The sequence below is a fragment of the Grampus griseus genome, assembly GCF_964374135.1.
Source record: "Grampus griseus genome assembly, chromosome: 1".
Classification (NCBI taxonomy): Eukaryota; Metazoa; Chordata; class Mammalia; order Artiodactyla; family Delphinidae; genus Grampus; species Grampus griseus.
In genome coordinates, this window is record NC_139017.1 from 86,797,504 (window position 1) to 86,854,931 (window position 57,428).

The following is a 57,428-nucleotide window of genomic DNA, read 5'->3' on the forward strand; positions in this document are numbered from 1 at the left end:
AGTATCAATCCCTCCCTGAATGAAGTTCCAGACGCAGCATCCTCTATCTCCCGGCTAACCCCTTCTGAGGATACCAGGGACTCTGCAATCATTTGCCTTCAGGAGCAGAAGCTGTGGCCATCCATGGAGCTCCTTGACTCCCATTGGCTCAGACCTTTACCTGTGCCGCTGTTTCCCAACAGGAAGTTCAGTTGCCCTGCAGCTCAATCTCCATGGCAACCCTTGCTTTTGAGACACTGAATGGAAACTGCTGGTGTGGGGAGGCCAGTAGCAGAATACTGATTTGCCAAGGTGTCTGTAACAACGACTGCATCTCAATACCTTTCCAGATACCCAAAGAGCTAAAAATACATCCAGCTCTGTCTAGGGCTCTCCAGCCAGGCTAAGCATCTTAAAGTGCATCTGTGCTGACTCTGACCTGCTAACATTAGTTATCTTTGGTAACTTGGGCTTGGGGGACAGGGAGTGGAGAGCTGAATGCAAAATTGCAGAGCACAGGTCTGGGGGGGGGGGGTATGTTAGAGAGAAAAAGGTGGAGGAGTGAGGAGGATCTCCTGAGAGGAAACCAAGGGGTTGTGGAGGGACAGCCAGCAGAGCACAGTGAATCCTGACGCTCTGCGGAGCGCCCGTGAACTAGATGGCCCAACTCAGATGATCCAGGCATTTGTTCATTTGTTCATTCAGCAAACGTACATTAAGTCATACTCCGTTCCAGATTCTGTGTCAGGCACAGGGCTTACAGGTGTGAAAAAGAATGCATATGCTCTCTGTTTTTAGCAGAATTTACAGAATGTTTTGAGATTATCCTGAAAAGTGCAGACATACTACACGTACACCTGGAGTGAGCTTCTTCAACTTGAAGATTATTTTATCAATACATATAACCTTAGCAGTGTTCCCAGCATATAGCAGGTGGTGAGCGAATACTGGATCGAATGTCATGGGATGGAATCTAACGGCATTGCTGCCGTGGCTGTGGCCTGTTTACCCCAGTGTAACAGCCCTCTTTGTGGGCCTCCCCGAGGCTCTGGCCCGCTCTGCAGTATGCGCTCGGGCTATGGCTATGATGTACTGTATTGGGGATAGATGAGGTTCCTGCACCAGTCACCTGCTAAGGGAGCTCAGTGTAAGTGACAGGTTGAATTAATTCCTGGTCTCCTTGGCAGGATCTACAGACAGTCCTCCCCTCACCCCATTGCCATCCTGTAATCACTGCACATGTCATTCAGTTAATCCTGCATCTCCCAGAGCAGGAAGCTGTGCAAAGTTTCGAGCAAGCAGTTCATGCCAGGGCTGCTCTCAAAAAGCAGGTGTCACATACCCAGCCCTGGTCCCCGCTCCAACACTGGCTTCCTCCTCAAGGCGGATAAGCCACAGACGGAGAAATGGAAAGTGATCCCAACTCTTTGGGGCTGCTCTTGGATACACAGTAGGGGCTAAGCAGTCATATGAAGAGCCCACACATGATGCACCAGATCATGTGAGGATGCCCCCATGACCCATGTGAGGATGCCCCCATGACCCTTGCCGCCTTTCTAGCCTTAGGGAGTCAGACCTTGCAGCTGACTGGTTGGCTTGGAGCAGAGAGAAGGGGCTGGGCTCCTGGATGCCCCCCAGATCCTTTGGGCTGTCTGGCTGAGAATGTAACCATGTAACCTAATTCTCTTTTTTGGCAAAGCAGCTCTGGATATGCCCGATGGGAGCATCCACTGCCCGAGGCAGCAGCTCTGCTTCTGGTTCCCTCCTGCAACTCTGTGGGAAAAACCGCAGTGGCGTCTCCTTCCGCCTTATTTCCTCTTGCGTGTGAGGTGATAGCAGGTCTTGGGTGGTTTTCCTTCCCCACCCCCTGCCCTCTGCTGGAGGAAGCATCCTGTGGCTACCTGGGGATTGGTCTGGAACTGATCACCTGTGCTTACTGGTGGCTCCCTGCAGGGCCATGGGGTGGGACAGGGACTCTGCAGACCAAGACCCAGCATGAACCTTTGGGGGTTACTGGGAGGGTCCTCACTTGGACCAGGACCTCAGCCCTGCCAGTTGCTGGACTCACTGGGGGCTTCACCTGAGATGTTTCTTACCATCCCCCACTCTCTGACTCAAGCTGCCCCCAGGGCCCATCTGATAACACCCTCAATAAGACACCAGCGGGACCCTTCTCATGGCTGGGGTCCTGGGGTGGAGGAAGAAACAGTAGAGAAAACTCAGCTGACCAGGGATACCATTTCAGGAAACAGATGATCCTACATCTGTGGCCCGGCAGAGGAAAGAGCCCTCCACGTGGGAACAGAAAATCTGAGTTCCAGTTCTGCTCTTCAACTAACCAGCTAGTCACCGTAGCTACAGCTAGTCCCTCAGAACCTGTATACCCACCTCACAAGGTTCTCAGGAAAATTCATCAAGACAATGGATATCCAAATGCTTTGAACAGTAACACACAAATGTGTGGAATTTATTCAACACCTGTTTTGTGGTTGGCACTGTGCTGGATGATATGGTAGATACTTGTAACATCTAGAGTTGACCTCTCAGGGCTGGAAGCAACATGACATCTCAGATGATTGGTTGTTGCTCTTTATGAAACCGCACTCCTTCTACAGCGGGACTTGAACCCACAATCCCTGACTCAGGAGGAGACTCGAACCCACTGTGTTTTGCTTTGTTTCGTTTTGTTTTAACATCTTTATTGGAGTAAAATTGCTTTACAGTGTTGTGTTAGTTTCTGCTGTATAAAAAGGGAATCAGCTATACATATACATATATCCTCATATCTCCTCCCTCTTGTGTCTCCCTCCCATCCTCCCTATCCCACCCCTCTAGGTGGTCACAAAGCACCGAGCTGATCTCCCTGTGCGATGTGGCTGCTTCCCACTAGCTATCTATTTTACATTTGGTAGTGTATATATGTCCACGCCACTCTCTCACTTCATCCCAGCTTACCCTTCCTCCTCCCCGTGTCCTCAAGTCCATTCTCTATGTCTGCGTCTTTATTCCAGTCCTGCCCCTAGGTTCTTCAGAAACTCCTTTTTTTTAGATTCCATATATACGTGTTAGCATACAGTATTTGTTTTTCTCTTTCTGACTTACTTCACCCTGTAGGACAGACTCTAGGTCCATCCACCTCACTACTAATAACTCAATTTCGTTTCTTTTTATGGCTGAGTAATATTCCATTGTATATATGTGCCACATCTTCTTTATCCATTCATCTGTTGATGGACACTTAGTTGCTTCCATGTCCTGGCTACTGTAAATAAAGCTGCAATGAACATTTTGGTACATGACACTTTTTGAATTATGGTTTTCTCAGGGTATATGCCCAGTACTGGGATTGCTGGGTCATATGGTAGTTCTATTTGTAGTTTTTTAAGGAACCTCCATACTGTTCTCCATAGTGGCTGTACCAATTCACATTCCCACCAGCAGTGCAAGAGTGTTCCCTTTTCTCCACACCCTCTCCAGCATTTATTGTTTGTAGATTTTTTGATGATGGCCATTCTGACCGGTGTGAGAGGATACCTCACTGTAGTTTTGATTTGCATTTCTCTAATGATTAGTGATGTTGAGCATCCTTTCATGTGTTTGTTGGCAACCTGTATATCTTCTATGGAGAAATGTCTATTTAGGTCTTCTGCCCATTTTTGGATTGGGTTGTTTGTTTTTTTGATATTGAGCTGTGTGCGCTGTTTGTATATTTTGGAGATGAATCCTTTTTAAGTTGCTTCGTTTGCAAATATTTTCTCCCATTCTGAGGGTTGTCTTTTTGTCTTGTTTATGGTTTCCTTTACTGTGCAAAAGTTTTTAAGTTTCATTAGGTCCCATTTGTTTACTTTGTTTTTATTTCCATTTCTCTAGGAGGTGGGTCAGAAAGGATCTTGCTGTGATGTATGTCATAGAGTGTTCTTCCTATGTTTTCCTCTAAGAGTTTTATAGTGTCTGAACCTACATTTAGGTTTTTAATCCATGTTGAGTTTATTTTTGTGTATGGTGTTAGGGAGTGTTCTAATCTCATTCTTTTACATGTAGCTGTCCAGTTTTCCCAGCACCACTTATTGAAGAGGCTTTCTTTTCTCCATTGTATATTCTTGCCTCCTTTATCAAAGATAAGGTGACCATATGTGCGGAACCCATGGTTCTTTTAATTGAAACCTCTCACCTGTGTCAGGACTTACCGAAGCTCAGGTTCTTATGTCTTGGTGCAGAAAGAATTTAGCAAGAGGCAAAGTGGCTGGCAAAGAGTCAGTTTATTACCATAGGATGCTCATGAGAAATCCCAGCGGGCAGGCGAGAAGGCTTTGCCCCAAGGACTGAGAGGACTTTATTTTTATAAACAAAAGAAAAGTGGGAAGCAGGGAAGACCACCCTCTTCCTCAATCTTGGACAGACATCAAAGCTTACATCATTAGTTCCTCCTTTGACCCTACATGGTTTGAACAAGACTGTCATGGCGCTATTTAAATCATATGTATATCAGCAAAAGAGTGGTGACATGTACTAAAATACGGTAATTCATCTCAGGTTTTGGAATAATGTCCCCTTTTCCCCTTTTTTTCCCCTTCACCTATATTTCTGTCTTGGCTACATGCAGAAATGCTGCTCTTCAAGGACTATTAACTCCCTGACTTCGCATTAACAAGATTCAGACCCCAAATTTATTGTCTTGTGTTTTAACTCTCAGGGTTTGCGGCTTGAGTGTGTCCGGCACTTGGATACACCTGGTCTCCCTCCAAGGCAGTGTAGATTGTTGCTAGGTTACTGGATTCTTTTCCTGAGTGGTCATTAGCTTACAACAGTCTCTGAAACTCCCTTAAAGCTCCCTTTCTGTCCTTAATCCCCTACTGGGATTTCTAAACTGACTATTTCATTATCCTACTCCATCCCTATCATTTAGGGAAGGCAAGAGGGGGCCGAAACAAGGCCTACCCGTGTGAAGTAAGCCAAAGCCATAATGAAGTGTCCTTATGTTTAATGAAAACAATGGGTGATTGGGAAGGAGAGAAAGGGAGAGATGGACATGGCCCAAAATGTCAGGCAAGGCTTTGCGGAGAAGCCCGTTTGAAGCTGGGCTGTGAAGATACTCAGTGCTGGCTTCAGCGAGCTGGAGGAGAGGATGGGGGCGGGAGAAGTGTGTGAGGGTGGAGAGACCTAGTGAGCACAGGTAAGGGTGCTGTGAGGGAAGACAGCCTGCCCAGCAGGGAGACAAGACTGTAAAGGCTGGGCTTCGGCTCTGATTTCGGGTCTCTCCGTCAGCGGTTGTTTGCCTTGAACGAGCTTAATTAGGCTTAGTCTCAGTTTCTCGACTGAGGAAAAAATTGCTACCAATACCTGCCTGAGATGACCAGCGTGAGGAGTGTGTTAGATCCAGGCCACAGTTCTGCGGCTCGCTAGCTGCCTGACCCACACAAGATCACTTCTCTGAACCTCAGACTCCTTGTCTTTAGAGAGGGATCACACCTCCTCCAGAGAGTGATGTCAGGACTAAAGGAGTTAATGTCATGAAATATTTGGCAGAATAAATGTCCAGTGAATGTGATAATACGCCAGATTCACTCCAGCGAGGTGAGCTGTTGGAAAGTTTTTGATCAGAGATGAAGGGTTTGAGTCGAGCCCTCCGCCCTCCCCGCTATGACCCAGGGAGAGCATTTCTGAGTATCCAGGAGGGAAAGCCCAGTGGGGAGCAGAGCTTCTGTCCACCCCATCCCAGGTGGAAGCCAGCAAGTTAACCAGGCCAACCGCAGTCCTGCAGGGCGCACTCTCATCCCCTGAACCCAAGTGACCAATTTAATGACCGTAACCAAGGCAGGAAAGGAATTCAGAGCAGGCTGTCCTCTGGCAGTCACTGTTGGATTACGGGCCTCATTTCTTTGTTGGAAGAAAAGAGAAATCATTCTGGTGGATTTATTTTCCTGTCGGCACACTGAATCACAGAGCCTGGACAGCCTTTCCCAGCCATGAAGCCACTGAGTTCACCGAGTGCCCCTACTGAGACCTGGGAAAAGCATTGCACTCAAGCTGCCGGGGCCACTGGACTCTGGGCACCTGGACCAAGAGTGGAGGTGGGGGCAGTGGGCTGCAGAGGCCCCAGGTTAATGCAGAGCCTTTTCCCCTCCCCCTCCCTTTCCTGTGACCACTCCTCAGAGAGCCACCCATATTGGGCTTGGTCTCAAAGTCCCCCTGATGGGGGTTCCCCCCTTTCCCTCACTGGGTCAGGAGAGGCAGCCCGAGGTGAACAAGGACCCTGGACCCAGAAACACTGATGTCAAATCTCCTTTACTGATGAAATACGGAGTGGCCAGCGACAGCCTTAACCTTTCCGTGCCCCGTTTTCTTTGCCTGCACAATGGGATGCTGTCCTGTCCTGCTGGTCTCATGGGGTTGATATGGGGACCATTTGGGTTAATGCTGTCTGTCATCCTATCACCTTACGAATAATCACGAATGACCAAGTCACTTAAGTGCTTCCTTCTCTCTTGGGCAAATAATCCCAAATCCTTGCCCTCCGATCAAATTTGAATCCTGTCTCTCTGCAAATCATTTTCCTGTTTGTGGCCCGTGGAGCTGGAAGCCCTCTAAACAGACAGTCCTCTAAGCCAAGCTGGACTAGTGCACGGTTGGGGGTGGGGTGGCAGATGGCTTCACCGGGAGGTCCTGCCGTGACTCTGCCCTCTGGCTGCAGCAGCACCCCAGATACCCGGCTCTTTCTCTCTCCTTGCCCACCGCTCCAGCTCCCTCCCTGCCTGTTGTGGGGTCCTCATCCACTTGTCCTGACATCAAAGACTGGAGTGTTAGCCAAGCCTGCAGGTGAGGCCAGCGCATCCTGGCAATCCAGGGACTTGGCCTCAGGAGCAGCCCCTTACCTCCCTGCCCGTGGGCTGGGCTCAGCCTCCCCTTCCACCTCCTAGAGAAGCCCCGTGTCCCTCCCAGAGGACGCGGCTCCCCCTGGCCCAGCACCTCAGGAGAGGGTCCTACTTTCCTCTTTTCCCTCAGGTTCGAGCAGGGTGCCCAGGTGCGTGCCTCCCTCAGAGGAAGTGTGTGTCTGTGGGATGACTGGGTGAATGAATAATTGTGCTGAAGGCCTCACAAAGAATTCCCCCGCTCCTTGGGATTTCGTTTTCCTCAGACATGAAATCCCTACCAACACTGAAAGCCCCTCCTCCCCTTCCTTGGGCCAGCCACGTGGGCATATTTCTCGAAGAGGATAATTCCATTGCTTTTCCTGGGAGTTTCCAACCCCAAAATGGCTCAGGCTTGCGCAGTGATGCCAAATGTAGCACAAAAATTATTCTGAGCAACTCACAGCCTGGTCTCACGCAAACAGTGAAGTAGAGGAGGATGAGTCTGGCTTTCTCTTTCTTCGCTCCTGTCTTCCGTACTGTCATTGATTGAGTGAATCACTCATTGAATCATTGATTTAGTTACAGAGCCCCAGGCACTGGTAGGCGTAGGTTATACAAAGGGACGACGGAAACTGTGCAGCCAGGAGGGAGTTTGTCTGTAAACCAACAGAACAAAGTTCAGGGCTGCCTAGTCCAGGGAGGCCCAGAAGCCCAGGGAAGCAAGGAGGAGGGACCCCTCCTGGGGGTGTGGCTGGGAAGACTTCTGGGTGGAGAAGAGGCTTTGGGGGGAGGCAGTCATGTGGGCCTAGCCAATGAATGAGGGAGGTCTGGTGATGTGGGAGGGGAAAGAGTGGGAGACCAGGGAGAGAGGAGCTGTGTCTGGGAACCATCTGGAAGACAGTGTTTCCTTTGACAGGACAAAAGGGGGAGTGATGACCCATTCTTCTGTCAGCAACTGATTCCCGCTAAGCTGTTAACTGCTCATTAAGGAAAGTGTTAAATATTAATTAAAGGTGTAATTGTGAATTAAGCTTTAAGGTGTGGTCTCCTTTTGAGGACTGTATTTGTTTTCATCACCTGCTGCCTGGGAAGAGTGTGGCCTTGGAATCAAGCCGACCTGGGTTCGAATTTGATTGCAGTCACTACCTATAACCTTGAGTACATCATTTAGTTTCTGGAACCTTCACTTTCTATAAAGTGGAGACAATAGTCTTCACCCCATAGGGTGGTTTTGTGGGTTAAATGAGATGTCCTATGGAACCTAGCTCACAGCTAGTACAACACAGGTGCTCAGAAATCTTGCTTTTACCTCAAAAAATTAAATACAGAATTACTATATGATCCAGCAATTCCGCTTCTGGGCACATACCCAGAAGAACTGAAAGTTGAAGAGATATTCGCACACTTATTATTCACAAGAGCCAGAAGGGTGGAAGCAACCCAAGTGTTCATCAGTGGATGAAGAGATAAACAAAATGAAACAAAATGTGAGATCTCTCTCTCTCTCTCTCTCTCTCTCTCTCTCTCTCTCTCTCTCTCTCTCTCTCACACACACACACACACACACACACAATGGAGTTTTTTCAGCCTTAAAAAGGAAGGAAATTCTGACACATGCTACAATATGGATGAACTTTGAGGACATTACGTTAAAATAATCACAAAAGGACAAATACCGCATGGTTCCACTTAAATGAGGTACGCTGAGTAGTCAAGTTCATAGAGACAGAAAGTAGGATGGTGGTTGCCAGGGCTCGGGGGGGTGTGGAACGGGAAGCTGTTGTTTAATGGGTACAGAGTTTCAGTTTGGGGTGATGGAAAGGAGATGGATGGTGGTGACGGTTGTACCACAATGTGAATGTATTATACCTAATGCCACTGAACTATACACTTAAAATAATAAATTTTGTAGTGTATATTTTATTACAATTTTAAAAAGAGCAATGTTGCTTTTACTCTTATTCTCCAGCAGCAGAACCTCTACCAACTTCTCTTTTCTTTGTAAGGAAAGTGGACTAGGACAGGCTTGGCGTGACACTTCTAGAAGGTCACCAGCCTGAGCTTGATGCCTAATTCTCAAGGGGTCCTGCCCAGACTCCCAGAGGGGATCGATGAATCAGTGTTCTGTCGAGGCTGAGGAGTCTATAGATCAGGCTCACTGGAAGGAAGCTGGCTGCAGGCTGGGGTAGGGCAGACGGAGGGGAGGCGGATTAGCATTCACGGAGTGTCCACTGTGCGCTGGGCAGAGCGCTCAGCAGGTGCTAGACATGCAAATGACAAGCTTCTGCCCTCAAGGAATTCGCAGTCAACTTCCACCTTTACCTGCCAGCTGGACTTCCCCACTGTGGAGATGGCCAGGAGGGTAAAGGGGAAGAGACACGGTTTGGCAATTGTCTACCTGGACTCGGGGCCCAGAGATTTAACCAGGGCCCCCTGAAGACCTGGCTTCTGAGGCTAGAAGTCCTCTGTGTCCAGATCCTAAGGAGCAGTCAGAGTTGTCTGGGGGGATCTTCACAGTGCTGAGTCTGGCAGGAGCCCAGGCCATGGGGCAGCAAGGGAAGGGAAACCTACCTGGGCACCCTGCTTCCTGCAGCACTCTGGGTGGGTGGGGCTGGGAGGACCTCCCCTTGAGCTGACTGAAGGAACCTGCTTTGGCCAGCATCCCCTTGGGATCACAGGCCCCAAGAATCGAAAATCTTCGTGGAGATCACCTAAATAGTTCAAGGTCCTGGAAAGACCTCATCTTTCCTACATCCCCAGCTTCCTGGCATATGGCAGATGAAGACCCTACTGCAAAGTGTAGTTGGCAGTTTAAACATAAGGTCTCAATTCTATGCAAGTGCTTTTTATTAATTCAACAAACATTTATTGAGCCCTTACTTAATACCCGGCATGTTAATAATTCAGTCTCTATACTTAAGCTGTACAAAAGATAAGAGATATAAGTATAATTTCCAAAAAGTTAAAAGCACAAGTCTCATACAGATATGGAATGAACATGTGTCAAAGACTTTACTGAACTCACTAACTAACGAGGGAACCAATAAGATGACAAAGCTGGTTCAAAGAGCATTGAAGGGACTGAGATTTAAAGGAAAGGGACAACAAAATTTTTTTTTTAAGTTAGAGACAAATCTGGTAAATATCCTACAGCGTAATAAAACAGGGATTATCTCTCTTATTGGACAGATATCATTTGAATCTCTACCAGCAAAAATCTACAAGTTTTCACGGTCTGAGCCCTTCATTAATAATAGCAAATGACAGGGCTTCCCTGGTGGCACAGTGGTTGGGGGTCCGCCTGCCGATGCAGGGGACGCGGGTTCGTGCCCCGGTCCGGGAGGATCCCACATGCCGCGGAGCAGCTGGGCCCGTGAGCCATGGCCACTGAGCCTGTGAGTCTGGAGCCTGTGCTCCGCAATGGGAGAGGCCACAACAGTGAGAGGACCACGTACCGCAAAAATAAAAAAAAGAGCAAATGACAAAGTCAAACAATGGACTTGTCCTCTAGAGCAGTGCTATCTGACAGTATGTAACGTAGGTCAGGTGTGTAATTTAAGTTTTTCTAGTAGCCACATTAAAAGCAAATAGGTGAAACTAATTTTAAGAATATATTTTATTTAATCCAATATGTCCAAGATATTGTCAGTTTGACATGTGGTATTAGCCACATTTCAAGGGCTTGATAGCCATGTGTTGATAGCACAGTTCTAGACAATTAAATAATCTTCCTGTATGTCTGTTATACAAAGCTTCAGTATGACACTGAAGGAATATACAGTCATCCCCTTGGCCTTATCTAAATTTCAGATAATTTTTCCCAACATACCTACTTAGGTCCCTGTGACCTAGTTGGCAGGGGTATGGGAAAGGTGAGTCCAAACAGTGGCCCTTAAAAGATGGCCATATAACCATCCAGTGCAACAAATGGTCTTGGACAGGTGTATGGGGGCCGTGAGGGCCCAAAGTTTTGCTGGTGGGATGGGAGGGATCAGAGAAGACTTCACAAAGGATAAGTGGCTTTCACTCCAAGCAAGGGGAAGAGTGTAACCAAAAGCAGGACAGTGCACAGGTCAAAGAACACTCTTGCACAGGTGTATAGGCAGGGAGGGCAGGGACTGAGCCTCAAAGTTAGGCTGGGACCAGATAGATGGTCAAGGGTCTTGGGCATCCTACCTCTATCCAACAGGGAGTCATAGAAGTGTTTTCAGAAAAGGAGGGACGTGCCCAGACTCATCTTTTAGGAAGACACCTCAAGGAGCTTTGGCCCTGTGGCTGGCAGAATCTTCTCCAATTCCCTACCCTCTCATTGCCCCAGTTGTGAATAGGAAAGAAGTCATGGCTGGTAGCTAAAAATATTTCCTAGGCTCAAGTTCCAGATATGATGCTAAATCCAGAGTGAAGAAAGCATTGGTGAAGGAGGCAAGGATGGAGTAAGACTCTTCTGGGTCTGAGGGAGGCTGCAAGGTGACTTTGATGGATTGGTGATTTAGTCGCTGATAACCAGGCAGCCTTTAGGGCGAACTTAGCACAAGCTAAGAGAGATCTCAGCGTGGAATTAACTCAGCCACTGGCCAAACGAAGCAAGAAAGGGCACGGGTTTGGCTGTTTTGATTCCCGTCATCTGGATGGAGATAAGAGCTGGCTTTGATTTCTCTTTCCCTTTACATCTTGGGAAGTTCAGAGTACTTCGTGGGCATGCCCTAAGATGCTGTCTCTCAGTCCTGCAACAGGCAGGTCAGACAAGGGCAGGGAAACCTGGAACAGGCACGGATAGTACAAAGAACAAAGAAGAACTCTTGGATTTTCTGAAATTTCCTCCCTGGTCCCCCACCTCATCAATGTCAGAGAAGAGCGACCTGACTTCCCTGACTTCTAGTTCTACCTGAAAGGCACAGAATAAGCTACTTCAGGCTGAGAGCCTGTGGCCTACAGGAAGAGGAGAGGCAGTGTGGGGAAGGAGAGATTTGGGGATAGCTCTGCAATCATCTCTCTTGGTGGTGTATACAGGGGCCGAGGGGTCTTAAATCAGCTTTTTTCCAGCTGATGTGTTTCCAAGTGACCAGTCTGAGAAGGCAGACAACTCTAGGGTCCTATTCCCACTGGGGGTTATATAATCACCGTGTGCAGGACTAACCGCCCAGTCACACAGGAAAATTCTAATCTAATCTCCTTGGAGATAAGGCTTCCCCTGGCTTTTTGCCATGAATTGATCACCAGATGGGGCTTCGTGTGAATGTCTTCTGATGAAAACGGAAGCCCAGAGCAGCAGAGAGAACTGAACTGGAACTTAGGAAATGGACCCAGCCCCCAGCCTCCTATTTAGAAATGAGCTGGACAAAATGTCAAATATTTGGTTAAAGACAAAATCCAGTCTGATAACCAGCTGTGTTCCAAATATCAGATAGGGATTCGGTTGCCTCTCTGCCACAATGGGGACCTTCTGCTTACTCAGACCTCCCTCTCCCAATCCTGCACCAGATCTAACGCTCCAGCTCCAGCTCCTCGTGGGCTGTGACCTCCTGTGTTCTCTCTCTCCCCAGTTTAGTTCTCCTCAAAGGTCCTATGGTGGGGCTTCCCTGGTGGCGCAGTGGTTGAGAGTCCGCCTGCCGATGCAGGGGACACGGGTTCATGCCCCGGTCCGGGAAGATCCCATATGCCGCGGAGCGGCTGGGCCCGTGAGCCATGGCCGCTGAGCCTGCGCGTCCGGAGCCTGTGCTCCGCAGCGGGAGAGGCCACAGCAGTGAGAGGCCCGTGTACAGCAAAAAAAAAAAAGGTCCTATGGTGGAGTCTACCTATTAAATGTGGAAAGAGCCTTAGAGTTCATCCAGGAAAGAAGGAAGAGAGGAAGCAAAGACATTAAGCTTCATGAAATGTTAGTTGCTAAGCCGTAGAGACATGGGATCTCACTTGAGCCTGTGAGGACCTAAGGTGGGCAGTATTATCCCCAAGTTTACAAATGGAGAACTGCCGCTCAGCCAGGTTAAGCAAGTCGCCAAGGATTGCACAGCCAGTGCTGGACGCGAGGCTGGAGCTCTGGCCCCCTCATTCCTGTCCACATTCAGTCCCAAGTAGAGCTGATCTGAGCTCGAGAGAAAACGGCGATGGAGCAAAAGTCCCAAAGCGAGAGGGACTCCTTGGGCCAGGCTAAAAAGCCGTGCCCGGGGCCACCTGGCTCCAGCTGCCTTCACGGCCTGTGCTGGCCCAACCTCTAACTGCTAGACGAAGAGTTCTTTGTATTGGCAGGGGGATTGGCAGGGGTGGGGTGGGAGGTGGGTGCAAACTCCTCCGAGAATCTGATGAAAGCTCCGGATCCTGTCTCTAGAAAACGTACATTCACCCTCACACACATACAGCTTCGGCTGCAATTTCAGGGGGTTCCTGGGCCCCAGAAGTCAGCAATTCTCTCTCAAACCCGGGAGTCCCCATGGGGGCCAAGGTGGGAAAAGAGGGAAAGGGTTTGGAAGCGCAGAGGAAGATGGAAACTGTGCTCTGCGGGGTGGGGGGAGGTGAAGGAGCAAAGAGGTCGGGGGCAGAGTGGTCAGGGAAGGAGGCGCCCACAGCAGAAGTTCAGGAGGCCTGGGCACCTCCCAGGGTGACGTTTGCTACCATGGAGTGAGCTCATCGAAGGGCATGGTGGTGCTCCGGGAGGGCTGAGGGAGATGCGCCCCCAGGCCAGTCCTGACCCATCCCAGAGCTGGGTTTTGTTCTAATAAGGGAAGTGGGATTCTGTGACACAGCTCAGATTCCGAAATGTCCATTTGGAAAGTGAATTCAGATCCCTTCGCCTGAAGCCAGCAGCGTCCACAGTTAGAATAAAAACCCACAGCGGTCTTGGTCTCAAAGTAACCAAACCTTCCACCTGCCAAGGACAGGGTGGCGTCAGGCTAATGCAGCCACCAAGCCAGCCTGTTAAAAATACTGGTTATATAAAGAAAACATCCTCAGAAAAGAACCCCGACTAATCTGGGCTGGGCTAGAATAAACCTCTCCTGTTCTGACCTGCCCCCGAGGTGATGATTTATTCCTTCCTTGAATTTCTCCCCCAGTTCTGCGCATTCACATGCTTGCTCAGCAGACCCCCAAGCAGAGCGTTTTGGGTTTGCCCGGCTGTTCCATTTCCAGCCTGTGCAGTTCATGTCAGGTCCCACCGCTGGGCTTGGTCCCTCTTCTCCCCGCCCCCTCGGCTTCCCCTTCCCGCTTTTTCTCTCCCTCCTCCTTTCTCCCTCTTCCTCTCCCTCCTCCTCCTGCTCTGAGATCCCCAATTGGCCTCCCTTCCAGGCTGCCTCTCACCTTACCGCCTCCTTGGCTCCCATTCCCAGGGGCCCACAGGTGTGTGTGGAAAGGGGGCAGCTTCTGACCCTGGGCCTTGAAGGAGAGACGAGGAAGGGAAGGGGGAAGAGGCACCGGCAGCACAGGTGTAGCCTTGGCAGCAGGCTGCTCTCTGATTTCTCACTGCTTTGGGGAACAAGCACGCAGGTATCACTGTGTCACCAAGAGGGAAATGGCCACGCCAGTGAGTCATCTCACGAGCACCTATATCCCCAGCGCCTGCATCCAACAGGACACTGCCTCCATCCCATCATCCCACACTGAGTGGCCCTAGCAAGGCATTTCTGGAAAAGCGTTTCTGGTGCTTTCTGTTGTGGAAGTTAGCCCTGCCACCCCGCTCCCATCCCCCCGCCCCCCCCCCCCCCGCGCTCCCCTGTTTCCCTACATGTAAATGGGGAAGGACACTCGTTGAGTACCATTCACCTGCCTGAGTCGGGCTAGCTCTTTCACGCATTCATCCTCCAGTGATTCCTCCTGGTAAAATTTACAGGAGACGTAGGATTATTCCCATACCCTGGATGACAGACCACGCTCAGAGAGGTTGTCATTTGCCCAAGGTTGCACAGCTCATAAGTGGCAAGGCCACTGGCCGCCAGAATCAGCATTCTGAGTGTGGGTAGTAAATCGATGGCAGTGGTAGTCCTGGTGCTGAGGGGCCAGCTCCTACCTGTGACTGTGTGAGGCCATAGAGCCAGTGGTCAGGAGCATGGGGCCAGGGCCAGGCTGAATGAGTTCAGGTCAGACTCAGGCTGTGAACTCCACTATCTGTGGGACCTCTGTGCCTTGATTTCTTCATCCATAAATGGGAGTGTTTAAAAGAGCCCTTTCCTCCTGGGTTTGTTCCGAGGATTAATCCACATATAGGGCTTAGAGCAGCGCTTGGCCCGCATAAGCACTGGGTGTGAGCTATCGCTACTTCCAGAGGCACCAACGCTTTGATTCTGGAGGAATTCCCCAGCCTCTGAGAGAAGGTTGGAGGAATGATAACTTTCACTTCAGGTAGTGCTTTAGAGGATCCAGAGCCCCCATCCACCGACTTTCTCGTTTAATCTTTATAACTCCCTTGGATAAGGGCAGGGGTGGTTTAATTCCCATGTCACAGATGTGAGCTTGAAGCCCAGCGATATCATGGGACATGACTGGGCCCCCTACGGAAACAACTCCTACCAGCCTCTCTCTATGTGGCTTCTTATGTGGCAGGACTTGTGCCCAAGAGTGCACACCTGAGCAACCAGACTGGCACTCAGAGAATTGGGGAGGGCATGAGGCTCATAAGAGAACACCCTGATGAAGGCTGAGAAGAAGAAAGATGGAGAAGAAACCAGGACATGAGCCCCTGGCCCTTCCAAGTGGACTCCACTGCCAATCTAAGCCATTAATGTCAGGAAGGAAAAACCCAGCTGGTCACAACCAGGGAAGCCGAAAGGAGTGGATGGGACCCCTGGTGGCAGGGGAGGAGGTGGGGAGACTTGGCTGGCACAGCCAAGGAGCCCAACATTCCAGGGAATTGTTCTGGACAAATTCTGAAACCAGACATGGGCTACAATGACAGGTGTGAAAGACAAGAGTCAGCAGTGAGCAGCTAATTCATTTGCTTTCTACCCCTTCCTCCCATCCTCCCTCCCTTCCTTCCTTCCTTCAACATTGAGCTCCTAAGCCCTGAGCAGGGGCTGGAGATAAAAGTGTTAAAAAGGTGAAGCATGCATAACTGAGTAAACAAGCAACAAGCTATACTGTGGTAAGTACTCTAATGGAGGGGCAAACAAGGAGCAGTGAGGGCATAAAGGAAGAATCCAAGAAGGGTTCTCAGAGGAGGTGACAGCGGTGCGGACCTTGAGGGATGAATAAGAGTTTTCCAGGAAGAGAACTCAATACTGGAATGTGGAAGGGGGCAAAAAAGAGAGAGAGGATCTTCTGTCGAGAAGCAACTCCTATTGCTTATCACTTCAGATTTCCCTTTTGTGTTCCATTTTCTTTTTTGTTAATCAGAGCCAAAGCAGAATTCCTTATAGAGCCCTGGCCTCTAATTCACCTCACACAAGAAGCTCCTGCTTTCTTTCTCCTCTGAACAAAAAAATCATCTACCCTGTTTGGAGCTCTCTGGTGCTAGGGTTTCCTATAACAGAGAACAAGGCTCTCATTCCATAAGTTGAGATGAGGTCTAGTAATCCTATATCCTGAGAAATAAAGTATACATGGACTCTAATTTACACTAGAGTGTGGATGACTGATACAAGATACTTACCTATGCACAGATTAGAACACAAAGAGAGAGTGAAGAGAACAGAAGGACCCTGGAAGTATGCGTGTGTCATTAAAGGGGAAACAGTAGTGAGAACCCTTGACAAGGGTGGAGAAGAACCCGGGAAGAGAGGTGGAGAGAGTACTAGATTAACAGTCACAGTCCAGCACACTGAGACCCAGAGGGAGAGGGGTACCCTCTGGAGCCTTCTTACTTGCCCCCTACTCTCACAATCCCACCCCCAGACTCCCTGGCAAATGATCGCTACCTCTAGCGGGGTCCTGAGAGAAAGAAGGTCCCTAATTGACCTGCCAGGAGTACGGCATTGTCCCTTCAGGGGAGAAGGCGGTCCCAAGGCATGAGGCTGGATGCAGGTGGAGCATTGGGAAGGACGCTGGTTCCATCCTGTTCCTTGGTCCTGTGTCTGCCTGGTGGACTGAGAGGACGGCACAGGCTGGCCCCCAGGCCAACCAGCCAGCAGCCTAGGAAGGGTTAAGGATCCCAGGCAGCTTCGACACCGTGCTGGTGGTAGCAGTGGCACAACTCTGCTCTCCACAGCACCTTGGGAACCACCACCCCTGGGAGGGCCACCAGGGCAACAGCTAGTGTGGGAACAGGTCCTCTGGGTCTCCCTGCCTCCTGGGCTCGCCCAGGTCCTCCCGAGGGGCAGCTGGCCCGGCCTGGGCCATGAGGGAGAGGCAGGCCACCTCGTCTCTGAACCCTTCTGGGGCCAAGGGCTGAAGGCATGGAGGAAAGTCTGGTTTTGTTTGTTTCCCTTTGTTTGCTCTGAACTTTTGATCACTGATACTGTATTGGAAGTAACTGTTCTTGGACCTGGGGTCTAAAGATGAGGAATTGGGGGGGGGGATTTAAGGAGGAATCTCTGGGGACATTAGGAATGGAGTCATGCCACAGGTTGAGGCATCCCAGCCTCTGGTCCCTGCAGAGGTCCCCTCGGGGCTGGTCACCTCCAGGAGGCCTGAGCAGGATCCGGAGGCTCAGAGTTCAGGAAGGAGCCCATGGGAGGTGAGGGGGGCACTGGCACGAAGGCCAAGCTGGGCCAGCAACCCCTGCCTCAAGGTTTTCCTTTTTTCCCTCCATCCCAACCTCCCTCCCTCCATCGGTCTTTCCTCTCTTCATCACCCCTTCCTGCCTCTTGCTCCCCTTGCCTTCTCTTCTTCCTCACTCTTCTTCCTTTTCCATCCACTCACTTAAACATTTCCCTGAGCAACTACTAAGCAGGGAGCGCTGGGCTAAGCCCTGAGGGGGCGCCGGGATGAATCAGCTCCCTGGGGTAGCTCACAGTCAGGGGAGGGGAATTCGACAAACATCCAAAACACCAGGAAGAGATGGTTAAGTTCTGAAAGGAAGAGCTATGGGAACTCTCCTCTCAGTCCCTCTCTTCCAGCCCTCCTCATTATTCTAACAGTTTCTCAGGCAGGAAATGCATAATGTAAAGAGCAGCGCTTTCATGTTATTCCCCAAGGACTCCCAGGAACGCCCTAGAAGTGAGGCGCCAGCCGGAGACATTTGGGAGGGATAAGGGAGGACACAGCCGAGCACTTACTCATGCCAGGCCCACCTCTGCCCCTTCGTTCATTCATAAAACATTTATTTCACACGGTGCTAGGCCCCAGGTACTGACAGAAAGGCAGACAATAGACAAATACAGTTACGAGGAAGAAAGTACCATGAAAAAAAATGAGCAGCTGCAGTGACAGAAAACAACACAGAGGTAGTGGCAGGGGGCAGGGGGCGGGGGGAATCACCAGGGAAGAGACACTTAAAGCCGGACCCGAAGAGTGAGAACTCAGCCAATCAAAGGGGTCGGGAGAGGTGGGGCACAGTGGTCCACAGGAGGGAACAGCGTGTGTAAACTACTAAAGGGGGAAGAGGCTGGTATGTGTGAGAAAGTTTCCCGGGGGGCAGAGGGAGGGGCAGGAATGATTTGCTGAGGCAGGAAGAGGCCTGATGAACAGCAGGGCCTTGAGGGCTCGCCTTTCTTTGAAGAAGTTTGGATTTTATTCGAAATACAGTGGGAATCCAGCCACTGACGGTATTAGGCAGGGGTAGCACGATCTGGTTTCTGTTTTAGGAAGCGCTCTCTGTCTGCTGGGTGGAGGCTGGGTGGTAGATGTCAGTGGGACCCAGGGAGACCGGGAAAGAGGAGATGAAGCCCACCTTCAGAGTTGGAGGGGAGAGAGTGGGAGATGGAGAACGTGTGAAACACATTTCAGAGCTTGGAACGATAGAACTCGCTAATGGCTTGGAATGGGGGCGGGGTACTGTTAGATATTTTAATCTACTGGTCTTTTGGCCTACCTCCCCTATTAGAATGTAAGCTTCATGAGGGCAGGGATTCCATTGGTCTTGTTCACTATTGGTTCCCCAGGACAGAGTATAGGCATTTAATACAGATGTAATGCACGGCGAGTGAGCTGAATTAAGGAATGACAGGGCGGGGTTAATGACGACACCTCAGTTTCTGGCTCCGCCTCAGGGAGAGGAGCCACCCCCTCTCTCCACACCAGGTATTGCTGATTTAGGAAGCAGAGACCCTAAGTCAGCAAAAACACAGCCCTACAGTTCCAGGACACTTTTATGGAATAGCCCTAGAAGTAGGCAAGTATGGCTGGCGGGGGCCCGACAGAGCTCTGGGGAAAGGAGAGGCTTCCAGCACCAACAGCAGAAGGCCCCTCTGACCTGGAGCCCCAGTTGTCCTCCTGGCTCCCTCTCAGCCCATGATGCTGTGTTCAAAGCCAGCTGTGGTCTCCCAGGAGAGAGCAGGTCCCAGAACCCCTGGCAGCCCTCGCCGGCCTCTGGAACGACGCAGGCAGTTGCGGCGTGGGTGTGCTTACCACAGCCTGAGGTGACTGAGCCCGCTCGTGTGCCCCCTGTTGTGTGGGTGCCAGGGTGGGCATGCTCAGGGGCCTGCAGCTGGGAGATGAAGGCGGGTGCTCACTGTGGTGATGCTGTCGGGGACCCGGGGGGCTACAGGGGTGGGCGCTGGGTGCATGTCGTCAACACCGAGTCACTCTGGACCGGATGCACCGCAGATGCCGGTCTCTGCTCCAGCCTGTGCAGGGGGGCAGGGAAGAGGCAGACAGGGAGTCTTCTACCCTAGAGTTAAGGATTTTGAGGAAAATCATGCTGGGAAAGGAGCTTATCTGAGTCCTGTTCAGAAGACCTGGGTTCTGGACCTGTCCCCACCATTAACAGTTGCGTGGCCCCATGTAAGTCAGACCATCTTAGGACTGGAAGGGGCCTTCTAATTCCACCTTCCAGGCTGAGCAGAAATTCCTGCCACGAACCCCCGGCACACGATCGTTCGGGGTGTCTCTAAACTTCCAGGATGGGAACTCCACTCCAGGACAGCCCATTCCTTCAGGAGTTTTGTTAGGAAGCCTCTCTTTTCCAAGAGGCCTGGAAGGACCCAACACCAGAGGTTAACAGTGTCACCTCCAGGGAGGACAGTGGGATTGAGGGGGTGATGAGGCTTCCCAGTTGATTTGGTTTGGGACGCTTTCATTACCACGTGTTAAATTTGTAATGGCAAGGAAAACAACAAAAAAGTCAGGTTTTTCTGGATTTGAAGCCAATCTGCCTTCCTAACATTTCCACCTACTGGTTCTAGGTCTGCTCTCTGGGATCAGAGAATAATCTAAACCTACTTCTCCTCTGATACCCTTCAAATACGTGAACTTGATCCCCATCAAATTTCCAATAAGCCATTTCCAGGTTGAGCTGCTCCTCACGTAACTTGGTTTCCAGACCAGTCCCCATCCAAGTACCTCCCTTCTGAGCATCAGAAAATAAAACTCAGTGAGTTGCAGAAGGAAGGAACCAATCACTCCTTCAGTTGGGTGTTACCTTATGCTAATTAATTAACGAGGCTGAGAAGACACCCTTCTCCCTTTTCTGTGTGCATGTGGCGGCATGATCAAATCACTTACTTCCTCAAGCCTTGATTTTCTTACCTATAAAAGGGGAAAACAATACCTTTGCTATGAGAATCAATAGAGGTTAAGGAAATTAAAAACATTAAAAAGCACAAATCTATACTTTAGGTATGATGACCTAGAAGCCTCATTCCATTTAGACAGCAGCTAAGTGTAGGGCTCACAGAGCCAGATGGCTTGGGTTCAAATCCCAGCTTTACCGCTTATTGGCTGTGTGACCTTGGAGAGATGACCTAACACTGCTGTGCTACAGTTTTCTCCTCTGAAACAAGGATGATGATAACACCAAGCTCAGAATGGGTGTTAGGTGTATTGCCTGGCACTTAGTAAAGGTTAGCTGTTTGGTATTATCACCCCGACTCTTATTCCTCCACAGGGAGATAAGGGGCTCACCGAAACGAGGCGAATTCATGGCACCTAGCTGAAACGTGAGGCCATCAAACCAAACCGGTCATTTGTCACTGGAGAGAGTTGCTCCCCCAGCCGACTATCTGTAAACAATGCTTTGTGCTAGGCGCTGTGCTGAGGGTGTCACAGGCCCTGCCTCACTGAACTCTCCCAATAGCTGCATGAGGTAGATACCATTATTGCTCCCATTTTACAGATGAGGAAATAGAGGTTCACACAGATTAATTAACTTACCCAAAGTCACATAATCAGGAAGTGAAGGAGCCATGAGTCAGACTCCCAGAGTCAGTCTCCATCACTATAGCTTCCTGCTCTTTTAACCAGCTCCCTAGTTTGGGTCCCACTCCAGGTTCGGGGACCAGAGGGAGCCAGAGCCTTTGCTTCCTTGATAGCATTGTCTGCTGTTTCTGTGAGGTGGGGAGGAGGGGCGGTCCCCTGATTCTCTCACTGAACTCTGCCCTCCTGCACACTGCCCCCTCCCCTTCCCCCTCCAGGGGTCTGAGGGTGTCACCGGGGACCCCAACTGCATCTCCTTGGGTCCCCTCAAGCCCCCCTGGCACTGGGTACCCTTGGGCTGCCTGCTGGGTTCTCAGCCCCTGACCATGAAATGGTTCCACACTGATCAACAACAACAACAAAAAAAGAAAAAGAAAAAAACCCCAAAATACCCAAACACCATTTTGGACATGGGCCCTGATGCGTAATATCATTATGGAGTCAGCAGTGCATCCCATCCCCTTATTGCCAGGTCAAGCTTCTCTGAGGCGAGCCTGGCTGCAAATGGCTTTCTCCTGTCTGGGGGAGCCGTAGCCTCTACTTGCCCTCCACGGCTGGAGGAGAGATTTTATCTTTAATTGACAACTGGCTGCCTGCCATCGCCTTGCCTCTGCTGGCCCAGGCTCCAAGCGCGATTTTCTCTTTGCTTCAGGGACAGGCTTCCCCTTACTTCCCCCCTCCCCTCAGCCCTGCCGTCCTCACCCCCTGCTCCCTGGTGTGCTCCTGTCCTTTCCTGGTGTGACCGGACCAGGCAATCTCAGAAATCTGGGGAGAAAAGCTGAGAGCAACAGGAAATGGGCGAGGAGGGAGCTAACACTTGCCGTGCACCTACTGCAGGCCACATGCAGACAGATGACACTGGGCCAGGCCTTTACACTCACTGGCTCTGAGACAGGGGCTATCATTAGCCCCATCCTACAGGCAGGGAAACTGAGGTTTGGCAAGTTGCCCCAAGTCACCCAGCTAGGAAGTGGCAGATCAAGACCCTGAACTGAGGCTCCTTTGACGCTAAGTTTACACCTGGGATAAAGAGTAAAGAGAGCACACACGTGCCCAGGCCTGGCTACATAATCCGCGGAGCCCGGTGCAAAATGAAGACACAGGGCCCTTCTTCAATAATTATCAGTAACTTCAAGACGGCAACAGCTGAGCATTAAGTCGGCTGTGGGCCCTTCTGAGTGACGGCACAGGTGGCACGGCCCTGAAGCCAGCCCCGTTCATTCCCCTGTGTGAGTGTGACAGGGACAACAGCGAGGGATGACGTCTGAGCATCACTCACCCCCCCCATCCTATCTAGGCCCAGGACCATTCGCTCCCCAGCCCTGAGTGGTCCCAGTTGTGCTCCCAGCCCCTTGTCGGCCTCAGTTCATCAGCCATCCATCCAGTCATCACAACGACTTCGGCATCCCCAGGGCCTTGGCCGACATAGAACTGGTGCAATTTCAGGGAAGAGGAGATGCCCCCTGCAAAACAAGCAGGGATACAGTGGGACCCCTAAACAAACAAGTCTCTCCTTCCACGTTACTGCTGGGGGTGGTGGTGGGGCGGTGGCAGCAGTGGAGATCGCTGCCCAGAAGCCCGGGGTCCCAGGTTAGTCCTCTTGGCGCGACCTTGGCCAGGTCACTTTTCATCTCGAGCATTTCACGTCTGGCTCTAAATGCAGGGGTTGGGCTGCACTGGTGATTCCTGGTGGGGGCGGGTTAGGAGTGTGTTGCATTTCTCAGGTGTTGGGGGTGGGGGAAGCCCGGGGAGGTCCCCACAGATACAGAAAGGAGAGGCGGAGGCAGTCACTCACACAGCGAGCACGGCAGGACGCTCCAGATGTCTTTATTGGGGCTTGAGCACAGCATGACAGTCAAAGGCATGCAGACAGGGCGGCAGGGCCCAGCCTAGGCACGCCTCAGACACACGAGGGGACAGCTTTAGAAAAGGACGACCAACACTAGGGAGGGGCAGGGCGGGCTGGGAGTGGGGAGGGAGGGCCGACGCAGGGGCAGAGGCCAAGGTCGAAGGGGGCACCTGGCCTCGGCTATTGCACGCATACTCGGGCCACTAGCCAGGAAGTACTGTATTGCAACTGGTCTCCGCTCGCCCGCAGCATTCCCTTCTCGGACCCCTGAGCCAGGTGGGCAGACAGACCCCTTCCCTGCCCGTCCGCCCAGCAGCATCTTTGGAAACAAATGGACGAAGGCGACAGAACAAAAAACCAGAAATAAAAAAAGACAAAACACCCCCTCAGTCAAGGACACAGGGAAGGTGGAGAAAGGAGTGGAAGAAGGTGCAGAGGAGCCCCGGGAAGTCCCCCAACAACTGGGGCGTGGGGTGGGAGGTAGAGCCCCAATCTGGGATGGGGTGAGGCTAGTGGAGCAGTGACCCCAGGGGGCAATCTGGCCTTCCACAGGCCTCTGGACCACAGGGGAAACACTCCCAAGAGGGAGAGTCTAGCCGGGGACCACCCAGCTGGACTGGCAGTTCCCAGGTACACTTTTCCTGGGATATTCCACACACATATTCAGCAGAAACAAGGAATCAGTGAGGGGGAAGGGAGTGAGGGTGGGGGTGGGGCGAGGGCCTGGGGAGACACAGCCTAACGAAGAAGACAGACCACCAAGAGCACATGCACTACACACAGTAGTATAGTATGTATGAATATAGACACTATATGTGCATATATATCTCTTCAATGTACAACAGAACAAGAACATCAGACCCAATGGCTCTGGGCCCCGAGGGTCACATGGGAGGTTTCCCATCAGTCCTGTGCAATCAAGGATATCTGAGTCTTTCCCAGCGAAAGATTCTTGCCTGGGTTCCAGAGCTGCCCTAAGCCTCTGGGTTTCTGTCTGTCTGCCTGTCTCTCTCACGTTGGTGCCGCTTTAAGAGAGGGTGAGGACTTCAGCCTGGGCATAGTTGGACGAGAGGGCATCTTGGCAGGTCTCTGTGTTTAAAGAGCACAGGTGTGAGACACTTGGACACACACTTTCGGCTCAACATTGCCTTCTTGGGGGAGGTGGTGGGTAAGGAGTTCAGCAAAAGAAAGGGAGAAACAAAAAACGAGATGTTAGAAGGAAGGCAGCTGCTGACCTATAGGCAGTGGGTTGAGGAGTAGGCCAGGAGCGGAGCTGGAAGGTGTGGGGCCCAGAGCTAAGAGTCCAGGAAGAGTGGGGATAGGGAGGAAAGGGGGTGAGCCCTTCATCACCCCTCTGCCAACCCAGCACTGGGCCACGGTGACCCATAGGTGATGTTACAGCTTATCTCCGTGCCTGTTAGGTAATGAGCTCCAGGAACCAGGAGACCTTAGGCCCTCAAAGCTGCAGTGCAGTGGGAAGAGGGACCACAGCTCTGCAGCCTGGCATGGAGGCAGTGGGAGAGGTTCCTGGTAGGGTGGTGGCTCACAGCCCACAGGCCATCACCTGGGCTGCTGCCTGCCCAGCCTGTGCTCCCCCCTGACATAGCTCCATCTGCTGTCACCACCTGGGGCTAGTCCATTGTCCCAGGGAGCCGGTGAGGAAGGCTCCTGAGTGTGCTGCCGTGTCATGCCCAGTCCCCTTCCTCAATCTGGCAGGAACAGAGTCCCAGCAGCTGGAGGTCAGGAAGGACGACTGTGCCCATCTCAGGAGAGACAGCAGGAAACCCAACCCCTCAGTGAGCCCTTCTCGGCATCTCCTCCTCAGCCTGGGACGGCAGTGGTCTGGGCCTTCCCTTCCCCTACCTTCTCAACTGGGGCACAGGTAGGGCAGGCAGGAGGCTGCTGTGGGGGCAGGCATTATGCCAGAGAAGGCGATGTTCTCTGGCCAGGGCAGAGGGTCCCCCGTCTCCCAGGAAGCTCTGCGAAAGGGCAGCCGGAGCTGTTATGCAGACTCCCCTCTGACTCCCATGCAGTCTGGGCTCTGGGCGGAACAGGTACTTTCCCCTCTGGCTCCAGCTCTCAGCCACCCCTCTCAGAAGCCCTGGGGGCTGAGAAGTGGCCTCTAGGCTTGTCAGCAGCCCTGGTACAAACTGGAGGGGTAACAACTCCTAAGCGGGCTGCTTCCCTGATCTACAGGGAGCGGCCGGGCCCCAGCTGCAGGGGAAAGGCTGTTAGAAGCCAAAGTAATGGGTGGAGGTCCAAGTCCAGATCCAAGGTAAAGCAAACTGCACTCTCAGATTGTGGGTGGGAGGGAGAGCCCTCTCCTGAGGAGGGAGGCCCAAGGCCTGGGCAAGCCTGAGGCCCTCCCCAGGCAGGGCCTGGTGTACAGTGGGGCTCTGTAAACTCCAGGGCTCACTTTGCCCTTTCTGAGGGCCCTGAGAGGAGCTGAGGCAGGCAGCCTACTCAGCTCTCCCGTCAGCTCACGCTCAATCCTGTGTCAACCCTACAGAAGCCAGAGAGACAGGAGGGGTGTGTGGGAGCCCACCTCCCAAGGCACTAGGGGCTCCAGCCTGGCACTCCTGCATCATGTCGCCCGGAGACATCTGTGCCCACCACGGGGGTGCCGTGAGCATGCCCGTCCCTGTGGGAGGGAAGAGAGGGAAGGAGGCGGTGGGTGCCGTGGAAACTTGGGCTCCTGACAACTTGAGGGCTGCCACAGAAATAGCCGCCTCAGTTCCCTGAACCAGAAAGGCAAGTGAGAGGAGAAAATAGCTGTGGTGCCCATGCTACACCGGACACCCAGCTCCTTGTGTCCGTGTCAGAGCCAGGACCCCTGCACCAGGGAGCCCGGCAGGAGCAGGACCGAACCCATCCTCCCGGAGGAGAAGCTGGGTTCTCAGACTGGGCTGGAAGGGTAGAAGGTGCCCTGCTCCCATCCTGCTCTCCAGGGCTTCCCTGTCCGTGTCCCCTTCTGAGGGGCAGTGACATGGATGCCCCTGTATCTTCTCAGCTCTTCTTCTCGTCATTCTGAGAGCAAGCAGGAGGCAGGCTCCACAGACCACAGCAGCGCTGGGGGAGCCGAGGACCCACCTTGCACAGACTTTTCTGGAAGGGATACTCCTGTGTCTGCCCAAGGCTGAAGAAGGCACTGAAATGGGGATGCTCCTGGAACAGGCTCTTCATCACCCCCCCAACTCCATGAAACGGTCTGACCTTTCCGCCCAGCTCACCTTCTGGGGTGGCCTCCAGAGTCCCCAGCCTCCTGCCAAGTCCCAAAATGCTGTCTGGCGGTACCCATCTCTGCCCACTCTGGAAGGAGCAGACATGGACCTTCCTTAGTCATTCCCTCGACCAAGTTGCATAATCTGACTCTAAAAATTGCCAGGCACACGGCTCCGCTGCCAGGTCTAATTCCCATCAGGTGAAACAGGCAATGCCTCGGCTGAGGTGTTCCGAGCTCCCGGGCTGAGGAGGTCCTGGAGAGCTTGGCTGGTGCACTGGGGAGGGGCCCCCTGCGGCTCGGCCCACCCTGGGCGCGGCAGGCTGCCCGTCAGGGAGCTGGTGGGGGCAGGACGGCTTCAGTCCCTACACTTCCCCTCAGCTGCCCCTGCCCAGGGTGCACCCCTGCTCACTCAATGACTCACAGACCTGTTGTGCTCCCTGGCTCGTTAGGTAAATGAATACACTTAATTATAGAAATTAGATGAGTCTCCGGTTCTGGCAGCGATACAGAGCACAGAGGCTGGGTGGGAGCGGCAGGTGACTCAGAGGCAGGGCTGGGAGCTGGAGGGAGCAGCAGAGGAAGAAGAATTGTCGGGGAAGCAGAGGAAGCAGCGTGGCAAGCGATACTGCAGCTCGGGGTGCAGATGGGATGCTGGGCTCCGCTGCTCGGCGCCACCCTGAGAGGAGGACATCCCCGCGCCTACGCAGCCAATCCTTGGGCTCTGACTCTAGGAACTCCCACCTGCACCCCACGGCAGGCCTGGAGAACATCAGGTGGCACCGCTCCCCCAAGGAGTCAAGCCCTCACACACCGGCAGAGATGTCCCAGGGGACAGCCTTATTCCTGGCCGGTCTGGGTGTGGGATTGACAGACAGACAGACAGAGATGTTCAGTTGCAGGCTGTTTGGTTCCTGGTTGAAGGCCCCGAGGGATGGAAATGCATTTGCTGTGATCTAGGTGGGACCCTGCGGGGCAGGCTGGGCCCAGAGACACAGTCCTGGGGGTGACGGCACCCTCAGCTCAGGACGGGAGCGAGCGGGATAGAAGGCCTGCAAGTAATCTCTCCCTCACTCTCAGGTCCCAGAGCTGGACATTTTGGGGAGCTGGGTGCTGTGGAGGAGAGGCCTGGGGGCCTGAGTTCTCCTGAATCCTGCCTGGCTTCCGCAGGCCCCAGGAGGAACGAGGGCTGGAGGCATGTGAGTGTGCCTGTTTGCGCGCGTGCGCCCAGGGGCGGGGTGAGCCGAGGGTGCAGCTACGGGGCTGAGTGTCCAGGGGGTGGGCTGGTGAGGGCGTGGAAGGGGTGGGCGAGCAGAAGCTTTCTTGGAGGGTAGGGTGAGCTGTACCGCGATGCCAGTTGAGATAGCCCCAGACTGGTTCCAGCAGCTCCTGTTGTGCTGTTTAGACTCCGGGACTTTTCACAGCCTTGGTGAAGAAAAGGCACGTGGGTCAGAGGGGCACAGCTCCTTGCCTGAGATGCTCGATGGGATCCACGTTCCGGGGACCCTGCAGGGCGGGCAGCCCCGGGACTGGGTGGAAGGGTCTGGTCCCCCTGGGAAAGGCTCCCTGAGTTTCTCTGGTCTCTGGATGGACCCCTGGGCCCCACACTCAGCTGACCTTTGCCCTATCATTGTCCCCAGGTAGGTTTCCCTCCAGTTGCATGAAGCCCCTACAGCCCTCAGTACCCTCCTTGCTCAACCCTAATTGCCCTAATTAGCACTCACCACCTTCCTTCCAGGGAGTTCACCTTCAGTCACATGCACCTACAGGGTCACGTGGGGTCTGTGCTGGTGGCCAGAGGAGGCCCGGGTCCACTCACTCCTGGGCCTGAATGTAGCCCAGGTGCAGAGAAGTGTGGCGTGGTGTGGCATGGGGAAAGTTGCCGAGCGCGCACTGGGAGTTTGGCGATGCTAACTGCCACGCTTGCTTAGCAGGGCCTGTTTCCCAGCAACCCACCTGTTCCCTCTCGAAGGTCACTCTAATTGGCTGAGCTACATGCTTGTTGCCAAGAAGCAGTGTGGAGGCATCTTGAAAATAGAGCAGCCGGGCCCCACAAGCAGCCAGAGAGATACGACGTGGTGGGACGCAGGCTCCCCAGCCCCATGCGTGCACACACACAGTCTCCTCCTCAGATGGGACCTGTTCCCCAGGCCCTCATGGTCCCTGTTCTGACTTGCAATCTCACAGCCTCCTGCGCACCACTACTTCCACTGAGCCCCTCACCACTCTGGATGAAAACAGGGGTGATCAGGACTCAGTTCTGTTTGCTCAAGTCCTACGTGGGGGGTGGGGTCCCCTTCACCCCACCTTCTACACCATCCACTTAGCGTGCTCCAGCCAGAGCAAGACTCTGGGTCTGAACTAGGACACAATGGAAGCCACAGCACGTTTGGGGTGGGGCAGGAGGGAGAGGCACATCCAGAGCCCAAGGAGTGGGCTACACAGAGGCCAGGGTTGACCAGAAGAACACAGAAGAGGGTGTAAGAGTCTGAGCACCGTCCACCTGCAGCCCTTTAGCTGAGCCTCCGGGCCACCTCCAGGTTCCAGGTTGCTGCTCCTGCTTCTGCCACCCAATAGGACACATGCCCAGCAAAGCAGGACGCATACCTCTCAGGTCTTGGTTAGGGTCAGGGTGCCCTGGGGATCCCTTGGGGACAGTGGCGCTGAGGAAGCCAGGGAAAGGGACTGGGAAGGTATCCCTGGAGGCTGCCTGGGCTGGGCAGGCCAAGGGACATCCCTGGGGGGACAGAGACATCACAGGCTATTCCTACAGCAGCCACTGCCCCACCTCACTCAACCTGTCTTTGGTCTGGGGTTTGGGGATGGCGGGAAGTGGCGGAGGGGTGTTGGGCTGAGAGAAGGTTAGTTAAGAAGGGAAGAGCTTTTTGCGGGGAGAGTTGGGGTTTATCCTGAAACTAGGCAGGCTGTTTAGAGAGATCAGGTCACAGCGACAAGGCAGGAAAAACAAAAAAGTGACAAGGAGCTAGGCAGAAGGGACACTTGGCCTTAAGAGCCCTGGCTCTCAGCCACCACTGGCTCTCAACCATCCCTAATCATTTCGGTCCCACTTTTTCAGGCCAGGAATCCCTAGCTCCACTGACCAGCTTCTGCATGGGGTCTGCTGATGGCATTTCAGCCTTCCCTTGAACTTGCCAAATCCTTCAGAACGCACTTCAGAGGGGAACCACTCTCCCTGTCCACCCCTCCCCCTGGTCACCCTTCTGGCTCTACCCGGAGTGAACAGTTCCATCTCAGGGGCTTGCAGATTTCGGCTGCAGAACCCCCAGTGCAAGACGGAGGAGGTGGGCCTGAGCCAGGCTCTCTGAAGACCTCACACCAGCACCCCGCTCTTACCCTGACTCCTGAGTGTGTTGGCATCTCCCAGGACTACTTACCTGGGGAAGCCTGAGCTGTGTTTAAGGGAGGCCTAGGGGAAGGCTGGCAATGGCCATGAGGAGCCAGGCCTGAAGACCACTGCAGGAACCGGAGGAAGAGAGGCAATAAAATGGAGGGGGGGGCAGGAGCCTCGATCTGGGGTCCCCTCACCCTCTAGCACTTGTCTTCCCCTGGGGGAACCCAGGGGGCTCTGTGTATCTTCTGGGGATGCTGCAGGCCTTTCTAATCCAGGAACTGGAATATCAGGGGACCCATCCTAAAAGCGAGGGTGCATCCGAGGCAGAGGAGATGGTGTCCATGGCCTCAGAGGAGGAGGAGACCTCAAGCTCCATGGGGGACACTGGGGAGACTCAGCTCCGTGGGGGCTAACCCCCTGCCCAGCCTGGGGAGCCATACCTTTCCGGACACTACCATCGGCACAGGCAAAGTCCCCAGCGCTGAGCAGGAAGCAGGCAGCTGCCTTCTTGTTTCTGTCTCGGGTGCCGGAGCGTCGCAGGGCCCGGCGCTCCTCCGGAGTGCGGGCGGAGGCCAGGGGCTGGGTGAGGCCGGCTCCCTCCTCGTCTGACAGCACCGCGCTGGCATCGCCGTTCTGCTTGGAGTCTAAAGGGGCGGACAGAAGGAAGGCTGCATGAGGGCTAATCCCAGACCTAAAGCATCACTTACCCAACCCGAGGGGAGAGTGTTGCCGGAGCCAGGGAGTGGGTCTGGTCCTGGGGGGCAGGGGACAGGATGCGGGCTTCCCTCCCAGCCTCGGCCAGGGCCACAGATACCCTAAAAGCAGGGATTCCCCAAGTTGGCCCTTTGAGATCAGTCCAAGGCAGGCAGCAGAGTCGGCTTCTGCCCTGGGTCTGGCTCAGGCTGACACACGGATGAGTTTGCATTCCCTAGGAGAATGTCTGGCTTGTTGGGGTGAGGGTAGCACTGCCAGGGCTAAACTGTTAGTGTGGCGTCCGCAGCTGTCTTCCTGGACCACCCGAAGGCACTTGTTCACCAGGCATCCAAGCCAGAGTCAGTGCCTGAAGGATTTAAAGCCCTGTGCTCTCGGGGCTCCCCTGTGTCTGGGGAGGACCCCGAGGGGAAGAGGCTGCAATTCAGCTCCTACTGCTGTGGGCTCTAGTCCCACCCCTGCTCCGCCAGGCACGCAGCAGCACAGATGAAGCTGAGCCCTGGGATCTGGAGAAGGGGCGCTCCTTGGTCTGAAGGCAGTGGCCAGGGATGCCCTTTCGTGACCGAGCAGTTAGGGTCAGGCTGAGGAACGGCTCGTGGCGCCGTAGGTATTGCGGAGCCAGCCTAGGGACTTGTACATTTTGATATTAAGTTACTCTCTCTGAGCCCTGAATGGACCTCAGGGTAGAGCTGAAATTCCCTGGGGTACTGGCTGGGAGATTTATGTTCAGGGATTGGGGAAGACGGTACCATCTTGGTGGGGGAGAAGAGGGGGGCCTAATGGGTACTGCTCCATCAAGGTCTTTGAAAGACCCGGGCCCTTGAATGACCCCAGGGAGTGAGTGGCTCCAGCACGTAGGATGGGCACCCACCAGCAGGCCACAGGTGAATGTCCCAAGTCAGGCACCTCCCCACAAGGACGAGTCCCACTTTGCCCCCAGAGCCGAGACAGGAGCTGCTCCCTTAGTCTCCTGGCACCACCCCACCCCCCGCTCCCCAACGGCCTGGCATCTGACGGCCCCCCCATGCTAGGAATCCCATACCTCCCTCAGGAGCCCATCCCGTACCTAACAGTTGGGTTCCCACTCTCCAACCTAACTTCACGCTGCTGTGGGTGAAGCCAATTTCCTTTCACTCTTGACTCAGGTAGAAGCAAGCTTTCCTGGGGTGGCCTTTCTCATCCTTGAAGAGCACGATTCAGACCCTCAGGTCCTCCCGTTCCAGGATGCAGCTACCAGTTTCTTCCACCTTTCCTCTCCCCTCTCCCAACACTGCCTGGGCTGCTCCCTCTTGGTTCCCTTCCGTCCCATGTTAAACCCCGAGCCCAGGACTCAGTCTAGCTTGTGCCAAACAGAAGGCAGACTCCCACTGCCATTACGTTATCACATTTATCAGGCCAAGAGACACTAGACTGGAACGTTTGGAAAGAAATGATTCATGTGTTGACTCTCCTCAGAAGAACAGCTGCCCGACTCTCCAGCTAATAAAGACAGCGCCCGATATTTGTAAAGTGGTTTTAACTTCTTCAAGCACTTTCATGTCCATCATTCGTTTGGGTCTCGTCAAAGTCGGGGTAAGACATTGACAGCATTCCCGTTTTACAGGTGAGGAGTCTATGCCCAGAGAGGGTGAGTGACTGGCCTGTGGGCACACAGCATAATGGCCAAGATGGGATTAGAAACCCAGGCTTCTAATTTACAGCCCCACGCACTGCCCAGAGCAGCCTAAATTTAGGGGGATACTCACTCCACAGAGCCTGATGTTCAGGAAGCTATCAGAGAATAGATATTCAGCCTCCATACTGTGCCCTCATAAAGGCACGCCTTATATTTCGGGAAGCCCAGAGCAATAAAAGCACAATCCCAAGTTCCAAGGGCTGAGTTTCACCTGGGAACTCCCCTGGCCACTGGGGGAGAGGTGGCTTTCCTTCCCAACCCCCAATCTCACCTGCCCGTTTCCTCTCAACCACACCCTCTTCTGGGGCAGGGGGGCTGGCATCACTGTAGGTACTGTCCCTGGGCGAGGTCTCCTGCGACTTGCAGTAAATGGGCGACTCCAGCTGGGGCGGCCGAGGCACGTGCTTCTTCCGTTTCTTGGGCAGCTTCTGCTTGGCCATGGCCAGAGAGTAGTACATGCCGAAGTTGTTGACAATGACAGGCACGGGCATGGCAATGGTGAGCACGCCGGCCAGTGCACACAGCGCCCCCACCAGCATGCCTGACCACGTCTTGGGGTACATGTCCCCGTAGCCCAGCGTCGTCATGGTGACCACGGCCCACCAGAAGCCGATGGGAATGTTCTTGAAGTCGGTGTGATCATTGCCCCGCGGGTCGGAAGGCCTGGCGCCGATGCGCTCCGCGTAGTAGATCATGGTGGCGAAGATAAGCACGCCCAGGGCCAGGAAGATGATGAGCAGCAGGAACTCGTTGGTGCTGGCGCGCAGGGTGTGGCCCAGCACGCGCAGCCCCACGAAGTGGCGCGTAAGCTTGAAGATGCGCAGGATGCGCACGAAGCGCACGACGCGCAGGAAGCCCAGAACGTCGCGAGCCGCCTTGGACGACAGGCCGCTCAGCCCCACCTCCAGGTAGAAGGGCAGGATGGCCACGAAGTCGATGATGTTGAGCAGGTTCTTAACGAAGTCCAGCGTGTCGGGGCAGCACACGATGCGCACCAGGAACTCCAGCGTGAACCACAGTACGCACACTCCCTCGATGTAGGTCAGGATGGGCTCCGTTTCCACCTCCCGCCGGAAGCGCACACTGGTAGTATTCCCCACCCTGTGGATCTCCGTCACGTTGCGGTCGATGTTGAAGGCCTCGTGCGTCTCCAGGCAGAAGGTGGTGATGGACACCAGGATGAAGAAGAGAGAGGCAAAGGCCACCACCTATGGGCGGGGAGGAGAGTGAAGGCAGCTGTCACGGACAGATGCACCCAGCAGGGACTGGGCCCTCGGCCCGTAGAGGGAGGGGCCGTGGGTCACCAGGCAGTCTGTTAGGTGGTGAGAGGTGGGATTAAGGTACACAGTCAGGGGCTGGAATTCCCTCCCCAAAGGGTCTTCATCCCTCTGCTTGCGTGCTTTAAGGCAGTATGTCCCAATCCTTGTCATGGTGCACAGAAGTTAGAGGCTGCCTTTAGCTGGAAGGAACTGAACAGAGGACTATAGCTGCCTGGCCCTGCCTACTGCCTAGCTCTGCCCACCTCTAACCTGATCGTGCTTTGAGGCTTCTCAAACTGTAATGGCTGTATAAATCCTCCAGGAACCTTGTTAAAATGCCATTCTGATTCAGGAGGTCTGGGGCAGGGCCTGTGATTCTGCATTTCTAACAAGCTTTCAGGTGAGGCTGCTTGCCCACAGACCACACCTCAAGTAACTAGGCTTTAAGGCAGTAAAGTGACCTGGACCACCAGCATAAGCATCACCTGGGAACTAGTTAGAAGTGCAAAGCCTCGGGCCCCGCCCCAACCTACTGAATGACAAATGCTGGGCGGAGGGTCCAGTAATGTTTCAACAATCTTCCAGGTAATTCTGATACACACTAAATTGCAAGGCCACTACATTAAGGGATATGCCTAGAGGCAGGGGGCTGGCATTCTACCTATTAAGCTCCGGCCATGACCCACCTCCTCAAGCCCCAAGTCCCAGCCCCTCCTGCCTGCCTCTCACCCTAGGATGTCTGAGCCGACTGCCCAGACAGTGAGAAGCGTCTGAAGAAAGACAACCTGCTCCGGGGCAGGAGACAGGGTAGTCTGCCCAGAATAGCCACCCTCCCCTTCCCGAGAACTGACATTTCCTGGGACACTGAGCGCCAACAAAAAATAAACTGCACCCATTGGGATCAGAGTGTGGCAACAGCTGATCTGGACAGCTGCTGGGATCTCGGCTAGAATGATGACAGCAGCACTCAGCAGAGGAACGGCTGGGTTTAAGTGTCCAATCATTATGAATGGAGATGAAATGCATGTATAATAACACCAATTACGGAGCCTTCATCTGTTATTCATGTGATGCCATTCACCACTGTCAGGGTGCTCCTTGCTGGTGTCCATGCCCCCTGCTGTTTTCTGTCCTGCTTGGTGGGTGGGGATGGGCTTCCTCCCTGAGCAGCGGGCTGAGCTGATAGATGAGGGAGGACTGTGGCCCCACGACCCCTTGGCAACCCCCATTGCCTGCCCCACTCTGATTTCCACCTGGCCATGGCATTGCCCCGTCTAATGATGCCTCTCAGAGATGCTTTCCTCCCTGGGAGTCTGCACCAAGACGGGTGAGGTGGGTGGGCACAACTTCTTCTTAGTACTGCAAAACACCAGTGGAGAATACAGGGGGATCTGGGAAAATGAAGCAAGAAGTAGCACCTCCAAGGGCGTCTGGAGCAGGAGCGAGTCTGAGGAGGGCACTTTGGGAATGAACATTCATTACCCATCTATTCTGTGCCTGGCATACTTGGGCACTCTATACGTGTTATCACCTTCAGTCCTTCCTGTGAGGTAGGCCCCATTATCCCATTTTCCAAAGGAGGAACTGAAGATCAGAGAGGTTATATACTTGCCTAAGGTCACACAGCCTGGAAGGGATGGAAACCAGACTTGAACTCAGCACTGTTTAACTCAGGGGCCGTACCTTCTCTTCACACCTCCCAGGCAGGGTCAATTCACAGACCCAGGAAAGTCTTCTCTGAATTACCAATACTGCTCCCAGCCAGCTCCCTGATGACTGCTATTTCACTCTTAGGAATGTGTACCTTTGGCTTGGGACAGACACCCGCCACACAGTAAGACTTATTTGTACTTGAACACGGACAGGTTGATCAGATAACGGCAAGTTAGGAGAAGCAGGGTAGCAGACCACAGACACGCTTTTCCACTTGACAACTCTGCCTGGAGCTTCTCTTGCCTGCTTCTCCCCCCACCCCCAACCCCTCCCGCCCCCCCCCATGAAGGTGAATTTCAAGTTCCCTTGCTGGTTTCAGTTTTCTTCCCCTGAGAAATGGGCTGTCAAGACAATACAGGTTGACATGGGCATTAGGCAAATAGCTCCAGCCTATGGGCTCTCGAGGGCCATCCAGAGATGAGGCGGTGGAGGCACCTGTCCAGTGGCCACGGTGATGCTGGGAACCCCGAGTCCTGGCACCGCCCTCCCAAGCAGAGGGCATTGGGGTAAGGGGTGGGGTCAGCACATCCCAGATCTGCCAGGAAGCCTGGGAAGCAGAAGCTGGTGCTCTTCTGAGGAAAAGTTAGCCAGCAGAGTTGGCCCACCTGGGAGCCCAGCGTGAAGTTAATTGGTGATTTGGAAAAACAAGTTCAGGAAGAGCTGCCACGGGGCTGAGTAGAGGGCACAGGGAGGGGAGGGGAGGGCAGGGCGGGTGCTGTGGCCAGGGCCACTCTCTCACCAGCAGAGCCAAGGTGCCTTCCTCAAGTCCACCCCAAGGGCTCCTTCTGCAGCAGGCCCAGTGGGTGCAAACCACTCCTCCCTCCTGCATTAGGGAACAACCCCCTGAATTCCTGCAGTGTTCACTCATTTTTTTTTTTTTAAACGCAGAACCATCCCATCTACTTACTTCTACCCCTCACTGCCACCCTCTCAGAGGATGCGGACAGGGAAAGGGGAGCCACATGTGTCCATTTCTCAGGGGCAACAGAGGCACGAGACAGGGCAAATGACTTGTTGAGGATTAAACTGAGGCCAGGTCTCCTGACGCACAGCTCAGAGCTCTTTCCTCTTGGCCTCTCTGACCAAACAGATGGGGACAATCCACTCCTCCCTGATGAAACCTACACGGGGCCTCAGTCTCCCTTGTGGCCCCTCCAGGCTGGTCCCAGGAAGCCCTCACTCCCTGAGCAGACAGGTAGACCTAAGGCCGAGCGGTGATAGATGCAGTGGCCTGTGCTCTGGCAGGCTGCCCCAGGTGGGTCCCGAAGTTACAGGTACCCCTTCAGGGCCCTAAATTATTCCCCAAACCAAGTTATTTTGTAAGTGGTGGCCCCGCTTGCAATCGGTGCCTTTCACCGGGGCTTTTCCCTTTCGTGGCAGGGATACTGCTTTCATTCTGCTTTCAACCCTTGACTGGGACCTGAAAGGGACCAGCGAGGAGGCGGCGGCTGCAGCAGCATCGCCCAGCCCAGAGGTCAAGGCCTCACACCTGAGCCTCCTATCCAGTGCCCCCACCCCCCAACGCTGGCCCATCCTGCGAGGCTGGCAGGGCCCCTCAGAGCGCTCCCCATCGGCCCCTGCCACACATGGGGCTGTGCAGCCTCGGGGAGCTGAGACTGAGGGCAAAGGAGAGCTAAGGAGCCCTGGGGTCAGCTGCCTGGGTGCCTCATCCCGGCACTGCTACTCAGTGAGGGAAACGGTGCACTCTGTGCCTGTTTCCTCGCTACAAAATGGGACACTACTAGTGCCCCCACTAGTGTTACTGCAGGATTAAATGAGCTTCTACACAGCAAGTGCCTGGCATACAGTAAGTGCTCAATAAATGGTGACAGAGCTGAGGAGGCGAGGGGGCCTCCGTGAACACCCGTGCGCAGCTTCTGAGGACGAGTTGGATCTGGAGCCCAAAATATCACAAAGCCTTTGCTTCACAGAAGAGAAAGGGACTCGGAAGGTCATTGAATTCAGTTCCCTTTCTGCTGTTTTATAGGTGATGAAACTGAGGCCTGGGAAGAAGTGACCTGCCTGGTTCCCATGGCCGAAGCTGTCCGTTCTTTCCACTGTGTGGGGACAGAGGCATGGATTCTGCTGGAAGTCAACACTGCCCAAGCAGGGACTTCCCTGGCGGTCCAGTGGCTAAGACTCTCGGCTTCCACTGCGGTGGGCGTGGGTTCGATCCCTGGAGGGGGAACTGGCATACCGCATGCCGCACGGTGAAGCCAAAGAAAACAAAAACCGAAACTGCCCAAGCAGAAGACCGCTTGTGTGGACTAGTTCGGCCAGCAGCAGCCCCTCTCCTGCCAGCTGGGAGGATACAGGAGGGTCTCGCCACCCTGGACAGGAGGGTCCTAGCCTCTCTGAAGGACAGTGCTACTCCTTCGAGCTTCCTGCTCCCTTGGGCCCCTCACACTGGCTGGCTGTATCCTGTTGGGGACCCATCTGTCTCCAGAGACCCAGGTGTTTCAGCTGGTGAGCCAGCCCCATGACCAGCCTCCTTCACTGAGCTCATCCCACGACTGTCTTTGGCGGTAATGTAAAGTCACACACTTCTGGACGCAAGTCCGGCTCTGCAACTTACTGCCCAGACCTTGGGCAAGTTACTTACCCTCTCTGAGCCTTAAGGATCTTTGTTCATAAAATGGAAAACCGAGCACCTACTATGTGCCAGACACTGTTCTGGGTGCTGTGGAACAGTAGGAAACAAAACACCCCTGCCCCTTAGACCTTCCATTCCAGTGGAAGGAGACTGTCAACAAATAAGTAGAGTATGTCAGATGGTATAAGAGGGAGAAAAATAAAGAGAAAGGAGGCTAAGAAGTGTGAGGGTGGGGGAGCTATTTCAAATAGGGTGGTCAGGCAAGGCCTCAGTGCCAAGGTGACATCGAAGCAGAGACCTGAAGGAGTGAGCGAATGAGTTATGTGAAGATCCAGCAGAACTCCAGAGGCAGCGGGAACAGGCAGTGCAAAGGCCCTGAGGCTACCAGCATACTTCATGTATTGACGGGGTAAGAGTACCTATCTTATAGGGTTATTTTGAGGATTAAAAGAAATGATGTTTGTAAAACTTAGCACCGAGCCTAGAGTGGCTCAGAAATCTGGCAGAGGCTGGGTTGGGGGGGTGGGGAGGAGGTGACAGACACCAGTCATTGGGAACTGCATACAATCAGCAGGAGCAGGGGAGGGGAGCCCAAGGAGGAAGGGCCAAGGAGACAGATGGACAGATAAACATAAGAAGACTCATGCCCAAAAACCTATATTAAGGATGAAGTGTAGGAGAAGAGAAATTTGAGAACACAGCCAAAGACACTTGCAGAGGAAGATCTGAGGGGATGGGATGAGGAGCTGAGCCTTCTGGGGAAGTGAGATCCTAGTGCCCAGGTGGTGCTGGAAAGGGAGTGGGCAGCCCTGCGGGCTGAGAAGCAGGGAAGGAGAGGAAGTCTGCCAGGCAAGGCATCTCTGAGCTGTCCCTGGGCTCCTGGGTGAGGACCTGTACTATGATGCCCAGGTCCCAGCCGAGGGACCCCAGCTCCTCCCCCTTCATGGGCTGCCCAAGAGCAGAACCTGGCTGGCCCTGGGCCTTCCCATCCTGAGCCAGGACCCTCTGGTTCCGGTGTCAGAGCCAGCCTCTACCATGCCCAGCCCCTGCCAAGCTAGCACCTGGGGCCTCTCAGGGCCACGTGGCTGCCTAGAGCCCATGAGTCCCAGAAGGAATTCAGGCCAGTCCACGTCACCGGCCAAGAACTTATCCAGACAAATGCAATTCCAGGTTCTTGCCTATCTGTCGAAACACCCCTGCCCCTTAGACTTTCTGTCCCATGCTGTCCTCTCTCTGCTCTGGCTGGTCGCCTGGCCAGGAAATTCCCTTCTTCACTAACTCTGCATGGTTAGGCACTACCCACACTGAATATTTATTTATATATTTATTTATAACTGGCTTCCTTCTAAAAATTATTTAAGGAAGCTAAGTCACTATCACGCAGGGCCTACCCAGTTTAACTTCTATTTCCTGGTTGAAGCTTCCCTGCATACCAGCCCCCCTCCAAACAAAACCTCATCGCACACAGAGGTGGGATTTATCACTTCCCCCTCTCACCTTCCACCGAACTTCATGTTTTAAGACTACTGTGGCCCCTCTCCTGATCTACCTTGTATTATTGTTACCATTTCTTGTCACTCAGTTTTCCCCAACTGCCACCTACTCCACCTGATCTGGTTCTCTTTAGGAACAGGGACCACCTCTAACTCGTCTTTCTATGTATAGAGGCCAGCCTGGCGTCTGGCAGGTAGTAAGTGCTCAATAAATGTTTCCTGAATGACTGAAGCCAAGGTGACTGCCTGCCCCCTCTCCTGGTCCTGGGGAGCCTGTCACGAGGAGAGATCATCAGTCTCACTCACTGGGACTAGAGGTGACAAAGGGATGCCTAAGAATCCCTCCAGGCACCTGGGCTCTCAAGACTCTGCGGCTCTCAGGGGTGGGTCAAGCCAGCTGCCTGATGGGGACCCCTGCCGGGGGCCAGTAACCTTCACCCAGCCCAGAGAAGTCCCCAGCAGGGAGCTGGGCCAGGTCGTGGCAGGCTGGCTGCCGAGGAACAAAGTTGGCTCGAGTACCCTTGCGCTCAGCATCCCAGGCTGACGCGGACCACAGGTGGAGGTGAAGGGCCTGGGGGCTGCCGGTTCCCAAGGCCCAGCTGCCTAACTCCGTTCCTGCCTGCTCTTCCCCCAACTCTCCAAAATAGCCCAAGTTTATTTTATCCCTTCCCCCACTTTACACCCCACCCCAAACGGAGACAAACAGAAACACCTCATCATCCAGAGACAAGATGTTCAGAGACAAATGTTGGTCTGTTCAGAACAAGAGAGGAAAACAGAAAACAAACCCAGGAGACTGGGAGGCTGCCTCAGGGCAGGGGTGGGGGGAGGCCTGCAGCCCTCGGCCTAACATTGCTCCTGTTCCCGGGAGGGCGGTAGAGGGGCTGCCCTGGGGCATGCTGGCGCTGCGACCCTAAGGGTGCCGCGGAAGCTGGGGCACCCAGTCTCCTGGGCTCAGGTTCCTGGCCCTTCCTCACCCAGAGGGCATGGGACTGCGGGTCCTGGCCCTCACTCAGAAGCCTGTCATGCCCACCGACTGGCTGGTCCCAGGCAACACCCAGGCCGGAGAAGCTGGGGCCTTCAGATGGGATGAGCAGGAAGCGAGCTCTGCATGTCCCTCCTAGAAGGCCTCGGTTTCATTCCTCTGCCTGGGCCACGGAACACCTAGTCTCTTCTCTTAACCAAGCCCCCTTTCTTTTTGTCCTATAAAAAACCCCACAGTGAGGGAAAGAAAGAGAAAGCAAGCTCAGGTGTGAGCAATTCTAGGGAGCAAGGAGACAGAGCCTTTAGTTTGGAGGGAGAAGTGAAGGAAGGGATGGGAGGAGAGCAGAAGGGCCCTCCCCTCCCGAAGGGCCCTCCTGAAGTCAAGGGCCCTCTCCAAGCAGTAGCCCCAGGAGGCGGCCGAAGCCGGGGACAAGCACAGACGTGGACGCACAAGATCTGGGCTTGGATCCTAGTTCTCCCACCAGCTATGTGACCTTGAACAAGCCCCTCTGGGTCTCCGTTTCCTTCTCTGTAAGCTGAGGTTAATAATCCCTGCCTCACATGGGTCAGATAAGGTATTAGAAAAAAGTGCAGGTGTGCCAGCACCTGACAACTGGCACAGTGGATGCCCAAGCAGTGTGAAACCCCAGCTGCAGCTGCCTCTTGGGGCAGTGGGATCCCGTGGGATCACCTCCTCTACTCAGAGGGGAAACGCCATGAGAAAACTCAATCGAGGTACTGATTTAGCCAAAGGAGAGCTATCATCCTTAATAGGGCTGATAACTGGACTAAAGCCAGCTCAGCCCCTGGGACCTCTGGAGACTGGGGATGAGGAAGGTGAGTGTCCCAGGGTCCCATTCATCAGGCCTCCTGTCTGCCCTCAGAAAAGGAGGAAGGCCTGATCCTAGAGCTCCGGTTGCTGCCCAAACCCTGACTGGTCCGCCTCAGTCTGGGAAGCCACCCTCGCCATTGCTGAGCCCTCCCTCTGCCTGGGACCACGGGCAGCGGGCAGAGGGGGACAGGACCAGCCTGCCTCCTGTGCTTGCTCCCAGGTCAGGCCATGGGAACAGAACCACAGCACCAGCTGTCCGTGGACCCAGCCGCTGTGAAGGGAGCAGGGTGAGCACCCAGGCTGGAGCCTGCCTGAACAGGAATGGCTCTGCGGGCCAGGCCGGTAGCTAGGCAACAGGCTCCCATAATCAGCTCAATTCACTTTCCGTTTGTATCTGTTTTGTTCCTGTCATAACGCACTACTCAAATGACCAGCTGCTGTATGCAAAGAGATGCCCGGGGCAGCGCCCCGCTCCTCTGCCCTTACTGGCCCTCGGTGAGCGCCCCAAGCCCACTGCAGTGCTGCAGGCCCCTCCCTCTTCCTCCAGGGAGGCAGAGGGAGGAGGCCGAGGGAGGGAAGGTATGTGCACAGACCCAGGGGACAGCACAGGGGCAGGGGGTATTATTGGCCTGGCGTAAACAGAGCAGGGCGGGCATAGCCCCAGAACCCCAGCACCTCAGACCCTCAGGCCTGGAGGCGTAACCGAGTAAGTGTCCCTTCTGATGTCCCCAACTGCCCCTGGTTTTCTGATGTCATCCACGGGAGGTACAAAACCTCAGGCCACCTCCCAGACCAGAGTAACGAACGATCCACCTCAAAAAACAGCAGCCTTCAGTGGCAAGAACATGTTATCACCCGAGGAGCAAGGGCTGGGTAGCGAGGGAGCCCTGGCTTTGAGTCACAGCCCACAGCTCTCTAGCTGTGTGACCTCAGGCAAGTTGTTTACCCTCTCACAGCCTCAGTCTATTAAATGGGGATAATACCTCCGCTGTAAGTTTACTGGGAGGATTAGAGATTAACGCAAAGTACCTGCATGGTGCGCTAAATAAATGGTGGTTGTTTATCAATGAATTTTTTAAACTTTTGTATTCTCCCCTGTATGTCCCAGGAACAGCCGAAGGCTTGCCTTTGCCTGTGCCTCTCAGCAGGAGGCAAGCCCCTTCTGGCACGAGTGCCACCAAAGCTCCATATGGCTGTGCACACCAGTATTAACAACCAGACGGCAGGCTACTTGGGGTGATTTGCCGGCTCTGTTATTTATTAGTTAAGGATCTGTGACGACACTTAACACCCCTGAATCCTGGTTTCTTCGTTAAGTGGGAAGAATTTACCCAACCCAGCCCCAAACTTCTGACCTCAACTGGATTGCCCTGGCTGCTGTGATTCCACATCCAAAGGGCCAAGTATCTTGGGCTCCTGGAGGATTTCCAGGGGCTAACCAGGCTCTGAGCTTACTCAGAGAGCCCCGGCTGGACCACTCTGCGGTGAGTTGAGGAGAAAATAAACTCACTGATGGTACAGTCCCTTGGAATCAAAGGGGGAGGAACCTGAGCAGGTGAAAAGTCCTCAGAGGCCCCAGAATGCTCGGAAATAGGGCCCCTAACCACCTCATCTCATTCCTGCCTCCCTGGCTTGCCCCCTTTACCCCACTCCATCAAGCTAAATCTGCCTTCTCCTCCCCCACCCCCAACTTCGAAAGAGCCTGAAGGATCTGCACTTGTCTCTGCCCTCCTGCACACAGCCGAGCGCGAACACTTAGCAGGGTTAGAGGACTGCATGCGAAGCCCATGGGACTCACAGCCAGCCAGGCAAACAAAAGCAGCACCCTAGCTTTGCTCTCGGTCCCAGAAAAAGGTCCCTACCTTCCAGCGGCTGCCCTGGGATGGTACGCCTCAGCCACTGAGCCCTCTGCTCCTCCCTCCTCTTCCACGCAGGAGATGCATGTGCCCTGGTAGAGCATTTATGCCAGCCGAGCCCCTCCCTGCAGCCCCGTTTCCCAATCTCCTGCCCTCCCCTGGGGGAGTGAGGGGAGTGTAACTTTTTCTGCCATGACTGGGTTGAGGCCCAGCACAGGAGGTGCTGGGGAGTGCGGCAGGGCCCTGAGACTCACTAACATGACGACTTGGGATGCCAGAGGAAACTACCAGCTTCCACAGCAGGGGGCAGTCCCCAGAACCAACACATCACGCAGCTCTTTCCTGTCTCCCAGACAGACCCCAGCCAGGCTTCAGGCTGCCATCCATGAGATCAGACACCAACCCCCAGGGGTCTCTTTTTGAAAGAATCTAAAGCCATCCTTCATGGGTGTTTTTTTCTTTTTAGATGCCCAAGCCTACCTTCCCCTCTACCCGCTTCCACCTAAGCGGGTTAGAGGAAACTGGATTGACTTGGGGAGGGGATGGTGGGAAGGGACTAGGTCTTGCCTAAATCAACCTACACTTCTCCCCCCTGCCCCCATCCCCATCACCTATTTCAAGCAGTAACCTGAACCAGGGCTTTCTGGGAAGCCAGTTTGTGCTGCAGTAGAAAGAAAGAAGCGGCAACAAATCTGGGATCATCACCAGGCAGCCTGTGGCTGGCCACTGGCCGCGGGAGCCCCAAGGGCCCGCAACATTAGGCTCTTCCTGTCTGACTCTCCCCTCATCCCAGCAGAGGCCAGGATAACCCAGGTGTCCAGGAAGCCTCAGGGGCGTGGCGTGGGGCAGGCATCTTGACTTATCTTCCTGGGAAAAAGAAGGGCTCTCCCAAACCCGGATGAGAGGCCTGGGTTCTGGTCCCAGTTCTGCGTGTTACGGCTGAAGAGGCTGAAACCCGTGTCCCCTTCTCTAGAACTCATAGTTCCCAGCACACTGAGCTGCTGGGGGGATTTCAACGAGATGGGACACAAGGAACTGCCACAGTAGCCACTTACACTCTAGTTTTTTCCCCCAAATCCTGCCTGACTCCAGCACAAGGCCCCACTCCAGTTCTCCAGGACTCTGTCCTTCAGAGGAATTGGGGGTAGATGTAGAGAGGCCACCTGTGCAGGAAGAAGGGGGTGGAAGAGCTCAGCTAAGAGCACCCCACTCGCTGGGAGGGGGATGCCTTAAAGCAGGAGCTGGGATTAGGTCCAAGTAGTAAGTCAGGAGCGCAAAAGTGTGCAATCTCCTGCTGAAGCGTTGGGGGCGAGGATGATTCCCCTGGGGGCCCATGGAAAGCAGGGGAATTTTGGAGAGAGGCGGCGGTAAAAGTCGGCCAGTCTCGGTCCGAGAGAAGACCCAGGCTCCTGCCACTCACCCTGGCCGCCCGGGAGGAGTAGGGATCCTCGAAGAGCGCCCACATGCGGGGCTGCCAGCCGCGGCAGCCCCCGGACCCGGCGCCGGGGCCCGCACCTCCCTCGTGGGGCCCCAGGCGCTGCAGGGCCAGCTCCCGCTCATCGTCGCCAGCCTCGTCGCCGGGCCCCGCGCCCCCGCCGCCTCCGTCTGGGCTCTCGAAGATGTCGAGCGCCTCCTCGGCGTCGCGGTGCTGCCGGTAGGTCATCCAGCAGCAGGGCTCCACGTCGGTCTCGTCGATGCCCCAGAAGGTGAGCTCCTCCTCAAACAGAGGCCCGCACACGTCGGCGGGGCAGTGCAGCTTGCCCGTGCGGTAGTAGTTGAGCACGTAAGCAAAGACGCCCGGGTGCCGGTCGAAGAAGAACTCGCAGCCACCGCCGCCGCTGCTGCCTGCACCACCGCCATCGGACGCGGGCCGGCCTCCGCCGTCGGGATCGGCCAGCCAGGCGAGGCGGGTGCCCGGTAGGGTGCGCAGGGTGCTGCGGTAGGTCTCATGTCGCGTGCCGCCCACGTTGATGATGATCTTCTCCGACGCCTCGCCCTTGGCCATCTCCTCCTTCAGACATGTTTTGGACGGAGGCTTGTTCCCCGACTTGCGCCCGCGGTAGGAGGAGACACACACCGAGCTGATCATAAGAAGCGCTGCGGGGCTTCGGCTTGGGGCGGCCGCTGCCCTCCAAACACCCTTCCAGAGGAGGCAGCGTCAGACGGGGGAGGGGGAGGAGACCAGGAGGAGGCAGGAGGCCGCGGCGGCCCCCTCTGCGGCGTGGCCCTGCCCCTGCCTCCCCCCCGGGGCGCGGAGCGGGAGGAGTTGGATTTCTCGCGGGCACAGGTGGTTGCGGTTTGGGCTGGCAGCGCCGGGGAGGGAGGCAGGAGGGGAAAAGGAGAGCCGAGGACCCAAGCGAGGCGCCCGGGAGTCAGGGCTAGCACACACACACTTCCCCCGCTAGCACTGGACACCCAGACGCTCGGGGCCCGGGACACGCCCCCCTGCACCCCCCAACAGACGGGGAAGCGCACTGTCCAGGCGCACTGCGCGCGCTCACACTCACACGGGCCACCCTCTGGCTCCCAGTCCGCGCCGAGACCCGGGAGCTGCGGCGGCGGCGGCGGCGGAAGCAACGCAGCAGCAACAAGTCCTCCAAGCGGCTGCCGGGGCTGGGCCGGCGCTCTCACGGCAGCCGGAGCTCCGCGGGCCCGGGCTGCGTGCGGTCAACACAAGGCGGCGGCGGCGGCATGTGGCCTCTTCCCCCCATTCATAAATCCAGCGCAGGGCACGGATGGCGGGCGGGGCGGAGCGGAACGCGGCGTTCGGGCGGGCGGGTGCTGCGCAGAGCGAGGCGGCACAAGGAAAACAAGCGCGCCCGCAGGAGCGAGCCTCTGGTCCTGCGTCCGCGGCTCGACAGCGGCGGGGAGCTGCGCTGCGCTGGGCGCTGCGCTGCGGGGGCCGTGCCGGGGCGGGGGGCCTCGGACGGGGCGTCCTGCGCGGCGCCGAGCTTGGGGGCGGGGCAGCTCCCGGGAGCAGGGCTCTGGGCACTGCGAAGGAGTCTCCCGGGCGGTGGCCGAGTGGCCAAGGACACCTGCAGGCTTCCTGGGCTGCGACAAGCGGGAGCCTCAGCGCAGCGCCCCGGCGCCTGGCTCCTGCGATCTGGCGGGGCTGAGAGCCACGCCATCCACGCGTCTACCCATCTCCGGGAGGGGCGCTGGCCTTGGCCCGCAGCAGGGGGCGGGCGAGAGGTGGCCTAGGGTCGGGGGTTGCCTCCACGCCGGTGGGCTGCGGCTCTGGGCGCTCTCCGTCTCCCTCCGCCGTTGGTAGCGGACGCCGCTCTCTGCTGGCGCCTTTTCCTCCCGGCGCCGCCTCGCCCGGGTGCGCCCTCCGCGGAGCGGAGTGGGCGGGGCGTGGCGTGGGGCCGACTCGGCTCGCTGCAGGGCCCCGGCGGCCGAGCTCTGCCTTCCTCCGCGGAGCCGAGCGGAGCCAAGCTAAGCCAGGCGCGTAACCCCCTCGCCGCCTGCACGCCTTGCGCGCCTCCGCCGCCGTCCCCTCCCGCCCCCTTCGGCCCGGCTCCCCGCCTCCCCCGAGCCCAGAGCTCCTCCCACTGCAGTCCGGCTGCCACCTAAGCGCTCTCGACCCCTGACCTCTGACCTGCTCCCGCCCCTTCTGGCAGCTCCTGTTGCCTCGTCCCCACCAAGCTGATCGCTTTGTTGCCGGTTAATTGTGGCTGACTGGAGGCCGGGGAAGAAAGAGCGGAGAGACAGTGTCGCTAGGAGGAGGCTGCCCCCTCCTCCCCCAGACACTGTGTTAGGGCCTCCTGACGACTCCGCCCCCAACTGGGCCCAAGATCCCCGTGGTCTCTATGCTTGCGGCCTCTGTCACAGTCACCGAAGCCCCCGCGGTGGAATAAGGGACCCGGCGGCCTTGGGCAGAGAAGCATCTCCTGGTTTAGGCGGGCGGAAGGAAACCGTAGCCTTGGCGCTGTTATGGGTGTGGGGCAGGTTGCCCTGAAAGATCATTAGGTTAAAGCCGTGCCTTATTAGGGAGCCACGGCTTAATAGGCTTAATAGGTTGCTATTAGGGAGCAACCTCCTGGTTCTACTGTTTCACTCACTGCAAGCTGACTTTGCCCTTTTCTTGTCTCATCTCCCCTCTCTGACCCTGAGCTCTTCCAGTCCGGACTGCTTTTTCACCTTAATAGCTCCCACAGTGCCTGCCTCTGAGAACCTGTTTGCTAAGTGATTGAGAAGCTGCTGTACCCAAAACATTAGGCACTAGCCCGACTTCATTGGCCTCATCCCAAGAGCAATGTCCAGATTCATTTTTTTAATTTGTTTTTAAGTCCAGACCTCTTCCACATCTTTAAATTAATCCTCTTTGTTTTTAATTAAAAACAAATTTTTTTTTTTACAGTTTCAGGCAAGCCTCCATGTCTGTCCAGATCACCGTAAGAAGGATTTTAAAGCAGAAATGCAAGGTGATTAACACACCTTCCCTGGACACCTGTGCATCATCTGTTTTCCAGATCAGGCAGTACCTGGCTATATTGGGAGAAACAAGACAGGGGCTTGGGGGTGCTCTGAGGAGAAGTTAGAATAGAAGCCCAGTACAAATATGGGGAATTCTTATAAGCAAAATCTTGTCATTAGTGAAGTCAGAAAACCAAAATAATGATGATGATCTGTGATCTGTACTAACATGCAGAAGAGGTAAATAGCGTCCTGACCTGTAGTCAGAAACGCTCATTCGCTGGTACCCATTTTGTGTCCAGTCTCCCTACCCCTTGGGCCTGATGTCTGCATTTCAGAGTTTAGCTGGCTTTGAGTTTGCTGCAGTAGAAAACAGATCTCCCACTTGTGACTGGGAAGAGAAGACCCAGGACTGGCCAGAAGCTGGAGTGAGGAAGGAAGAACCACAGCACGGTTATTAAAGAATTGACTGTAATGAATAGCTTTAAAGCCCCATCTGGTTGTGTCCTGGCACACTCCCTTGGGGTCTCTCCCCCACTTTCCATTCTTCAGGCTGGCTGAACTCAGTCATTCCAAGAAAAGGGAGAGGTTGGTGGGGGTGGGTGGGAGAAGTGAAAAATACCATCCCAGCATCCCACTCCTAAGTCATTTGTTCATTCAGTAAATATTTCTTGAGTACCTACTATGTGCCAGAAGCTGTTCCAGGCCCTGAAAATCAACAAACAAAACAGAGCCCCTCCAACCTTGCCCTGGTAAATCTCTACCCTCTTGGTGCTTTCACTCTGTGCTGTTTGTAGATGGTGAGAAGCCTGTGGGGAGATAAGTGGAGGGAGAAAACTGCCAGAGAAAAAGGAGGCCTGATCAGGAGGTCAGAAAGCTGGGGTCAGAGTAGGGGAACCCAGGAAGAGTCACTGAAAACAGAGGGCCCAGCCTGGGAGAGGCAGCGGGGTGAAAGTGCACTGGGTGGGAGGCCCCTGACTCAGCACACTGCCCGGCTCCTGGAGAAGGGAACTCAGCCAGGCCAGAGGCCTCCAGAGAAGACCTCACCACTTGCTGAAGGTTTTATCCTAGAGCTCTGGGCTAACCTGTTACCTGGGCCTCTGTGGAATTTTCTGGAGGATTCAGCATGCCGCAGCTGGCCTCATAGGGCTTGTCTCCATCAATTCTGTATGTATGAGGTCCTGCTATTTCCGAAAAGCTCAGAACCCAGGAAGGAGAGAGCCCCCCCCCGCCCCCCGCACCAGACTGCCATGTGACAACCTACTGTGGATGGGTGGGTGCTGCCCCCTGGTGGTGCTAGGAGACCCTGCTCCAGACCTCACCGGGCTGCCGTCTTGGGAGAAAATGGGGCTGATAGGCTTCCGGTCAATTCCAGGACCTCAGGTATCTTTCCCATCTGGGACTTGGCCTGATCTCTCCCTTTTCCTTTCCTTCGAGATCTTGATGACCAACAGGCTTAAGCAAGACCACGAAGCAGTCACAGCTGGAAATTCCGAATTCCACAAACTTCTCTCCCTTTTCTCCACTTTCCTCCTCTGGATGCCCAGGTTTCTTCCAGCTGTCTGGAAAGAACATCCATCTGGGAGCCAGTTCATGCTGAAGTGTCAGTCACAGTGGGTTGTCCTCAACGGGAATAAAGGTATAGCAAAGAAAAGGAAGAGAGCAATGTTTGATCCCAGAGTGGAACGGATGGGGGCTCTGTCCAGCACCTGTAGCCTTTCTAGAGCCCCCTCATATGAGGCCCTCGCTCTCTGAGAGCTGAGGCTGATCTGGCCAGTGGGAGGCTTGAGAGCCTGACGTCAAAGCCATTTACCCTTCCTGTTTGCCCACTGGGAGCTTGGTGTGGGGCTCAGCCACTTTGAGGTGACAGAAGCTAGCCAATTTCCTCTCCATTTTTCTTCTGTGGACTCTGCTTGTTTTGAGGGGCTCCAGGCCTAGGAGCAGGCCCAAAGGCTGCCCAGGCAAAGTCCTAGCCATTGATACTCACACCTCCCCCTTTTGGTATTCCAGCTCCTGCCAAGAACCAAACCCTCTTCCCTCAGGTCCGGGTCAAGGAGCCAGCATCCTTTCCCAGCCTTCCCTGCTTCCCAGACTGGTTAATTGAATTGCTTTATCAGTCATCATCTTTGGGGCAGAGGGTGATAGAGCTTTTCCCCTCATGGAGAGAGAGCAGGGAGGGTGAGAGGAGGCTGAAACCTCCCATGTGCTTATCACTTCACTTTATCCTGCCTCCCACCCCCACCCCGAGGCAGCCTGTGGAGACTTGCAGTCTCCAAATCAAATGCTGAGAGCCTTCCCATGAGGGGTCTGGGAAGAACCCAGACACAGAGGACAGCCCACGGGGCCTTGCAGAGCTCAGCTAGAAGGGCTCGGCACAAGGGACGAAGGTAGGGCTGAGTTGCTGTGAAAATCCTCGTGAAGGTGTATTTGGGGCTCTTGGGGAACACCAGAGATGGACTTTGATGGCCCAACTCTTAAAGGGAAATGACCAGAAGGGTACAGGCTACAAGCTCAGGACTGGCCAGGACTCAGAGCCCCATAAACCATGGACTTGGAGTCAAAGGGCTAGAAGGGACCTGACTGTCAGCTCACAAGCACATTCTCCTTGACAGATTCCAGCCCTGTGGAGCCGCAGTGAGTGCTGGGAGACTGAGCTGGGCCTGGGCTTGGGCCAAGGGTCAAGAAGGATATTGGGCCCACATGGCCTCTGAATGTAGCACAGTGTTCATGGGATCACAGGATCAGGGCAGCTAAGGGGACTCCCAGAGCCCTCCTGGCTCAAGGCTGCTGAGATAGAGACCCAGGCCAGGTGCAGAGAGTGAGAGCACGCGTGCACACACGGTAGCTCAGGGCCCAGCTGGCAAGACTCCTTGACACTCAGTGCTTCTCCATCTAGAAGAGTACAGCTTCCTCCCACCTGGGCTAAATTCCAGCAAAACTGGCTTATTCCATTAGAGTGGTTAATTAGTCCTGATGGGTCCGGTCTCCTCCAGCGGTGTCCCAGGGAAAGGAAAGCAGTTGTCTGGAGAGGGAGACCAAAGTCTGGCTCCTCTTGGATACTCACGAAGCCCAGGGATTCTTCCCTGCTTGGGTCAGCCCTGGGAAGAACAGACAGAGCCAGAAGCCAGCCAGCTCCGACCCAGGGAGCCCCAGGGTGGAGCTCTGCTCTACAGCTGGCACCGTGGCTCGCTTGGAGTAATCCTAATAATGGTTGGGTGGTTGTTGAGCGACACACATGGTCTTCTCCCCATTTCCCAGGGTTTCTTCCCATGTAAGTAAACGCAGCAGTGTGCCTGGCTCCGGTGAGTGTGACAGTGACAGGACGTGCCAAGTCAGATTATTACTGCTTCTACAAGGCAGTAAAAGTACGAGGCAAGAGATCCCTGCCTGACCTTCTTTGTATATTCCCAGTGCTTAGCACAGTCCTAGGCACTCAGAACACTTGGTTTATACTTGATGCATGGAATTAATGAGGCAGTGGGGTGAGGGTGGGATGAGGGTGGGAGAAGGTGGGAGCCCTCCCTATCAGCATCTTGCTCTACTGGAGGGTGCGCTGGATTGGGAGAAACCCAGTCTTTGACCCCAATTTTGCCCCCGCTTGGTTGACGCTCAGATCGCTTCCAGCCCTTTGACTCCAACGCCGTGGTGTATGAGGCTCTGAGTTTCCCATCTCTGGGCCGGTTTCTCCAACTATTCTGCGAGGAGGCTGGGCCAGATATGCACTAAGGTTTATATTCCGGTTACTGTCGCTATGAAACAAGTTACCCGAACTTCGTGGTATAAATCCAACAAGTGCTGTATTTTGCTCATGATTTTATGGGTCAGAAGTTAGGAAGGGCTGTCAGACGGTCCTTGCTTAGAGTTCTTCACGCAGCTGCAGGCAGATGTCAGCCGGGGCTGCAGACGTCTGAAGCTCAGCTGGGCTGAATGTTCACCGTGGTGTGTGCATGTGGCTGGCAGTTAACGCTGGCTGCTGGCTGGGAGCTTGGCTGAAGCTGTCAGTGGTACACCTGCAAACACTCGGCCTCTCTGGCACAGGCTAGTCTCAGGGTAGTTGTACTTCTTAGATGGTGGCTGGGTTTCCCCAGAACTCCCAACGGAAGTGGCATGACCAATTCTAATCTAGCCTCAGAAGTCACATAGCATTATTTCTGCCATACTCTGTTGGTCAAAGGAAGGTTTTGCTCACCCAGATTCCAGGGGAGGAGCATGGACTCCATTCCCTTGAAGTGTTAAAGAATTTGAGGCCTTTTTTAAAAATGCCTCCGTATCCCTATGGTCTGTAGAATCCTTCTCCTCTAGCCCAAGGCCCTGTGGCTGGAGCTGGCTCAATCTGTGTAGCTGTTTATGGCTGTTTGTTGGGGGGAGCATGATGGTGTGAGGGATTGGGGAGACACCCACACTTCTGATACTCCCTTTCCTTAAAACAGTGCCTTCTCTCCCCTCCTTCCTTGGCTTCTTTGCATTTTAGGCTTTCAAACTAGCTCTGGGAGAATGACTCACTGCAAGGGTGATGGGGCCCCCAGAATGAAGCAGGCCCCATGGACTTACTCCAGTTGCAAGAAGGAAGGAAACTAATATTTAATGAGCACCTATTATATTCCAGTTTGGAAAGAATTCTATACTGGATTCCAGTAGGTTTTCCAGAAAGAGTTCATTTTTTCCTCCCAACATCTCTGCAAGGAAGCGTTGTTATTGTCATTCTCCCTATAGAAAGTGGAGGTTCAGAGGGTTCAGGGACTTGCCCCAGGTCATAGGGTTGGTGATAGAGTCATGATTCAAACCTACTTCATGCTACCTGCCCCGGGCAAGCATGCGTCAAAAGAAGTTGTCTCCGGGGCTTCCCTGGTGGCGCAGTGGTTGAGAGTCCACCTGCCGATGCAGGGGACACGGGTTCGTGCCCTGGTCCGGGAAGATCCCACATGCCGCGGAGCGGCTGGGCCCGTGAGCCATGGCCGCTGAGCCTGCGCGTCCGGAGCCTGTGCTCCGCAACGGGAGAGGCCACAACAGAGAGAGGCCCGCGTACCGCAAAAAAAAAAAAAAAAAGAAAAAAAAGTTGTCTCCCATGCCCCCCTCACGCCCTCCTCTTCCTCCCTGTCTGCTCTCTATACCCAGGGCCCAAGCTCAGCCGTTCACTTCCCCATCAGAACTTAGCTGTTTGTGCCCCACTCAGGCACCAGTGACTGAAGATCTCTGGCACCCTGGAATAGGCCTGTTTCGTGGGCAGCCACAAATTCTTTGGCCCCTTTCCCATCAACAAGCGGGATCTGTATGTCCTCCCATTAACTCTGGCCAGATGCTGTGACCCACAGAATATGGCAGAAGTGTCACTATGCCATTTTCCAGGCCCAGGCCTTAAGAAATTGACAGCTTCCATCTCCCATCTCTTGAATCGATCTCTCTGGGCACCTTGAGCCATCACAGACAAGTCTGGCCACCCAGAGATGAACTGTGCTGTGGAATCCAGTTGTAGATGCTCGTCTGGGGACAGTCTGAGCCCAGGCTGCCAGCTGTTCTCACTGAGGTGCCAGCCATTTGAATGAATGTGAGCGAGGCTGCCTTGGACCCTCCAGACCAGCTCATCTGCCGGTTGAATACCACTGAGTGACCTCAGCTGCCACTAGAAGAGCCACTCAGACAAGCCATACCTGAATTCCTCACCCCCAAAATCATGAGATATAATAGAACGGTTGTTTCAGGCCACTAAGCTTTGGAGTAACTTGATACACAGGAACATGCATTATCTCATTCAATCCATTCGTTATACCTGTCTTACAGACTAGGAAATTTAAGTTCAGAGGGGTTAAATAACTTGCCCTAGGTCTTTCAGGAAGCAGGAAGCCTAGCTGGCATTTGAACTTGAACTTGCGAAGTCTGACTCCATAACTCCCTCAAACCCAAGCATTTGTGATATCGCTTTTTAGTGGATCTATGTGTCCCTCCTGGCAGGAGCACTGGCATTTCAACCCAAAACATTACTGTAAACAAATAATTGAATTAATTTTCAAGGAGTGATATTTTTAGCACCAAGACATTCCCTGTTTAAGAGATATATGGGGAGATTTGAAGATGGGGGGGCGGGGGAGGAGGGGTTCCCTTCCCCAAACTCAGGACAGTGAGCGCTGCTGATTTATTTATCTTTGTGTATCCATAGCTGACACAGAGCTTGTTCATGGTGGATACTTAATAAATGTTTGTTCAAGAATAAATTAGCCCACAAAAGAATAAGTGATGGAGTTGGACTAGATGGGTAAGTGGACCAAGACCTGGAGAGAAAGGTTTTCCTGCCATCTGGTGGCTATTCCTGGAACAACACTTTCTTCTCTGTGGCAGGAGAAGGAAATGGAACGTTCCTTGGGGGACTTTGGCGGTGTCAGGTATCAGGTAGCATCATTCTAGACTGGAGTAGAGTGCCTTGTGGTGGGGCCTCCCCCAGGATCCATACTTCTTGTCTCTTCCAGTGTCTGTGCTCCTTGAGGGTAAGCAAAGAAGTAGTGCTTCCCTACCCCCAGGTCATTCTGTTCTCCAGAGCTAAGCATTCAGTAGGTGCTCAATAAATACTTGAGACTGAAATTTGTGAAAATAGGCAATGAACAGTCTCATATTTCACCTTTACCTTCTACTGAAGTTTGCAAAAAAGATAGCTACCTTGAAGCGAGGGGCCGTTCTCCCAGAACTTAAGTGGCCTGCTCCTGGCAAACCCTCAAGTCCCCGGCCATCCCCCACCTCAGTCTCAGGCCTCTGGACACTGGCGTCTTCCCACACTCAGCCCCTCCCACCTCCCCCCTTGCAGAACTGACAGGCCTAGATGGCTGTCTTCCTGGCAGTAAGGCAGGGTCGGAATTTTCCCTACGAGGTCCCGTACACGGACACAAAACACCATCCTCACATCAGACGAAGCCTCATTTGCCTCATCTGGAAAAACGTGGACAACAGCATATCTCCCTCAGAGAGCTGTTGCTCTGTGACCACACGAGCTTAGATGTGTGAAGTACTTGGAATCCGTAAGGCTTCCTACCAGTGTATGCGGTTACCTGTCCTGGACAATTCCTAGAAAAATAAACACATGCCCCTCTTCATCCTACTCAGCCAGACAGCCAGACAGCCAGGCAGCCCTCAAAGTCCCACAGCGGTCCTCACCAACCCATCCCATCCAGGCTTTCAACCCAAAGCTGCCCTCGGGATCCACGGCCTCTCCCATCCCCTCTCCCTGATCCCAGAGCAGGTCAGAAAGGCAAGAGGGGTTTGGTAAGAACAGACACTTTATTGTACACCATGGGGGGTGTAGAGAGGAAGGAGGGGCTCCAGGGGTGACAAAGCCTCATCCCCTCCCCTGGGCTGAGTGGTCTGGACCCAGGGCTCTGACCAGCATGGGGCACGTGGACTAGAATTTTTCTGAACTTGCGCCAGAACCGAAAGTGACACCTGGCATGTGTGCATAGGATGAGAAGGGACGCTGGGCCCTTCTCCCCCATCCCCAGTCATTAGGCTCTGGTGAAGGGGCAGCAGGCCCCGCCCCCCAGTTTGGGGGCCTGGTGGGCGCTCAGGGAGTCGGGTGCGTCCCAACATGTACTCCAGTGGGAGGGGGGAGGTGCAGCTGTGAAGAAGCTAGAGGGCAGCCCCCTCCCCGTACTAGTGCAGGCCTGCGTGGGCCTGGGACCACACAGCTTCTGGCCCCCAGCCTCACGGCCCGTAGGCTGAGTCAGGAGGGCCTCTCCTAGCACTAGTCCCCACGGACTTTTTGCTCGAGGGCAAAAGCCCACCTGGCTGACACCAACCTCTGTGCCCAGCCGTCCACCCATCTGGGCCTCAGGCTTCACATCGCCTCAGTGGGGTGGGCTCCCTGGGCAAGAAGCTGGTGGCTGGGGCTGGAGGGCGGGCAGAGGCAGGACCAGCCACCAGGGGCTCTTTCAGGTACACCCCTGGCCTGCCCCGCTCTGCCCCGGAGTCTGCTCTGTCCCCTGTGGGCACTGCATGGACAGCACCGAAGTCAGTGGGGTGGGGACCCTGTGCTGGAACATAGGGCCTGCCCCTCTCTGGCCACGTCCTGCTCCTCCAGGGAATCTGGGGCTAGATCTCCCTCCGTCAGATGCCCTACCTGCTCTTGACCCCATCGGCCCCGTCCACTCCCAGCTCCCCTGAGGAGTGAGCAGAGGTGTGTGTGTGTCAGAAGCACAGGGGAGGGGCGGCTGTTCCCCCTGAACACTGTCAGGGATGTCTCAAGGACAAACACAGGACAGAGGCGCGGTGAGATGATGCCCTCTTGGGGTCTCACCATCTTAAGGAACCCAGCACTTTCCCCGGAGCTGAAGACATTGTGTCTCCAGTGGGCACAGCGAGAAAATAAAATAAATGTGGGGACTTCCCCCACTCCCCTAAGATGCCTCATTCTCTGTTTCTGGCAAGCCCAATGGGGGGAAGGCAGCGAGTCACCAGTGAGAGGCATGTGCCTTTCCCAGGACGCGGGTTTCCCACGGAACCCTGCCCTGAGGCCTCGCCTGACGGAGCTGAGAGGAGAAGGAGGTGGCAGGAGGGCAGCGTGGACTTCAGGAATGTGGTGAACACGGGGATCACAAGTCAGCACCCTACGCGCACCCACACCCACACCCACATACGTGTGCGTGCACACACACACGCACACACCAAGCTCGGGGCCCTACGTCTAATGGCAGAGATGCAGCAGGACAGGGCCCGGCCTACGGCAGCCGGCTACGAGCACTACCCAGCCCACGAGGACCAAGCTGACGGCCCCAGCTCAGCTGCCCTGTCACAGGCTGGCGTGATGGGGCCTGGTCCAGCCACACGCTACAAAATTAAAAATATATCAAATATACAATGAAAATAGATCTTTACAGCACTGAGGATGAAAATAGTCCACCAGCCACAGTATAATATTGGGTTTGTCATTTAACAGCATTTACACCCACATGTACAGATTGAATATACAATAGAAATAGAATATATAGAGTATATATAGTAGTGTCTCTCCTGGGGCCTTGCTTTTCCTGTTGCTATTTCTGCTTGGGATTAGGCACAGGGCCAGGTAGGAGGTGCTGTCAGGTGAGGGGGCCTAAGGCGTGATGTGGTGTCCCAGAAGCTCATGTCTTTGTGGAGATGTGGGTCTCCCCCTCCCCCCACACACTCAGGAAGGATGGGTGGGGCTGAGAGGGCTGGAAATGGGAGCACGTGTGGGAGGAGGACGAGGAACGGAGGTGGTGAGTGGACCCCAAGGGGGGCGGGGAAAACCAAGGGACTAAGGGGTGGAAGAGGGACCCCTGGGCCTAGTGTGTCCCTCCCAGGGCTGAGAGCAGTCAGGGGCACAAGAGTGACTCAGGACCCTTTGTGAAGGAGCCAGGCCTGCCCCTGCCCTGCCCACTGCAGCTCGCAAAGATGGAGGTTTGCTGTCCCAGCCAGTCTTCCTTCCTCCCCACCCCTCCTTCCTTCCATTCACCCATCCTTGCATCCTTTCATCAGTCCATTCATCTCTCTGCAGACTTCTGACCTCCAATCAGGTTCCAATTCTCTTAGCCTGCACTCCGAGGGTGGCCCTCTTCCGGGGGAGGCAAAGGTAAGCGTGGGTGGGGTGCCGCAGGGCTGGGCCCCAGGACAGAGGCCCGGCCCTCCCCCTGGGCAGCTTCCAGTGGCCACAGCACGGCCTGTGCCCCCCACACCCCGCCACGGGCCGGGCGGCTTGGGAAAGGTTTCCGAGGTGTCCACACATGACGTGCACACCGGGTGGCTGTGCTTGTACAAGGAGAGGGGCGGCGGCCCAAAGGGGCAGTGAAATTATCTCCTTCCCAGGTGTGAGCCCCTGAACTCCAGGGACTGCCGTTCCAGGGCAGAAGCTGCCGCTAGTGAGAAAGTCGGGCCCCTGGCGAGAGGGGAGGGGGTGTGCTTCACAGCTGTGCTCCAAACCATCTGACTTGTGCTGTGAGCCATCAGGTGTGCTCTAGAGACCTCTCCTCTCTCGAGGATAGAGGCAGAGGCCACGACTCTGGGCTCCCGGATGGGGGTGTGGGGAGAGGGCAGGCTAAGCTCTAATGGAGGTGGGAAAGGCTCTGGGGCCAGTCACTGCCCTACCAGGCAGGATGCGGGAGGACACCCCCCCACCTCAGGCAGGGCCAAGAACACTGGAGGGTCCACCTTGAGCCTGGGGCCAAGGAGCCCCCTCATCCCACCACCCCCGCTGCCAAGGCTCATGCTCTAAACCAGAGGGCACCGTCTGCCTCACCAAACAGAAATTGGGGATTTCTGCAGACTCCATCCCAAAGTCTAAGCCCGGAGTCCTGGCACCTCTGCCCCATCTCCAACCTTAAATTGGGCACTTCTGGAAAGGGACACCCCACCCAACACATCCCTGCACCACCACCACTACCTGGCAGCACAGACCTAAGGGACTCCGAGACCTAAGAACTGCAGGAGAGAGGG

At 54.7% G+C, this 57,428-nt stretch overlaps 1 protein-coding gene across 3 annotated transcripts; it reads right to left on the reverse strand.

Annotated features, from left to right (window-relative positions):
- Positions 1 to 22,869: 22,869 nt before the first annotated feature.
- On the reverse strand, positions 22,870 to 44,673 carry KCNC4 (potassium voltage-gated channel subfamily C member 4; the record flags this gene model as incomplete). 3 transcript variants are annotated; one of them, XM_082678444.1, is made up of 4 exons in its annotated part: positions 22,870 to 23,985; positions 29,909 to 30,112; positions 32,126 to 33,062; positions 44,005 to 44,673. In XM_082678444.1, 4 exons carry the CDS (start codon positions 44,671 to 44,673, stop codon positions 23,924 to 23,926), a joined length of 1,872 nt encoding a protein of 623 aa, XP_082534570.1. The 3 variants fall into 3 exon arrangements, with proteins under 3 accessions (XP_082534570.1, XP_082534571.1, XP_082534569.1); XM_082678445.1 differs by lacking the exon at positions 22,870 to 23,985 and adding an exon at positions 23,992 to 24,047; XM_082678443.1 differs by lacking the exon at positions 22,870 to 23,985 and adding an exon at positions 27,372 to 27,541.
- Between the last annotated feature and the right edge of the window lie 12,755 nt (positions 44,674 to 57,428).